The 69,950-nt window shown below is 35.2% G+C and overlaps 2 protein-coding genes across 2 annotated transcripts; one reads left to right on the top strand and one right to left on the bottom strand.

Annotated features, from left to right (window-relative positions):
- The first annotated feature begins 11,048 nt into the window (after positions 1-11,048).
- LOC136031903 (histone acetyltransferase KAT8-like) lies at positions 11,049-54,178 on the top strand. Its single transcript, XM_065711893.1, has 7 exons — positions 11,049-11,192; positions 23,937-24,048; positions 25,435-25,585; positions 27,908-28,126; positions 30,977-31,207; positions 33,838-34,082; positions 53,291-54,178. Exons 1-7 carry the CDS (start codon positions 11,114-11,116, stop codon positions 53,502-53,504), a joined length of 1,251 nt encoding a protein of 416 aa, XP_065567965.1. The 5' UTR covers positions 11,049-11,113; the 3' UTR covers positions 53,505-54,178.
- A 9,424-nt stretch (positions 54,179-63,602) lies between these two features.
- Positions 63,603-64,466, bottom strand: LOC136032412 (craniofacial development protein 2-like). The gene has a single exon (XM_065712722.1). The coding sequence runs from the start codon at positions 64,464-64,466 to the stop codon at positions 63,603-63,605; it is 864 nt and encodes a 287-aa protein (XP_065568794.1).
- Between the last annotated feature and the right edge of the window lie 5,484 nt (positions 64,467-69,950).

Raw genomic sequence — 69,950 nt, 5'->3', positions numbered from 1 at the left:
CCAAAAACACACTGGGAAGGTGTTGTCAAGATTCCTTGTTAACCTTCTTCTGATTTCTAAGTCTTAGAAATTTGCCTACTTTGACAGGTTGAAATTTACTTGTTGAAAGTTCGACAAAACAACATTTTACCTTAATTTTCAATTCCTGTTATTTGAGCACAATTTTAAGGCATATCAAAGTTTTTTTTTCTAAATTTAGGCAAATGTATATGTAAATCTTTGAAACCTCATTGATTGGGAGTGAGCAAAGATGTGACCTAACTTCTTTCTAAGATTGTAAAAGTAGCTAAGGCAGTAGAACTTCTCACTTCCAATTCAATGAGCCTCCTCCGAAGTTTTTTTTACGGCCGCAATTTTCATAAAAACCTTACACCCCCCGGGCATGGCTTAAAACCCTTTCCCTGGGGTTGGGGGGGGGGGTCTCGTCTTCAAACACATAATTACTGGATATTTCAACTATGTTGAAGACAATGGCCATCTCAAAGCTCTTATTGGCTGGTTGTCCTTTAGTCATGTTTTACTATTGAAAAGGGCACTAAAAATTTCAATTTCTAATCGAATTAGCTGATTTCGAAATTTCTACGACAACTACTTCTATGCGTGTCTACAAAATATTGAGTATAAGCTTATAGCAGAATCGTAGTTAGAATTCGTTTAGCAGAAGTGTCTTTGCAATTTTAAGAAACTTAGTTTCAACCATTATAAACCATTCCTGTTAAAGAAAAGATGCAGATTAGGCTAAAAATTTGTATGAAGGAAACAAACCATTTTCTTAGCTTAATTCAAGTTTACAGCTTAAACCTCATGTCTCCTACCCAAGCTTCTACTACCTTGGTAATTGATTTCACCTTTTCTGCAATTTTTATGGAGAATTGTTAAGCAAAATCTCTACAGGTTTTCAGGCAATTCCTAATTTTTGTTTCTTTTTTTTTGCAGGGGTGGAATAAATGGAGTCAGTAGCTGTTGAAAGTATGTGTCTCATCAGTCAGTGCTCCACTTCTAATGTTCGATTTCTTTTTCTTCTATGCTGTCTTTTTCTCCTACGAGCTTTTTGCTTCGTTTGAAGGAAATTATTGCACGTTATGCGTATCTTTCCTGAGTGCATAATGTGCTGATCAAGTGTGTTGATCTTGTCGTCTGCAAGTGTGTTTATTTTTGTTAAGGCTATCTCCTCGACAACTTTTACATTATCTGGAAGTATTGTTATTGTGGTTTTTTTCGGCCTTTCTCTTGTAAGATAAGCGATAGAATTTGAATTATGAAAGAAAAAGATAATTATCGTTAATTGAAAGTATGTTTAGAAAAAGAAAAAAAAAGAATCACAATTTTGTTTTCTTCGGAGAGGATAAGGCTGTTGAAGTGGAAATTATACAGCAGTGTTGTTTTGCGGTTTTTACCGCCGCTAGTTTAGCCTCAATGTCTTTAGGCTGAATTAGTTGGAGGGGAATTTTGGCTTACGTATTCAATGATGTTCTGTAGATTTTATCTTATTATTGCTTTTTTGGTTCTGCTTGATTTAAATAAATATTGCATCATTGAATCTACACATTATCCTTGTTTCGATAATGGTTTAGATAAAGTTAGCATAGAAGATTAGTCTAAAAGACTGATCATAGAAAGCTCTGCGATGAGAAATTCCAAAAAAAAAAAGAAAATAACTTTAGAAATTTAAGCTGTTCTCATTTATACTGTCAATAATTAATTTCGGTGGGAAATTTGTAGGAAAAAATGGCAATACGGGGACTATGGATTGATTTCCCGCTGTCGTAGGGTCATGCAACAGGCATGCTACTCGTCCCTGTAAAAATTAGTCCTAGCAACTGGAACGCTGATTCGATGCCCTGTGCGCTATCAATTGCTCCGGATGATCTTTGTTATCTTTTATTCTTCTATGGACCCTGCTACCGAAGCGGAAGCTTTAAATTACTGGGGCTGAGAGGATAAAACACTTTCTACAACCACTTTATGCTTGGTTCTAACTTAATGTGAGGTTTACCAATACAATTATAATTCTAATCTTGGAACACAGACATTCCGCCTGATTCTATAGTTTATAGCATGTCTAGTAATTTTTTTGCTCGCGATTTTAGTTGAAATTTCGTCTGCTGGGAGCTACTTTGCCATATTTGTAAAAGCAAAAAAAGCTAAATGTCATTAAAAATTAGTATTGAAATATGTTTCCTTTTCTTCAATATTTGTTAAAAGGAAAAGGCAAAAGCCTGGTGCTTATGGCTATAAATCCTTAGTAAATCGAGATATATGACACGGACGAGACAATCTGCTTAATTGCCCCAAGTTCAAATGTTTTTTTTGGAGATACGGGAAAAGGTAACTTCGAATAATAAAAGTTTTTACGTTAAAAATAGCAAAATCAAATATTAAAAGTGAAGTAGATTGAAAAATTATCTGGGTATAGAAGCTCATCCCTTTTTATATTTTCTTAACTTTCATTCTGCCTTATCTTTTAAACAGACTTTAGATAGGGCCTAGGTGTCCTGAGCCCTAGGTTTAGTGACTTCTATCAAAGCTTTAGTCTACTCTGTATCAACCGAAGATGAAAACCGATAAAGTGATTCGACATCCTTATTTTTTGTATCACTAAATTTGACATTCAGCTCCAACTGCTTTGGGATAAGTAGACGTAATTCAGGCAAATCCCTGGGTAGCCAATAAGTTTGTCTTGCAATCTGAATTTTCGTAAAGGGTTTTGAGAAATTCAATGGAAAAAACCCTATTCCTGTAGCCCTGTCTGAACTGGAGCATCTTCAACCTGGTGAATGACACAAGGTTTTACTTGTAGACTTGGTGATACATTCTTTTTTGTTGTTCTTAAACAGGAAAAGGACTCCTGGGGCTGACCTTTGTGAGATCTTCACTACGCCCAAGGGCCAGGGAATTTCTTAGGAGGCAAAGCTGAACATATTACACTAATGTGGTATTTTAATTGCTTCTTCTATAGAATTTTGATGTTTGTTCCAGTAAAACAGTGCACAGTGAGAGACCACGTTGATTCTAGAAAGATAATAGTAAGCAGCTTATGAAAAAGCAGAATCGGCAAGCAGGTTTGTCTTATATAGGAGCTTATAAAAGGAAGATAAAAAAAAAATCTGTGCTATATGATGGAATGCAGAAATGACTACCAGAGGTAGCTAACAGCTCAGTTTTCTATAAGAAAAAGAAATATTAATTTGTGCGAAAAAGCTCCAGTGTGACTTTCTGTGCATTAAGGTTATCGAGTTTACGAAGGACTGGTAAGTGATGCATGCCCTTTTAAAAAAATTGAACATTGAAGTTAGAACATGTGCCCCGAATGAAGGGTTTAGGAAATACACTTTTGTGTAATATCACTGAAAATATTGAGAAAAAAAGAATACCCCCCCCCCCACCGCTTGTCTTTGTACCTCTGTAAATAAAAAAACTGGTCGCTGACATTACAGAGTATATAAGAGGGTCTATAAGTAGTTGACTAAAATAGCTTAATATTATGATTAATGGCAGTAGGAGATGGGGCCTGGAGGTGTTGAATAAGATTTCCTCTAACTTATAGTCGATAACGGATCATAAAATAATTAGTGTTAATAACAAGCTAATGAATAATAACTGATCGTCATAACATATGGTTCTGAGAGATTTTTGGGGTTGACCAAAACAATAGGAATTCTTTAAATTGGGAATAAACTACAAAAAGATGAACCCCAAGCTACTTCGTGCTGCTGTGAGAGTGTAACAGGATAGGCTAGTATACTTGTAGTTGTCTAGTTTACACTGCAGCTATCCTTTTGAAATTGAAACAAAATTTATTCTCATGTTTGTTAATTAGCAAAACAATATTCCACAGAGAATACATTCTTACGCATTTTGTATCGTATTAATAGTGCTCTAGTTGTAATAGTCACTAAATCAAATTCTTCAGGTTTCTATTTACCAAAGACTTGTTCTTTCTTTTCGAGCCCGGACTTGTGGTCTAAGTACCTATTTGTCTTGTAAGTGTTGATTACCAACACGAAATGGGCGGAGCCTAATTTCCTTAAGTTTGGTTATGCAAAACCAAATGAAGTGCAAAAATGAAAATATCATTTATGATTTTAAGTCTAGCGTGCCAGTTATGGCCTGACTTTGGCAAAAATTAGGAGATGGCTTATTGGCTTGGGACTTCTGTAGTGCTATATGAATATCATCCTAGTTTTAGAGGTCACATTGCCACGTGATGCCACACTTGCCTCTAAACATTAAGTTCACAGTCCAAACAGAATGGACGGATGGTTATCCACTGTTGCATTATTGACGCAAGTTTTAGGAAAGTTGAGAAACTTTCTTATGGTATTTCTTCAGTTGGAGGGATACATTTAAACTGTGCATATGATATGCTGTAAAATGGAACTTAAAGTATTTGTATAGTGAATTAAAAAATTATACCGTATTTACATTACAGCCTACTATTAGTCGACTTTTACTTAAATCTGTTTATTTTGTTAAAATCCTATTCAGTTACAACTTTTTAATTTTTATTTTTGCCCTGGCCTAGTGGGCTCCGGAACTGTATGGTATGGGAATTTGCAAGAAATAAATTTTTTCCAGTGAATCCTCTAAAATTTAAAGCGTAACAACCCGAAACTGAAGGAAGGGTTGTAATCTCAGATGCTATTAGTGGATCAACTATCCGAATCAGTTGTGTAAATGTTGCTTTTGGTTGTTTTTTTTTTTTTTTTTTTCAAAAGAACAGCAACTCTAAATTTTCTCGTGGGTCATGATCATACTTCAAAGAAAAAAAGGCTGCTTGATCAAACGATGATGCAGAATCGAACAAAATTGATATTGACATTTAAGGCCCTCTTTTAAAAAAATATTAAGAAGACGGTTTTTTCAGTTTTTTTTTCAGTTCTCAAGCATGGTAGATGCGAAATTAAATCTTTGGTGTAAAAGCTAAGGGTAGAATAAAATGAATATGATAGCGAAAATAAATGAAATCAAATATGAAATATTGTCAGAAAGTAGAGAAAAACATTAGGACCAGGGCTGGGTCTAGGGGTAGTTAAAGGGAGCAAGCGCCCCTGGGCGCTAAACAAGCTTAAATTGTGGTATTTTTGGACAAAATATGGTAATATTTATAGTAATGATGGTGTGGTTGAGGATGGCAAAGTCTACATTCGCCTCCTCCCCCCTCCCCCTCTGAGATAAACCCGACTCTAGCTTTGATTAGGACTTCAATAATCAGTAATTAATCTACAGAATAAGAGGGTTGATACTTCCCAACATATCACTGTCTACACCGCAGTGACTATTTTTTCTTATTGCTTCACGATTGAATCCTCTCACTGAGGTGCAATGTAATAACAGTTTTGAAATAAATTGCGTCTTAGCCCGTTAGCCAATGTTAGCTATAGAATGGGTCAACAGGTTTAATGCTTGGGATCTTAGAAGTTCGGTGAAGATTTTTCATATATTCGTTATAACCAAAAGAATTGAATGTTTATAAAGAAGATATTCGAGGAATATTAGGGCTAGTTGAAACTCAGTTTAATTAGAAATTATTATATTGTAGTGAAAAGGACAGAAACAAGTGAAAGATAATCTAAAGTCCATAGTAGACGAGTAAATTAAAAAAAAAATTGAGGGGAATCCAAAGTTCTTGCAAGTGTTTTGCAATATATATTTCCTCTCAGTAATCTCAGAAAATAAAACAGCACTACAAAAATCCTGCGGTGTGCTGCCACCGACCACATTGGCGGCGCGATAATGCACCGAAGCCTTTATGATGGCAGCAAGCAGCCAGTTTTCGGCGCAGCTTCGGGGACTACCGTACTGGTTCTGGGACCATAGTAATTTCAATTATTTAAAATATTTGAAAATTGGAACTTGGGAGTGTTACATCGTTAAAAACAACCTATGGAATCCATATTTTGACAAATGAATTCATGCCCTTTTAACTGAACTTGTTAGGCTTGATTGCATAGGCAGGGAGTAGGACTCATGAAGAATAAGGAAGCTGCTAAGTCTTGTGTAGGTTGGGAAGGTATTAATAACGGAATGCTAGTTGCTCATTTTATGAGTTAAAGATGCAGGATATAAGTCATAGTAGTAAATGCCCCCGTATAACCGGATGGTGGAGATAGTAGTGACTCAGATGAATTTTACTTGCAGTTACAGGAACAAATAGACAGGATTCGAGATAGAAATATGGTATTTTCTTAGAGGATTTGAATGCCCAGGTTGGTAGAAACAGAGAAAGATGCTATTCTAGCCTAAATAAATTTGGTGTTGGAAAAGAAAATAGTAATGGTTACAGACTGCTTGAATTTCCAGGTATAATATTCTAGTTATAATCAATGCTGTAGTTGGTTATAAAATGGCCCATAAGTTAACAATTGTGCAATAAATAGGAGAGTATAAAATATGACAATGTAGAAGATGAATGGAATAATTTGAGGGAAATAGTTTTTCAAGTAGCAAGTGGTGTCTTAGGAAGGAAAGCTTGAAACGTAGCTAGGAATAATAGCGAGAACGCTTAAATTTTGCCATAATTTGATGAAGGGTTAACAAAAGAAGTATTAGAGTAATAGATCACAGAATAAAAAAGGGAATGTAAGGAAAGTAGAGAAAGCATTAAAATATGAATTTAGGATGTGTGAAGAGAAGTCCACAGATAAATTTGCTGAAGATCTGGAAGGTGCGGCCAGTAGTAATAGTAAGTTTTGCATTAATATATTAAGAAATTGGGAGGGAGCAGTCATTCTGGACTTATCTCGGTTAGATAAAGGAACGTGGCCTCAATTATTGACATGGGAACAGTTAAAGAGAGATGGAAAGAACATTTTGAGTCTGCGCTTGACCGTGATTAAATAAAAAACAAATTTTTTAACTGTAAGTAAGGAGCGACATTAAAACTTAAAACGAACAGAAATTATTCCGTATTTGAAAGCGGTTCTCCCCTCCGCAACGCCCCGCTCTTTACGCTAAAGTTTGATTCTTTGTCATAACTCTACTTTTTAAAACAATAAAAAAAGTACGGCAAAGAGCGAGGCGTTGCGGAGGGGAGAACCCCTTTCATATACGGAATAATTTATGTTCGTTTTTAAGTTTTAATGTCGCTTCATACTTGCAGCTAAAAAACTTTTTTTATTTAATTTCTGAATGTTTTTTGAATTAATGCATGTTTTGACTTTGGTTCACCGCACATGAATCATTCAAACAAAATTTGCATATTAATTATTGTTTTGCTAAATGGCTTTCTCATAGTTTTGATCGGACGATTTTGATCAGAAAAGCGGGTGGGGGAGGAGGCCTAGTTGCCCTCCAATTTTGGGTAACTTAAAAATACAACTGGATTTTTTATACGAACGTTTTTGCTAGTAATAAACATACGTACCTTACGAATTAACTTACGTAACAAACTTCTATATTTGTTTATTTTTATTACGTATATGAGGGGGTTTTTCACCTCGTCAATACCTCGCTCTTTACACTAAAGCTTGAATATTATCCCAAATCTTTAAGAATGACCCCTGAATCACAAAGGCCGTAGGATAAATAGTTAAAATTACAAAAAATACTTTAGCGTAAAGAGAAAGGTATTGTGGAGGAGACGAACCCCCCTTATATACGTAATATTTTATGTTCATTTTAAATTTTAATGCTACTCTTTACTTTCATGTGAAAAAAAATTATATATTTTCTCATTGTTTTTTTTTCTTCTAAATAATGCTAGAAAATCCTGCACCCCCTTCATGGAAATTCTCTTCCCACATGATAAATTCCTCTATGGAAAGATCCTTTCACGTAACCCCCCTCTCCCCGCCCCACCCCAACTTCAACGCGAAAAAGCCACCCTGAAAATATTTGAACACTTATAACCATTACTATATGTAAATTAATCCGAATATGAAAAGGGCTGTTCCTTCCTCAACGCCCCACTTTTTACGCTAAAGTTTGACTCTTTCTCTCAACTCTACTTTTTAAAACAGCAAAATCTGTCTTGGCTTTTTCTACAATTAGCCATGATTTGATGCCTACAACTATTCTATTTTAATTCAAAAATCTAAAGTTTAATTAAACCCTTCACTGGAGAAGGTGACAAGAGTGAGTGGGGTAAATTTGAAGGCATTACCTTGGTTCATATAGGAAACAAATAGCTTAGTAATATGATGATACTTTTTTGACTTGGAACTGCTTTAGATAAAGTTTTAAGAGAAGAACAGTGTAGTCTTAAATAAGGAAGAGGATGCTTCAACCATATTTTCACTCTTAAATCAATGACTGAGAAGTACCCGAGTCATCAGACCATTAGAGTGCTCAGTTTTTATATATTATTAACAAGGTTTGATACAGCGGATATAAGAGTTTTAGCGAGGTCGTATCCTTGTATTGTCTACTAGGTAAATATATTAAAGTGATTTGTAAGATGTTTAAGAACAAAATCACTGCAGTTAAGGTAAGAAATGAGGTTAGTAATTGGTTTTATATTGACTCAGGAGTCAAGCAGGGTTGTGTTCTATCCTTGTTCATGTGGGTCAATTTGATGAACTTTTCCCTAAGAAACACAACAAAGGCTATGGCGGAGTATAGAATCAAATGGAAAAGAAAAACTCTCCATAATTTAAATTATGATTTAAGTGTCATTGAATAAAAACTTGCAAAATGAATGATGTTTTGAAGGTTAACAGATTTCAGGGAGCAAAAATAGATTTGAAAATTAATATTAAGAAGACCAATTTGCTACCACAAGTAGTAAATAAAAGTGAAGAAGTGTTGTTGGGTAAGAAGAAGAGGTACTTGATAATTAAATGAAAAAAAAACTCAAGAATTACACTTAGGTTACATCTCAGAAAACTGGTTTCATATCTAGAAAGAATAGTGACGGATGATAGAATGTATTGGACTTGTACAATTTGGGATATATATTTTGAAAATTAGGGGGGAAGAGTAGGTTTGGTTTTGTTAAGTCCAAATAATTTACCCCCACCCCTAATGTCCAAATATATATCCCTCATTATATTACAATAAATATAAATCACAAAATAAAGATTATATGCATGGTATATTTCATTAAGATTTACCTAGCTTTACTTCTTGGGTGTGTTTCGTTTAGGTATCAAATACCGAAGAAGAGTGATTGGTTGATAGCTTCACCTACCTGGGTAATATTATTATCAAAAATGGCGGTTGTAGTGAAGATGTTAAAAGTAAAATAGCCAAAGCTCAGGATGTTTTGTTCATAGTTGAAAAAAGTTTGTAGGAATAGGAAAATAAGTCTGCAAACAAAATTGAAATATTTGAACTAAAAGTGATAAAATCGGTCAAACGAGGTTTTGAAAAGTGAACGCTTTGGAAGGTTGGGAGGAAATGTTTTCCAAAGGAGTGGTCTTCGGATTGTCCATCTGACTGACCGTGTTTCAAGCGGTAAACCATGCGAAAATTTATGTCTATCTTGCTTTTAACGCTATTATGAGAGATAGTTTGAGATAACTACGATATGTTTTTCAAACAGTCGGTGGTAAGAAATTGTAAATAAGGAGCGACTCGGCTCAATAGTAACCGAAAGTATAAAAATCCAATTTTGATTCCAATAATTATATCAGAAGAATCGGATTTTTATGCTGATTTCAATTATAAAAGCTTTATTAATTTTTTTCTTACTCATCAAAAGTTACGAGCCAGAGAAAATTTGCCTGATTTTAGAACAAGGGGTTAACGCCCCCTAAAAGTTTTAGAATCTACATGAAAATCACACCATCAGATTCATCCTATCAGAAAGCCTTGTTGTAGAGGTTTTAAGTTGATTCTTACGGAAAGGGCTGATTCTAACGGAAATTATAAGTTCTAGTGCCTTTTTAAGTGACCAAAAAAAATGGAGGACAACTAGGCTCCCCTTCCATGCCGCTTTTTTCCCAAAATCTCCCGATCAAAACTTGGGATAGCTATTTTGTTCAACATAGTTGAAAGGCCCAATAACTATGTCTTTAGAGATAACATGTCCTCCACAGCCCATGGGAAATGTCTTTAAGTTGTAAAATGTGCCTATTGTTTGCATATAATATTTGTTATTGAGAAGTATGCATTCATTTTCAGGTGGGGAGGAGAGGACGAATTTTTTGCTGAAGGGATTTTGCACGGGGAAAATTTACCAAGCAGATGGAAGCTTCCAGGGAGTGAACTTTTTAGGGGAAATTTTACACTCGGCGAAATTGCTAGAATTCTTGTTTGAAATTCCTTTATGCGTCTTGCTTTCTGTTTACCGACTCCATTTTACGCGTGGAAATGGTAAGGGTAGGTTTTCGGAGTAAATTTTCAACAGGATTGAATTGTTCAGAGAATATTTCCATGGAAAGGGGGATCTTTCCGCCAGATTTCCTGTCGTTATTTTAAAAAGGATCAAAAATTAAGTAAAAAAAAGTCTTTTCATCTCAAAGTAAGGAGCAACATTAAAACTTAAAGCCACCAGAAATTATTACGTATATGAAAGGGGTTTCCCCCTCCTCAACGCCTTGCTTTTTACGCTAAAGTTTAAATCTTGTCCTAATTGCTTGAAAACGACTCCTGAAAGACAGGGGTCGTTTAATTAGAACAATAAGTAAATTAATTAAAAGTGCCGAAAAACTTTAGCGTGAAGAACAGGGTGTTAAAGAGGGGGAAACTCTCTTCGTACACGTAATAATTTCTGTTCGTTTGAAGTTCTAATGTTTATCCTTACTATGAGCTGAAAAATCTTGTTGTTTTATTTAATATTGATAAAGAATGAGAGATAGCAGAGGATCGTTGTTTTCGGCTATCCATTTAGGACCAAACGAAAAGTTGGTTGTCCAAGAATATGATGGGAAGAGGTCATAAAAAAGAGTTAAAGGAAATCGAACTTATTGGGAGGGTGTAAAGACAGAATTTTTAAATAGAATGTAAAGGAGGAGAGTGTTCAGTTGTGCTGACATCAAGTGGCTTGGTGCCGCAATTGCAGTTAGTTGTTAGTATTTGCAATAGCAAATGCTTTGTATCTCTTCTTTGGTAGCGTCAATTCGTCAAACTGCCATATATGTTTCATTATTTGGAAGAACTATCACTTAGGCGTTAAACTTCAAAAGTTGAAAGCAATATTTCGTGTTTTGAAGATAATTGGGATTATGCAATGTCCAAAGTACCAAATGGAGAATCTAGTCCAGTTATTGGGCAAAAGTATTCAATACTCCGTAACGAAAATTCTTGGGGTATGTTATTAAATGTTTAGAAATTTGATTGTTCAGTTGCCAGTACCTTCAGTAATCCTAGGTTTATACTTTGAGGCACTAAGGATCTGGTTTGTTGCTCCATTTTCACCATTTTTGTCTAGGTTGATGTGGAAGAACAAGAAGCAGTTGCTTCACTGAAGTTCATTTTTATATCAGATCAAAGTACAAAGCTGTAATTTATTAGATTAATCTAAAACTGTTGCTTGTTTTATGATTCAAATTTGTTTTTTTTTCTTCCAAGAGATATTTTTTAGTAAATGTTTAGTTTTGTTCCAAGTGCTCTAAATTGGAAACTATGCTGCAAAGCAGCATTGTTTCCTGTTTAGAGCACTTAGAAATGCTAATTCTAAAAGTGCATCCATTTCTGGTTGACCCTACTCCTCCATGGGGCAAACTAAAAATGCATAGAACAAAACTAAACATTTAGGCTACCCTTTTTTTATATAATTCATGATAATTTTTAAAATAGGCTAGGTCCATATAAAAAAAATTAGAAACAAGGTCCATTTCATTTCTTAATATCTGAACATTTGTACAAATATATTGACTTTGAAACTTTCAATTCTACACCATAGATCTTAGGGCTGTCATCAAGAAAATAGGTGAGTCTAGTTAATGGCAAAGTTTCAAAAATGTTTTATTTTTCCCATTTTGCAAAATTTCCTCAAGTCAACTTTTTTCTGATAGGCTATTAAGGCTTTTTGGTAAAATTCTAGTTAATTTACTTCTACCTATCTTGGAAAGGGTTTAGGTTAGGAAAATGAAATTTTCAGGGATGAGTCTACAGGCTGAAGTATGTCCCAGGAAGGTATTTTAAAGTACCCGCCTCCAATCCTTCTCCCTCTAGAGGGCTCTGAAATTTGCCTACATGACCTACATGGACTACATGGTCTATACCTATTGAAATTTTGACAAAACAACATTTTACCTTAATTTTCAGTTACTAGTTGTTTTTTTGCTGCCTTTAGTTCTGAAAATGCAATTCCTGTTATTTGAGTAGAATTTTGAGCCATGTCAATGTTTTTTTCAAAATTTAAGAAATGTGTTTGCTCATCTTTAAAACCTTATAAAATGGGATTGAGCAAAGTTATGAAGCTGAAAGCAATTTTGTTGTACTTCAATTAAGCAGAAGATCTATTTTTCAAGGTTTCACTTTTATAACACACATATTTTTAAAGGTCAGTACCCTTTAGAGTGAGAAGGAGTGGATGTAGGTACTTCAAAATACCTTCCCAGGACATAATTTAGCCTGTAGACCCATCCCTGAAAGTTTCATTTTCCTAACCTAAACCCTTTCCAAGATAGCAAGAAGTCAATTAACTAGAATTTTACCACTTTTTAGCCTACTTTCTAAAATCTATCAATTCAAGAATAGATACTCTTGTTTTAAAACCTTGTTAAAATTCTTATTTATTTACTTTTCACTATCTTGGAAAGAGGTTGGTTTAGAAAAATTAAACTTGCAGCGATGGGTCAATAGACCAAAGTATTTCTCAGGAAGGTATTTTGAAGTCCCTACCTCCACTCCTTCTCCCTCTAAGGGGGCAGTGACCTTTGATTACCTTTAAAAATATTTTTGTTTGTGAAAGTGAAACCTTTCACAACAAATCTTCTGATTAAATAATGTCCAAGAAAAATGTTTTCAGCTTCACAACTTTGCTGTATCCCAATTTATAAGGTTTCAAAGATCTTGAAATACCTTTGCAAAATTAAAAAAAACCAATTAATATGGATTAAAATTTGGTAAATTTTTCACAATTCATATAATTGACTTACCAATAAAGTGAACATAACACTCAATGCCTTTTTTAATGTTCTTTCCAAATACAATAATTACTTCTGCTGCAAATTCCATTTTAAGCACTTTTTGACCTAACATAACCCAAACTAATTTAAACTAACCTTATTATAAATAATTTTAGCACTGAGAAAATGTAGCATTATTTTGTTGAAAACATCAAGAAAACAATTCTGACAAAACTTAGTATTATTTTGTTGAAAATGACCAATAACAAATACTTTAATTGCAAATTTGTAATTTTTAAGAGATCAAAAATTTGCAGTAGAAGCAATCATAATATTTGTAAAGAAGATAAAAAGGCATCAAGTGGTATTTTCACTTTATTGGTAAGTCAATTATATGAACTATGAAAAATTTACCTAAAGTTCTACTCAAATAACAGGAATTGCATTTTCAGAAGGTAAATCAGAAAAAAAGAAACTGATAACTGGAAATCAGGGTAAACTGTGTGTTGTCAAAACTTCAATAGGTCAATAACCTGTCATATAGGCAAATTTCGGAGACTTAGAAATCAGAAGAGGATTAATATGGAAGCCTGGCAATACCTTCCTAGAGTTCTTTTCTTGCCATGGAATCATTACTGAAAGCTACATTTTCCTAACCTTACACCTGCCCAAGATAGCAAAGAGTAGCTAAACTAGAATTTTACTTAAACTTTTGAAAGTGAATATGAATATTCCCTGTTCATCTGCACATAGAACAGAAATGGAGTGATTGAAAAATAAGAAAGTATCTACCATGAATATAATTTTCTGAATGAAAAAGAAAAAAACATTGGAAAACAAAATATGACTTAGTGCTTTTTATCACAATATTCATTCTATAACTAGATTGGTTATTTTGGTTGTAATTTGATGATGGAAGTTGGTTAGGAGAAGAGGGGAGATCTGCTACAGGAATCATTTAATTGTTTTAATTTTGTTTTCTAATATGTGATCAAAACTTCAATAATGCTCCAAATTTTCTTATTTACATTATAAACACATAATAAGCATTTATATGATTCTATTGTTTACATTCATATACTAGCCCGTAATTTTGAATGCCTCTATTTATTTTGAGTAAAGCATAGATTAAAGATTTATCAGTAAACTCTATAAGTTTACTATAACTCTATAATAACTATGAACTAAATAAGACTTATGTGATTACTCTACCAAAAAAATTTCTGTATACTAAGTTTTAAACCTTTTAGTTCCTATGTGTTTGAATATTTAAATGTGTGTTGATAATGAGCTTAAACTCATTTATTTGAATGCAGTTTTGTATTTTATATGTAAGTCGAAAATCAACCTATATTCTTTTTCTACTGTTTTCAGTTTTAATATACCGGGTAAAAACTGTAAGATCTCACTGGAGAGAAAGACACGTGTCAGAAAACAATTCTTACTTCATAATATACAGAATAATCATAATTAACACAATTTTGCATGCAGCTAACCTTTGTTGTCACTGATTTCAGTGTCTTTCCGATTTTTCTAATTTATTCATTATTTTTTAATAGCTTTTCTTCAGTTTTGAATTATCTTTAAACAGAGCATTCTGTACAAAATTTGTTTATAGAACATGTTAAAGTAATTGCAGTGGCATTAAGACAAAATTCATGAAAAAAGTTTATTGACTAAAGAAAATTCTATGAAAAAAAAAAAATACATAGATAGTGCTATGTTTCATAAACACAGCCAGAATCTTTGGTTTACAGTTCTGTATTTTGTAAACTTTTTAAAATTAAACAAAGGTCATTGCAAAAAACTGATGTATTTCTAAGAAAAGTGGAAAAACACTGAAATAAGTGAAGATAAAGGTTGACTGCATGCAAATATGAATCAAGAATTGTTTTCTCAACATGTTTCCTTCTCTTCAGTAAGATCTCTAGGTAATTACCACATGCAGTGCTAGGGGACCAAAATTTGCTTGGTGAAGTGAATTTTAGCCATAAAAATAATATTAAGTGTATCCTTCCCACCCTCTGGAAATGTACACCCACAACACCCTGATTCACACAAGATAAGGCTTCTGTATAATTTTTAAGATACAAAAGGGAATTTATTTTGTATATAAATAAGATACAAAAGGGAAGTTAATTTTTTAATTCTAGGTGTCAATTCCTTTCCTCCAATTGGCAATTGGATTTATTAATCAATTTTTTTTTATTAATCTAAGGTTTCTGCTGCAGTGCTACCAACAATGGTTTCCTGGATATGATTCATAAAAGAATGCCTGATGAGCAAGTTAATGATTCTAAATTTATTTTTAATACTTAAAATTAAAAATTCAATTGTCATTTTAAAAGGGGGAAATTTACCATGGAAGATTTTTGCAAATTTATGCAGGTGCAAGGGTAATTTTCAAGGGGAAATTTATCCACAGAGTTTTTTCATAGGACAAGACCATTTTTATTATTTTCATTAAAAAAATGGAGATACAACCCAAAGTGCACTTTTTGGGTGCCATATGGGACTTTATGATAGCTTTATGCATAAACAAGCTGTAATTGTCTCTCTAAGATGTCCTTGTGTCTGCCCCAGCCATTTCATTCTAAAAATATCACTCAAATTTGCTTTTTTTGGGTATTATATGGCCACTCTATTGAGTCAAATTTATAAATAATATTTAAGAGTTAGCTTTTAAATTAGCCTTTAAGCTTTTAAATGAAACACTTTAAGTTGTTTATGCATTAAAAAAAATGAGAATAACAAAAAAACGTATTGTCCTATGAAAAAACTATGGACAAATTTCCCCTTACCCCCACAGGAAATTTTCTGTGCACTTAAAATATCAACTGTATTTTTCTTAAATATTAAATAAAACAAATCTAAAATTATTAATTTACCCATCAGATATTGTTTGACATAAAACAACCAGAAAATCTGAATGATTGCTAGCAGCATTGCAGCAGAAGCTTTGCTACTGCTACTTCTAAGAACTCAATGCAGCACCAAATGGCCTGAGGACAACACAGCTATGCATGCTCCCCCTCCATCCCAATCTAATTCAAGCCTCTCTCTTTGTGACCTCCCAGGAAGTTCCCATTTCTTTCAAATCTTTCTTTATGACATCATCCCACCCCAGATAAGGACAGCCTGGTTTTTGTTTAGCCCTAAATGGTTGGCCAAAAATGACAATCTTCAGCAATCTGTCATCCTTCATTTGTAGAATGTGCCCTAGCCTTCTCAACCTTCCTTTCATTATAGCCCTAGAAAGCAGGATTGAGCCACATTTTTTTTGTACAGCCTGCTGTTTTAAATACAGTCGGTCACCTGGGTACCAAGAACAATCCATAGGTAATTTCTCTGGAAACCATCTAGCAAATCTTTTTCTGGTTTTTGGAGCACCCATGCCTCAGAGCCATATTTGACCACTGTCATCACTTTAGCTTCCAATATTCTAATCTTGGTGTTCAAACTTATTTTCCAAACTTTTTCAACTGTTAAAAAACATCCTGAGCCTTGGCTATTCCACTTTTAACATCTTCACTGCTCCCACCATCTTTACTAATAATACTACCAATGTGAGTGAAGCTGACCACCTGATCAATCTTTTCGTTACCCAATGTTGCCTTTTCATGTTTACTTATTCCTAGCTCTAGTGCCTTAGTCTTCTTAACATTAATTTTCAAACATATTCTAGCACCCTAAACTTGCAAAACCTCTAAAAGTTCATTTGTTTTGCTCACACTTTCATTTAGGATGCTTAATTCATCAGCATCATCTAAGTCCAGGAGAGTTTTCTCCTCCCCATTTGATCCTGTGCTCTCCCATTGCCTTTCCTGTACTCCTTAAGACAAAATCTATCAAAATGATCCGTTTAAATGGGGATAGGTCACAACCCTGCATAACTCCTGTTTTAATACAAAACCAGCTGGTAACCTCATTTCCTACCTTAACTGCAGCAGTGTTATTTTTGTACATAGCACTAATGACCTTAATGTATTTGTTTGCTATACCGTACAAGGATAGGACCTTTGATAAAGCTCTTCTATCAACAGAATCGAATGCTTGCTCATTATCTATAAAACTAAGGACTAACGGTGTTTGACAACTCAGGCACTCCTCAATTATTAATCTGAGAATGAAAATTTGGTCAATACATCCTCTACCTTTTTCAAAACCGCACTGTTCTTCTCTTAAAACTTTGTCTACAGCTTCTCTCAGTCTAAAAAGTATCTCATTACTAAGTGATTTGCTACCTACAGAGACCAGACTAATGCCTTGATAATTACTACACTCAGTCTTATCACCTTTCTTATACAGTGGTTTAATTAAGGTTTTCCTAAAATCGTTAGGTACTTCCCTTTTTTCGAAAATCATATTCATAATCTTCTGTAATTTACTTCTAACCACCATATTTAAGAAACTCTTTTACCACTCAGTCAGCACCTTGAGCCTTATTATTTTTTAATCCTTTTGGTGCTGTTGCTAATTCTTCCTCACAAAAAATGTATCTTCCTTCTCATCGAAAGTATCACAAACATTTTCATTTTCCTCTATATCTTTTCCTGCAACTCTATCTCAGTTTTGCACAATTTCTCAATGTTCTGTTCATCTATCTTTAACTCTTTCCTTATCTCTAATTTTGTCCATGTCCCTATCTTTAACTGGGACAAGTCAGGTTTGACTACTCCCTCTCAATTTATTAACATGCCAGTACAATATTTTATTATTATGTTGTCTAGCTGCATCTTCCAGATCCTTGACAATCTTATCCATGGCCTCCAATTGACACCTTAGTTCATATTTTAATGCTTTCTTCACCTTCTTTACGTTCCTTTTGTTTTCATATGATCTACCACTCAGATAATTCTTGTACAATCCTCTTCTCCTCTCTATTAAACATAAAGCTTTTTTCTGATATTCCTAGCTGCAGTCCTAACTTTCTTCCCTAATACACCATCAGCAACTTCGCAAAATGTTTTTCTAAAATTATTCAACCATCTTCCACATTGTCAAATTTTAAACTCTCAAGTCTAACATTCAACTATTCCTGGAAAGATTCTCTCAAATTCTCATCCTGGAGTCTATCAACATCATAACTTCCTAGGAGGTAGTTACTCTTTCGAAATTTCAGCTTTAAATTGACCCTAGGCACTACTAGATGGTGATCCTTACCTTTAACATCAGTAACATCACTCCTATGTACCCTAGTAATTTGTATTGATCCTGCCAGTCTTCTATTTACTATAACATAATCAATAAGATTTACTATCTTACCATCACGAGAATACCATGTTAACTTATGGGCCATTTTATAACAAAGCACCATATTGGTTATGACTAGATTGTTATACCTACATAATTGCAAAAGTCTTTGGCCATTACTGTTTTCTTTTCCTACACCAAATTTATCTAGGCTAGGATATCATCTATCCCTATTTCTACTGACCTGGGCGTTAAAATCTCTTAGTAAAACACCATGTCTCTACTTGGGACCCTGTCTATTTGCTCCTGTAACTGTAAGTAAAATTCATATTAGTCGCTAGTATCTACAATTTTCCAGGGACAGGCCAGGATGTACAGTTGGGCCCACTAAGTACAGGCTTAGGGGATGCACAATGCAAGGGGGTGCAATAAATTATCACTAAGTGATTTTTTAAATAAAAACTGGACTTTTGTGATTTATTGTCACAGGTGTGCTCTGGTGTATATATTGTGCCAGGTGTGCTCTGCTGCTGTGCTGCCTATTCACAGAAAAGTGATTTTAAAACAACACTGAAATTCCATGGCCACTTTATGTATATATATATATATATATATATATATATATATATATATATATATATATATATATATATATATATATATATATATATATATATATATATATATATATATAATAGTCTTTTTCATTGAAATTAAAGAATAACATTAAAACTAAAAACGAACAGAAATTATTTGTATATGAAGTGGTTGCCCCCCTCCTCAAGACCATGCTCTTTACATTAAAGCTTTTAGCACTTTTGAAAAAGCTACCTATTCCAATTAAATGGCCCTTGTGTTTCAAAAGCAGTTCTTAGAAAATTAGGACAAACTGTAAAACTTTAGCATAAAGAGCAAGGTATTGAGTGGGGGGGGGGGGCAAACCCTTCACACACAGAATGATTTCTCTTCATTTTTGTTTGAATGTTGTTCCTTACTTTCAGTTAAAAGTTTTTTTTTGTTTATTTAACATCTGATCGTTTTTCAAGTAATGCTGGTAAATCTGGCTCATGCTTCCATGAAAAAATTCCTCTTCTCGTGGGAAATTCCTTCGTGGAAATTTTCTCCTATGTTAAATTGAACCCCGTGATAAATAAAAGTTAAAATAGGAATAAATCCTTTTAATAATCATTGAAAATTCACAGAAATTACTGATATTTTGGTTACTGCTCATGTGAGTGATATACCCAGTATTTTTTGTGAATTTTCACTGTCCAGTAAAAGGATGCATCCCTATTTCACTTTTATTTATCGTCATTGAAAGATCTGGATTATTCCATCCTCACTGAAAATCTGCCTCCCCTGTAAAATTTCTTGCAGAGAATTCTGCCTAAAGAATTCTCCTTAGCATAATTTCATTTGAATTTTTTCGAAGGTTTCTCTAATTTTGTCATTTAGCTTTTTGGCATCTTCTATCATTGTATATTCATTTGAATCCAGCCATTTTGTTTTAAATCTACTATTCTATATTCATATTCTTCCAAGTTTTTGAATTTCTTCAGAATTTCTTGTTTCATTTCTGACCTTTTGGTGTAAGTGTTCCAGACATAAATTGAATCAGCTAAAAATTGCTTCTTTTAATTTTTGGAAGTCTTTTGCATGATACATTGGTAATGCTGGAATGCAGTTTGTGATTTGTAGTTTTTGCAGGGTAAAATCTTTATCACTCAGTATTTCCTTTGCCATCCATTTAGTTTAGCGTTTTTTTTTAAATTCGAGATATACAAATGTATATATTTATTGTCTTACGTCGGTTGGAGGTTTGCCTCGCGCATTAGATCTATTGTAGACGATTTTTGTGGTGTTTGGGAATTTTCTCCCTTCATTCGTTTCCATTAATAACCTCCTCTCTTCTCTATCTGCCTCCTATCATTTGTTTAATAAGATGGTTTTGATAATGAATTGTTTGTATCATATCTGAATTTCTTGATTTTCGAGATCAGTGCCTTAACCCTGACCCTGTACCATTGCCAATATTTGACTGCTCCAAATTCCTACTTTTCCCAATAATTCGTATCTTATTCTCTAAGCAGTTCTTTTTCATCCTAATTGGTGTCCTAAATGGTTACTCCAAATGCAAATTATTCCAATTTGTTAAAAATACGATCTCCATATTACACCAAACTGTACATGTCTCTCTCACCTTCCAACCACAAAACAGACAAAGTCTCGCTAGTTTGTCGTACCAAAAATAATATAGTCTTTGACACAGAAGATCATATCTAATAGTCTGCTAGATCCACTTGAAAAATAATTCAACTTTAATTTTCTCTTTACGTTCCTACACCCCATAATGTCAATTCTCATCTAACTATTGAACTAAATTAGTTCAACTTATTCCCTTCTATTTCCGGTCATATATTCTGTCAAATCTTCTAAATTTTCGACGCTCCTATTAATCATCTGTATTTTGAAAGCTCTATAGTGGTGGCCAGCGTTTACCCCCCCGGAAAAAACGGCATAAAAGATCCCCCCCCTGCGGAAAATAAAGCTTTCCAAATTTTGAGAATTTTATTTGAATTTTACTTTTCTAATTTCCATAGGGGGAAGAATTTTAGTATTGTGTGTTATGCGACACTCACTCAAATTTACGTTGTGTGTAAAACTTGAGAACAAACTGGTTTTTTCGTTAGTTTCTTCGTTACTTTAGGAACAAAATTTGGGCTATAAATTTGTACATTTGGGGACAGGGATGTAAAGTATAGTGAGTCTGCAGGCAAAATGTGTTATGTACAATTATTCTGCTTATCCTGAAGTTAGAATTGTTTTCTGACTTCAAACTTTGGAAACACTTCACCCCCCCCCCCCACCTATATGCAAATATATAGCCCAAATTATACATTCCCATATATTCTGTCACTTGTCTTTGTGTTGTATCGCGCTAAGTTGAAAGAAACTAACGAAGAAACTGGTCGGTTCTCGAGTTTCGCACAGCGTAAACTTGGACGAGTGGCGCATAATATACAAGTGCCAAAATTCCTTCCCCCTACGGAAATTAAAAAAAAAACTCACTTAAATTTCTCAAATTTGGAGAGCCTTATTTTTCACAGGGCTATTTACCGGGGGTTATTTTTCACGAGGGGTATTTTGCGGTGAGGGGGGGGGATAAACGCCTAGAACCCTCTGTAGTGGCTCCTGTCAAAGTTTAATTATCAAGAATTTAAACTAGGCAAAGCCCTGCAAATTTTCTTTTATGTATTAAGTGTATTGTGGCAGAGCCACACTTAAAAATTATAATTAGTTTTAAATTAGCGGGTATTTTTATTATTTATGCGGTTTTTTATAGGCTAGAACTAGTCTAAATATTCAAAAACGCAGTTTTGGATCTCCACCACTGTTCTGATAGTGCCGTATGTCCGCCACTGCCACCAATGTCAGAACTCTATTGTCACCATCGTCAGCAATGATGCCACTAGTGTGGGTATTGCAGCCCACAGTATCACGAATAGAAATGATGACAAACTGTATATAATCTCTTCTTAACCCTAACCGGGTCCTGGAAAATAATCAATAGCGTTTGTAGAAAATATAACTCACTTTTGTTGACAAATGTGTCAAATCCAATACACAATTAGATCAACTGAACTAAGTACAGAGAAGAACTTCTGAGACGAACTAACAAAAAAAGTCTTTTCAGAAAAGAGGTCAACTCGCCTTTTTAGCCAACCAATTTCGACACTAGCCAATCAGCCCAATGGAACTCCGAACTAAATTTACATAATCTATAAATTAAGAGTCAAAGGGCCAGCATTCAGCTAGCACCTTCGATGACTCACATAGAATATTGATGCCAAGCCAATGTATTCTCTCTTGAACAACTAATGCATTTCAAGTGCTATTGAAAGCAGGCTATTTTCTACCAGAGAATTTAAAGTGCAAATAAAAAATTGCCTTGGAGGTAAATCTATATGTAGTAGAAAAAGGGACATTTATCTGAAAATCAGGGGCATGGGCTCTAACAATTTTTCTTATGCAACTTGGATGTACAAATATCTTTTGATTTGGTTGGACATCCAGCTCAATATTTTCCGAAAGTTTCAACTTAATACCCTTAGCCATTCTTAAAATATTTGACATAGCCTATATCCTTTTGATAATATCCATGTGCATAGTGTCTTTTAATTTAGGTAAAAAAAAAAGCGCTCAACATTCCCTGAAAGTTTCAACTTGATAACAGTTCTTCCTGAGAAGTTTTGTAAATATTACATACTGATAACCTGGATGTATAATATGTCTTGATTTAGTTCAACATTCCCCTTAGCATTCCTTGAAAGTCTCAACTTAATATCTATTGCTGTCCATGAGATATTGCACATGCACTTTTTGGACAAACGATATGAACATAGCATGGTTAGATCCAGGTTGGTACCCCTCCCCTTAACATTCTCTAATAATTTAAACTCAATTGTACTTAATGAAATTAAATTACTTAATTAAATTACTTAATAAAGTTAATTAAACTTAATGATCTGTTGCTGTTACTGTTTTTAGATTGAGGAAAGGTCATGCCAAAACTTGTTCAGTTTTACTTAAATGAGGGAGAGTTAGCTCGCCCTTATGTGGTATTTGTAATGAGTGTGATGATGTTAGGCATATTTTCATGAAGTGCACAAAATATGAAGTACAAAGAAATGTGTTTAGAAAACAAATTATAAAGTATTTTGGTGCATTTACAATGAGAGCAATCCTAGGTCAGGCTAAGTCCCCTTAGTGGGTCCATAGAAAGACTATGTTGATGTTGACTAGGTATATAGAAAGTTGTAATCCGCATAATATTCTTTGCTCTTTTAAGTTATTGTGTATTGACTTTTATTTTCATTGTATTGACCTTTTTACTTCGTTTTTATGTTTCTTTTATAGATGTTTTAATCTTATTAACTGTATTGGCTTCTGTATTTACTGTATCAAACTTTTATTTATTTATTTTTGCTGATGTTTCAGCTTTATTTAAATTTGAGTATGTTTCTTCTCATAGATATTTTAAGCAATAATAGCAGGATACAGATGTGATATACATATCATTGCCAGTGACATAAGCAAGAACACTTTGTACAACGTTCTAGTACTCTCCCTAGATATCTTAAGTGTTGACATGGCCTGTGCCAAAATTTGATTTGTGTGATTTTCAAAGTAACATGGCTTCACTAAACACACGCTTTAAAAGAGGATCGCACGTATATGAGCGGTTGATTCGCTCAATCGTCAACTAAAAACAACAACAACGTAATTGCACTTGGCTGCTCTTGGGATATTCCCAATGCGCTCTTTGATATCCTGATACACATATTGTGTTTTGATTTAGTTCAACGTCCCCCTTCATTCCCTATAAGGTTCAACTTAAGCTGTTCCTGAGATATTGGAAATCCACCCTTTTGACAACCTGGATGCACTGATTAACCAGTCTGAAAAAGTAGAAATTATAGTTTTATTTAGAAAAAAAGATGAATTTTTTCTCAATGAGCTGTTTTACACAGCGGAATCTTTAAGAATTGTGAAAATTTACTTGATCCCAGTATGATTTTGATCCTTCCAAAATCAGTGACTCTTGATTCTGATTCACCATCCCATCACTAAATTCAATACTTCTCCTGAAATCATATCTTGGCACCACTCCTTAGTTTTTGTTTCTTTTATAAAAATCAAGATTTGGCTGATGTTTGAAAAAGTTTGACAATCTTGACTGACAAAATGACGTTTTATGTATATACTCTCCTTTTTATTTTCTAGTAACTGGAGAAGTACTACAACAGAGATACAATGAAAATGAAAAAGCAAAAGAGTATTATGTTCATTATGAAGGGTTTAACAGACGCTTGGATGAATGGGTTACTGCCAGCAGGTAAGTTTACTTTTACCCTATTAGCCTTCATCATTTTAAAACTCTTCATTATTCTTGTAAGATAGCTGGGGGATCAATAAGATCAGTCTTAACAGAATGGGTGTTCTCCCAATTCTTTTTCTGTGAGAAATTATAGCTATGTCAGAATTATTTCATGGCACAAACATCTTCTTTATATTGCTCCTAAACCATTTTCCCCTAAATCTTCATCTAGTCTTTTCTTTCTTGTATTTTACTATATAATGTTTGTTTAGTAATGATATATCTACCCTGCTATTTTCATCTACTGTTTTTACCATTCACATATATCTGTTGTTGTTGAGGCTCCATAGAAGGGTAGAATACAGAGTTCAAAAATACACAAGAAATAGAAGGAGATTGGAATTTAAACTAAAATTATCTTTTGCCCTTCAAAAGAAGGGTATATTAGTTGAACTTGCCGTGTAAAAAGTGGGATAGCAATGTAGCAAAGTTGGCAGTTTTCAAATTCATTGGCAGATTTTGTCTGACGGTACCATATTACATGTTATAACACTTTTTGCTCAAAGAAAGGCTTTCAAAACAAAAGTTGTGCAGTGGAATGCTCGGTGAAGCAAATTTTAGACTTCAGCTTGTGTCTAGTGTATTTACCTCACGAAAATGCCCCTCCCCTTGAAGGCCATATCCATGGGAGGATATAATTCCCATCCCCTAAAATGTTTGTTCAGCTCGTAAAAACGCAATAAAAATGAATATACACAAATTTTATATGCATTTTCTAAAGTTTTTTTTGTAAAGTTTTTTTATATTTGTTATTAATGTCAAGTTTTGACCAATTCTGACGATTGTAAGTGCAAACAAGATTATAGTATTAATCTCTTTTACTTTTTGAGCTGCCTTTAAGGGACTAAATTCGTTGTTATGTATCGTTAACTGAGTTAGTGAAGACTTGGCTTCTGGAAAGCCATCAAAAAGTATGACAGGAACTTCTTTACGACTGCTTACCTTCATCGTCAATGTACTTACAATCATCAATGATAATTCTGCTTTTGGGATGCAGCGGAAAGATAAAACGTTGGCTTTTGTACAGCTGCTCATGTTCATGATTGTTCAAACCTACAGCTGTTACAGGAAAAATTTACATACACTTGATTGTATTTTAATGACCAATATATGGTGTGCAAGGGTGCTTTATCTATGTATAAGGGGGCATAGACAGGTTTCTAGAGGAGTAGGATCCCCCCTCATCTGGGAGACTCTGCTTACTCTTCAACCTTATATCGTACCAGAATGGGGTCTAAGTTTTTCAGGAGTGTTTTTCACCTTTCAGCATTTTTTATGTCTAGATCCTGGAGGGCTCACTTTGCCTTTTCAATTTAAAGAATTTATTTGTGTTTGTTTTTTCAGAATTAAAGAGACGGAGACTGTCTTGACTCCAAAAACTAGCATTGTGCCAAAGCTAGAGACTGTTTTATTTGATCCTTCATTAGACCAAAGTGATAGAAAAATCACAAGAAACCAGAAAAGAAAACATGATGAAATTAATCACGTTGAACAGGTAATTTAGTTCCTAGACTGCAGAATAAAGTACAGACTCTAGTTTGTTTCTTTTAATACATTTGCACATTTTTATTCAAAAACCAATCTTACCTAAATATGTCATCTATATTATACAGCAATGGTTTGCAGCTAAAGTAAGTTTAAAACCACAAAGAACGGTTTCAGGTACAAATTAGTAAGAGCATTTATATCCTTTTATATCAGATATAATGTTTTGGAGTAAGTATTAAACTGCCAAATAACAGTAAATGTAATAGTTGAGTGAATGAATATAACATGCCTATATAGGTAAAGGTAAAGGATGCAGCACTAGACCCTTAAGGTCCGAATCGGCGGTGCTGAACTCCGTCTCCAGGCTCTTCAGCCAGGAAGTGCACTGGGGGTAAGGGAGCCAGCCATCATCCTGTGCTTTCGCACACCCTTCTTGTTTACCTTCCCTATATTTCTCCAGGTACCCGACATAGAGCTGGGTCGACTCTGGCTGAGCTTACAGAGTCACGCAACTGACCCCCGTCCAAAACCAAATAACTGCGTACACTAGGATTCGAACTCTCACCCTCTTGGAATAAGTATCTCAAATCTAGCGCACCAATCCACTCGGCTAGGACGTTTATAAAGTGTATGTTATATAGTCTTTATGTAACGTATATACTGTATGATACACTATGTGTATGTCTATATAGTGTATGAATATATAAAAAAAGAAGCAATTTAATAGCAAAAACCGAAGGAACTGTCTTTGCTTTTGGTATTTTGTGCTATGTTTCTTTGAATTAAATGCGGTAAAATGTTGCGTCAAGACGATCAAACCGCCAAGAAAGTAATGTCGCCTAGGTCCTTTTGTTTTCGAAAAATTGTTATCTTACAAGGACGGATTAATCTATTTATCATTTATTGGGGCATGGTGTGAATTTGTGATGAAGAGGGAATGAACACACTTTGGAATACTAACTGAAGTAAGACAACTTGTTTGATAAACGTCAGTTTATGGAAATTGTTAGTCTATGCAATAGCACAGTTTTTCATTGAATTTTGCTACCCATCTAACCTTGAAAATTGTATTTTGTTGAAATAACTCTAATTTTCCCACTAACGTAAAATCCCTATTGGAAGAATATCATAGCTTTAATTCTGGGGGATTTTAATGAATTTGTTAACGGGACCCATACGAGATACGTATTATTTCCTTAACAATTTTCAATCGTTTCCTTGTTCTAAATATAAAAACTAAACTAATTGTTGTTACATTGAGAAATTTTTGCCTGGAAATTTGATTAGTATTTTGCTCTTTCTTCTTTTTATCTCTTATATATCTTAACTTGTGTTCATTAAGTTCAAATAACAATATAGCCTGATAAGGAGGGGAAGGGAGAAACTTACTCTAAATTAGGTACTTTCTTGTTGTTTTGAATTCAACTTTATTGTGTATTATATTGCTCAAAAGATTGCTTCGAAAAGTAGCAAAGGTGGCTTTTCAGCAATATCGCCAATGACTCCTTTACATTTATTTTACGAAAAAAAAAAGTTGTTTCTACACTTAATACAGCAATAATTTACATAGGTTGTGATGTTTATCTCCTTTTTTTTTGCGTGGGTTGACTATAAGTTAGGTAAGTATCCCAAGAAGCATTCTTTTCTTTCATCATAAATATCAGACTTTTCAAAATACGGTTTTCAATAAATCAAAAATGACGCTCAAGCCTTTGAGAATGTTTTAGAAGGGTTAGCCTCACCCTTAATTGCGGTCGCAGCTGCCTATAGCCTGTAATTAGCCTTTTGATTTCGTTTTGGTGCTGTGTTGTGGATGACATTAGAGCAAATATAAAATCCACTACTAAAAATACAAATTGTTTTTAGTGACACATAATGACATTGGCCTTTATAGGGTTTAGGTGGTGTATTCCTACTATTACTTGTGGTAGTTTCTGTTCATGTCAAATTTTACCTAATTATTTATTTTAGTTTCTCACCTTTTTTAGTTAATAATTTTTTCGCACCAATTTATATTCGTTTTGAGTTAGAATTATTATATAACATTATTTCTGCTCTTTTTTGGTTTTAAAACGGATCTTTACTTTTCTTTGAAGAAGTTGATACAGCTGATAAAAGTTGATGCACGACTCTTCGAACTATATTTCATTAGTTGGTTAAAAACATAATGCAGACAAAAGTTGCTTAAGTATCGTAACATTTCATAGAATTCACATTTTTAGACTCAAGCATATGGCAATTGGTTTGGCATAATTTTTCTACAGTATACGAATTACTTAATAAGAGTTGAATAAAAGTTTCTGAATTTCAAATTTTTGGTAAATTGCAGAGTTTGGAAGACATGGACCCCACAACAGCAGCATTGGAAAGAGAGCATGAAGCGTTGACGAAAGTCAAATATATAAACAAGGTACAGATCGGAAAATATGAAATTGACACATGGTACTTCAGCCCTTATCCAGATGAATACGGAAAAGTACCGAAACTCTGGGTGTGTGAATACTGCTTAAAGTATATGAGACTAGAAAAAACCTTCCGGTATCATTTGGTAAGTCCAACTCATGATGAACAGCATGGTTTTGACACGACACTTTTTTTCATCTTAATTCATAACATGAAAAATAACCTGATTGTTTAAATCGAAGTGAAATCAGGTGATAGGCCTGATTAGGTCTAATCCCAGTTTGTATTAATTATTTTTAAGGATGTTAAGGAGTTATGTTATTGGTATTGATGTTATTGAAGTTATTGATGTTGTGGTATGGATGATAATAATGTTAAGAAGACTAAGGCGCATAGACTAAGAATAAATAATGCAAAGAGGTAATGTTTGGAAATGAGAAAATCGATCATTTGGATTGCTTCACTTATTTGAGTAGTATTATAAGTAAACATGATGGATGCGGTGAAAATATAAAAAGGAGAATAGCAAAGTGCTGGGAGATTCTCGCTGGAATAGTAAAAAAAGCTTGGAAGAATGGAAAAATAACTTTACGAACTGATTGGAAGCCGATCTAATGACAGTGGTCAACAATAGCTCTTAAACCTGGGCGCTTTGAAAAGCTGAAAATGATTTTCTAATTATTTTCCCTGATCAATGGCTAAGTTAGTGTTAGGTACTTGTTTGACTGATCATATGTGATCTGATCCCACTTTTTAAGGCTACAATGACAGAAAGGTTGATATGACGAGGCTGAGCTCTATGAATGAAGGATGATAGTTTGCCGAACACTACGTTTTTGCCATCCATCTTGGTCCAAACGAAATGAAGGTTACCCTAGAATGGGGAGGGGTGGAGGTCACAAGGAAGGTTTTGAAGAGTAGAACGTCGTAGAAGGGTTTAAAGAATAAAGGTTTGAAGACATAGGGTGGAATAAGAGCTTTCGCACTTGTGTCGGCCTTAAGTGGCTTGACGCTGTTGTGAGTTGTGAGTAGTAGCTGTAGTAGTCTTTTCGCAAATTACATATAATTTGCCTGTCGTATCTCTAATCAGTGTCATTGCAGTATGTAGTCCATTCTATGGGTGGAAATCTGAAAAGGGGAGAAGACCACATGCTTCCGCGTGTCCTAATTCAAAGAAAAATATAAATGTTTGCAAATTTTAAAGAAGTATTTTCCTAATGTGGTTTCTATTCGTTCCAAGTTTAATCTATAAGCTAATTTATGGCTCATTTGAACTTTAAAGTTGATCTTTAACTCTCTTTGAAAAACAGAGTTTTAAAATTTAATTCCGTTGGGCTGTAAATTGCTATAGCTATGAATTAGAGGGCTAGGGCTTAAGCCCCACAACCATACTCCCTGTTCACCCTTAAACGATTAAGATAAGTCTTAGTTGCACCAAAAAAGGGGTGCAGCACGTCTTTGCTTTAAATTTTGGGTTGAGAGGGGGCTAAGAACACAAGGCCGTGCTTTAGGCACTCTAAATATACAGACATTAGGATCCTTCGATACTTCAGTTTAGACACATGGTCAAATGCCATATAAGAAATGTGTACTTGCCGCATTTTTTTTCATTACATATCATTGTTTATCCCAGTCCTATGACCAATGAAGACCATTCCCAAACTGTTCAATGAGTAATCGTGATTTTAAAGAATTGCAACATGTCTATACTTTTTATGTTGAGTAGAAATTGATCTGTAAAGCCTTTGCTTTAAACAGGTATTTTCTTGTGGTGCTGTTGTCAAGAGTTCTGTCCGCATTCCGCATTACGTTTCTAAAATCATATACTTTTAATCCTCGGTTTAAAAAAGCCTCAAATACCAACTGAAATTGAAAGTATGCAACCATACGGCTAAAACTGAGATTTTTGCCCCATTCCTGTAATCAATAACTTCAAACACCCTCAAATGGTTTCCTTTGATGGAAACTTAGCGTCATTTCTTTAACAAATACTAACTGTGTTTTTATTGGGATCACCATCTAATGATTTAAAACAACCCCCTGAAAGATTTGTGAGCACTAAAAATTCGATAAGAGGTGTAACATATATATGCTTGTGAGGTCGGGTGTTCTGCAATTCTGTGCAAAATCTTTGCACGATTCCAACTTCGTTAAGGTATAACATGCACTTGGTTCCACTAAATTTTGTTTGCAACACCACTATTGTAAAATGTGCTATTTTTATAATTTTGAGTTTTGTCAAGGATGCTGCAAGCGTACATTGCTAAAATTGCAATTTTCATTCGGATAGCTTCATAAAATTGCAATCTCTGTAATTAGAGTTATAAACATTAAAATTTCGAACTGCCATCTTGATAGAAATCAGACATTGGGCTCCAACATGAAAATCACTACACCTTTAGATTTTGATTCCATGCTTATTCCTGATTCCGATAAGATTCTAACCAGCAACTAGATTAATAGTTTTCCCTTAATAAACTTTAAAAGAGCATATGCGAGACTGCATTGTCTACGTGGACATTTTAATATAAATAAAAGAAAACAACTCCAGATTCTAGAGTTTGGTTTGAATTCCAGAAAATCGACACGTCTAATTGGTGGTTCGTTTTAAATGTATCAGTCAAGGTCCATATTAAGTCAGTCCATGAATAAAAATTTCCTTTATTAAATTGAGCATAATACCAAACAACAATTTATAGTTTGAATAATGTCCTTGTTGCCTTATAAAATCAAAGGAGGTTTCACTACAGAACAGCAATGTGTACAAAATCCAACTTTTACAAGAAAATAACAGTTGGGTTCTCTTTGAATATTACAAATTTGAAAATAAATAAAATGCCCCGTGAGTACTGGAATTCATATTATACACTAAGATTAGCTTTTTTTTCTGTCTTGAAATTTTGTTTTTGGTATGCTACCTCCCTGCTGCTAGCGGTTTGTATAGGCATGCATATGAAATTCCAGCACCTTTCAAATAACAATATTTTTATGTTAGGGTCAATGCACTTGGTGTCAGCCTGCCGGACGAGAAATCTATCGTAAAGGGTCTATATCAATGTGGGAAGTAGATGGCTCTGATTACAAGGTTTATTGTCAAAATCTCTGTCTACTAGCAAAACTGTTCCTGGATCACAAGACTTTGTATTTTGATGTGGAACCTTTTTTGTTCTACATTTGCTGTGAAGTTGATCGCTATGGAGCCCATATCGTTGGATATTTTTCAAAAGTATGTTATTTTTCATTTGGTTCTGTAGTGCTACGATTATTAACATGTATTTAAAAGTAATCAGCCTGATGTGTTTTTGAAAATCAAATGTTAAATGTTTTTTAATACTCAGAATGACTCATAGTTAAAATAGCCTGTGAAGCTGTCTATTCCCTAAAACTGAGCTTATAGTCGCTTAAGACTAAAAAGAATCAAGTAAAAACATTAAAATTGCCATGAAAATGACTTTTGATATTTTTTTTCATAAAGAATATCGTTTATTTTCAATCTGGCCTGCATAATCCTGTAGGTCCTGCTGAAATTTAGGCAGTCCTTCCATAATGACTTCTTTCTATTTTTGTGATTAATCTAAACGTAGTTATAATAGAAACGAAGAAACTCATAGTATTCTCATGTATAACAATGCCATGTTATCTATTTTTATGTCTTTAGATAGTAAAAAACATTTTGTATAACACAAAATTTCTGTATTTAAGTTAAATGTTGGGGAATCAAAGAGATACTAAACCAGCATTATCAGTAGAGACGAGGTGACTCGTAATACTCCCATGTACATTAATGTCATGTTATCTATTTTTGTTCTTTAGATAGTAAAAAAAAAATATTCTATGTAAAAATAAATGTTCTGCATTTAGATTAAATTTTGGAGAATCAAAGAGATGCTAAACCAGTATTATCTCTTCATGTCTGTATGTGATTTAGATTATTATTAATACACTTGTAACTGACGAGAAGAAGCTCTTATAGTTTCTGCTTCAATTTGTTTAAGATCATCTTTTTATACTTTGTTGAGTTAAAAAAAAAAAGAAGAAATACTGTAACAAACTAAAGTACAGGTTGCAAGCTTAAATTGCAACTAAGGGACTTAGAGTTAAAGTATTGCAAAATTTGTGATGTCTTCCAGACTACTTTGGATGGTTTTATGCGGATTTGAATTATTTAAATTATTTATTGCAATTATCATAATTATCTAATATTATGTATAAGTGTCTATTATAATAGATACGTATTCTTTATGTCAGCATTGTGATCTATTTAAATGTCATGAGATATAAAATATTTGCAACATTATCCTGCAATAACCCTGCTGTAGGCCAGAGGTGGGTAGCCTGTGGCCCGCGAGTCGCACGTGGCTCTTTTGTCTTCAAAATATTGCTTTTTATAAACCTTCTTCGTTTTCATTATCCTTATTCCACAGTCTTAATAAGCCGCAAAATAAGAACGAAATTGTCGTCAACATAAATAATTGGAAATTGGAGGTACTCCATTCAATTTGTATCCATTATTTACCCCTTCAAATTTAAGATTTCGCTATTAGTTTATTTCCATGAAATTTGTTGTACATGGGGCTGAGCTGCTGTTCCGTCACACGTGTCGCACTTTATCTTCCATCTTGAAGTTTGGGAAATGGAATTGAATTATCAGATGCAATAATCCTACCTGTGCAATCAGAGGTTTTATTTGCCATCAATCGAACGCAAAATACTAGAACTAACTGAACTAATTCAGTTATCGATTGTCAAATGTTTGATGTTAAGTTGAAGTGACTTGAATTCTAATTACTGTTTGGGGGCTTGGTTTAAGAAGGATTATGAGCTTTTCACACAAGTTTTAGTAATCTTCATGAATTTTTATCATATGGTCTTGACCTAGTTAGGCTGAAAAAAAGTTTATGATTAATTATCAGCTTGATAAGGTATTTGATGTTTTATTTCCTATTTCATTTGTTGAATTTATACGTGAAGATTATGGTTACAAAGTGAATAACACATGCTTTTATGGATTAAATTTTACAGCCTAACTATGGCTCTTCATTTTTTTTGTTTTTTGACGTAAAAAGGCTATTTGACATTTTGAAGTGAAAGGGTTGCCGATCACTGTTCTAAGTTGAATCACTGTTATATAAATTCTTAATGTTAAGGAGTATCCTTATGGATGTGTAAAATGAATAGTCAACGAAGTATTTGGCACTAAAATCCCGTAAAAGTAAACACTAGACTTGAATAGCTTGGTTCATGGAAGATTCCTAGAATATGTATTGGACTGATTAGTAAGCTACCATAATTTTTGTATTTCTTTTTTTTGTTGATATTATTTTATATAAAGGTTTTTTTTTGTAATATATTTTTGTGGTTTGTTGAAGAGCATGTGCGATTTAAAAGCAAATTTTTTTGCAAGCTTGTTGTCATATCTGATTGTTAAATTCTTCCTTTTCCTCAAGAAACCAAAAACTGATGTCCCAGGAAGAGTTACCGCCCATGCAACTTCGTTAGTATGGGCTGTAGCTCTGGCTCTTGGTATTTCACCCCCAAAACACCCGAATTTAAGTTCTTCTGAGATTGACAAGCTGCAAAAAAAAAACAAGTGTGGGAAAAAAGGGAAAGCTACTGCTCGATTAAACATATTAAATGGCATGTTTGTGAGTAGAAACGCGAATTTTCACTTTAACTCCTTGGAATAATGTTTTTATCCTCTCTATTTTCGACTGATGACCTGGTAAATCTACGGCACCAGTGATCCTTCAATAAACCTAGTTCTTTTAATGTACATATCCAGCGCCAAAAAGAGAGATGAAATGTATGCAATCTTGTTCTTTTCATCAGATACCAAAATTCTCCGCTATTTTTCAGGAGAAAGTGTCATCTGAAGTAAATAACGTCGCTTGTATTCTGACTCTACCGCCATTCCAAAGAAAAGGTTACGGGAAGTTTTTGATTGCCTTCAGCTATGAACTCTCAAAAATTGAAAAAGTTGCGGGAAGTCCAGAAAAACCTTTGTCTGACCTTGGAAAGCTGAGTTATCGATCATACTGGTCCTGGGTTCTCTTAGAAATCCTCAGAGACTACAATGGGACTCTCTCCATAAGGGATCTAAGGTAGTTTTTTTTGTAGTTTTTCTCGGTACATCTTTCTTTTATTTATAGAATAAATTGATCCCAAAGAGCCACAATGTCCTACCAAAATCCGATTAGGATTAAAACCAGATCTTAGTAATGGAGGAAAACATATTTGAATTTTATAAAACATTTCCAGCATGCCATCGAAAAAAACCCGTTTTCATCTATTATTGTTTGAAATTTCTGTCATACATTCATTGGCAGCGTAATAGCGCTGCCTTAGTAAACAGTAAAGTGGGCATAGTCATTATTCTTTTTTTTTTTACCAAGGCACTTGTGTAAAAGGAATTGTCATCGGAACTTTGGAAGGAACTCATTTGATTGGAAATTGGACAGAAACATATTTCACACTTTACAGAAAACAAAATACATTTTACATGTTTCTCTTTTTTATCATGTTTCTCTAATATTATTCAGATTTTCAGGAATGAATATCAGTATATATATTAAACTGTCATTCCAAATTCACTGGTTGTTTTTTTTTTCAGTAATCTTAGTTATGATTGAGATTTTTTTTTCTTCTCGATATTATTAGAAATATACAGCCCGAAATGAGGATTGGTTTCATTAAAGTGTAAAATATGTTCTGGATTTTGGAAAGGACGGGGGGTGTCTGACCTATTCCTCTTAGTTTCTGATCGTTTCGAGTTTAATCGGTCATTTATTATAATTCCTGTTCATTTTGGTTACATTTTTCTACTGATGGTAGTTCATTGTAGTTTTAAGCCTGGAAAATTATTTAACTTTATTGCTGTTCATCTTTGGCTTAGTGCAGCTCCTTACATCTGTTTGAAAAACTTCTTTTGTGGAAACAGATTTTTAAAGTTAATGAAATAAAAAAAAAGACATAAATAGATGCTCCTATGAGAATTAAAAATACACCTTGAGTTTGATTTTGTAGTATTTAACTACAAATATATCGTGCTGCAAAAAGTGTATCGCTTTATAGATTCAAATTTGATTAGTCCTGGTTAATTAATTCTGAATTAATTCATTATAGATTTGCCAGGTTTGCGGCTTCACTTTAGAATTATTATTATTATCGAATGTAAAATTAACAAAAACGGTTTTTAAAAAGTAAGCTTTAAAAGAACGTTTGTTCTTAGCTATTTCGCCTATTATGTTTCTCTTCCTTTTCTTTCCTCTGAAAGCCCGAAGGATAGTTTTTGAAGGTCAATAGCGAGTCAATGGTCCAATTTGAAGTATGCCCAATTTTGGCTTCTCTCAATAGACATTTAATAAAAAAAGAAGGATCATAAAACAAAAACACGCCAAAGCTTTTGGGATTTTAAAGCAAAGCTTATTATTCTAATTAAACGTCCATTTTGCTCCAGGAATTGTTCTTAAAGAATTAGGACAAAAAGTCAAAACACTAGCGTAAAGAGCAAAGTCTTGTTGAAGAGGCAGATCCTTTCCTAATCATAATAATTTCTGTTCGTTTTAAGGTTTAATGTTGCTCCTTCGCGAAATCCGGCTCTCCATGAAAAATTCCAGTACTTGTGTATTGTACACCACTCACTCAAGTTTACGATGTGTAAAACTCGAGAACAAACCGGTTTCTTTGTTAGTTTCTCCGTTACTTTAGAAACAAATTTGGACTGTATGTTTGCACATCGGGGGGGGGGGGGGGTAAAATATAGCGGGTCTGCATGCAAAATGTGGTAGGTACAATTATTCTGCATATTATGAAATAAGAATTGTTTTCAGACTTCAAACTATCCAAATACTTTACACACACCCCACCCCTTATGTGCAAATTTTATAGGCCAAATTATGTATTTCCCATCCATTCTGTTTCCTGTCTTTGTCTTGTCTCACGCTAAGCTGAAAGAAACTAACGAATAAATCGGTTTGTTGTCGAGTTTTACAGAGCGTAAACCTGAGTGAGTGGCGTATAATACATGATAACCAAAATTCCTTACACCTACGAAAAAAAAACTGAAATAAAATTCTCAAAATTGGAAAGCCTTATTTTCCACGGAGGGGGGGGGGTATTTCCCGGGGGTAGACGTCAGTCACCGTTTCGAAGGTGCTTTCACCTGTAAGCTGCTTCCAGTACCTCTTGTTTCCTTTTTTGCTCCACGACCACATAAACTAGCAACGCCATATAGTGAAGACAAAAAAATTGAGTCAAAAGAGGCAGTCTAAGCAAATGTTTTGCATTCAACTCCACATTTATCAGATAGAACTAAATTTTAGTGTGGGTGAAGAATGTTTTTGCCACAAAACTTGTATTTCAGCCGGACACTTGACTTTGGCTTATGAAGTCTTTTAATTTTTTATTGAGTCTTTTAATGAAGTTACACTATAAGTTTTTAAACTTAATACAATCATACCTAGTATGAACGACTCGAGATAAAAGTCATATATCTTGTGCTGCTATTATTTAGCTATTCGAAGATAGCTGAACTATAGGCCTAAGGGGGCCGGAAGGAATAATTTCTCTTTTTATCTCAATATTTGCTATTATATGTCTTATCAGGGCAATAATGTTCTAGTTCCTAAATTTCTCCGATATGTATATATATATATATATATATATATATATATATATATATATATATATATATATATATATATATATATATACATATATATATATATACATATATATATATATATATATATATATATATATATATATATATATATATATATATATATATATATATATATATATATATATATATATACATATATATATACATATATATATATATATATATATATATATATATATATATATATATATATATATATATATATATATATATATATATATATTTTAAATATTGACCATTGTCTATAACGAATTTGATTTTCAAGATGCACCCTAATAAACAATCCAACACGGTTGCTTTTCAGATGATTTGACTAGCCTTTGTATGTATGCAAATTTACTGGGTTTCTTCCGATACTAAATGCATCTAAAAATGAGTACGTTGTTTGAGATATGACTGGCTATCTGGGGCATATACATGACATATTTACTAGACTGAGATTTTTGACTTGTATTCAAAACCATATTTAGCTAGGGCAGACATAAGTAGTAAATCATATTATTCTAAGCGAGGATAATGATATGTTACAAATATTTCAATTAAGCCACCCGCCAGTTAACCATAGTTAGTGCACTGTGTATTGATTTTTAGTATAGTTGAATAAAAGTTAATACACTGCACGTGTATTAATTCGAGACTTATTGCATGTAGTTGAAAGGAGCTTTAGGAATGAGCCGTTTCAACAATTAAATAAAAAAAAATAGTTTTTTTTAATTGAAAGTAAGGAGCGACATTAAAACTTAAAACGAACAGAAGTTTTTTACTTTCAGTTCAAAAAACTAGTTTTTTTATTTAATTTCTGAACGTTTTTGAATTAATGCATGTTTGATTTTGGCTCTCCGCACATAAATTATTAAAATGAAATTTGCATATTAATTCTTTTTTGGCTAAATGGCTTTATCTTAGTTTTGATCAGACGATTTTGAGAAATAAGGGGTGGGGAAGGAGGCCTGGTTGCCCTCCAATTTTTTGGTTACTTAAAAAGGCAACTAGAACTTTTAATCTTTAACGAACGTTTTTATTAGTAAAAAATATACGTAACTTGAGAATTAACTTACGTAACAAACTTTTATATTCTTATATTTTTATTATGTGTTTGGAGGGGTTTGTCCCCTCGTAGAATAAATAGTTGAAATTACTAAAAACACTTTAGCATAAAGAGTGAGGTATTTATCTCCTCCTAAATACCTCGCTCTTTATGCTAAAGTATTTTTAGAACCCCCTCATATGTATAATAATTGCTGTTCGTTTTAAGTTTTAATGCTACTCCTTACTTTAAATTGAAAAAACTTTTCCATGTTTATTTTTTCATTGTTTTTCTTATAATAATGCTAGAAAATCCTGCGCCCTTTTCATTGAATTTCTCTTCCCCCATGACATAATCCTCCAAGGAAAGATCCTCCCACATAGCCCCCTGACCTCAACCCCACCCCCCAAACCAAAAAAAAAACCCTGAGACCCTCTGTACGCTCCCCAATAACCATTACTGTATGTAAACACTGGACAAAGCTTGTAACTTGCAGCCCCTCCCCCAGGGACTGTGGGGAAGTAAGTCATCCCCAAAGACATAGTTATTATGGTTTTTGACTACGCGGAGCAAAATGGCTATCTCAACATTTTGTTCCGTTGACTTTGGGAAAAAAATGAGCGTGGGAGGAGGCCTAGGTGCCCTCATATTTTTTTGTCACTTAAAAAGGGCACTAGAACTTTTCATTTCCGTTAGAATGAACCCTCTTGCGACATTCTAGGACCACTTGGTCGTTACGATGACCCCTGTGGAAAATAAAAAATAAACACCCACCCGTGATCTGTCTTCAGGCAAAAAATAAAAAATTCTACATTTTTGTAGATAGGAGCTTGAAATTTTTGCTATAGGGTTATGCGATGGTGTGATTTTCGTTAAGATTCTATGACTTTTAGGGGGTGTTTCCCCCTATTTGCCAAAATAAGGCAAATTTTCTCTGGCTTGTAACTTTTGATGACAAAGACTAAATTTTATGAAACTCGTATATTTAAAATCAGCATGAAAATCCGATTCTTTTGATGTATCTTTTAGCATCAAAATTCCGTTTTTTAGAGATTCGTTTACTATTGAGCCGGGTTTCTCCTTACTACAGTTCGTTACCAAGAACTGTTTGATAACAACATCAAGGTTAGTAGAATACCATCAAACCAGTGTCAGTTTCAGGAAAAGGTTAGGTATACACGTGCAGTTCATCCTATGGAACTGAGGCTAAAATGATTTAATACCAATAAAGCGGCTATCTTGCTTTTGTTGATTCTTTGTATGGTTAATAAAGATGTTGGGTAATAAAGGTTAGGAAAAGATGTCCCTGCATGCAAGGGTCCAACACGGATTTGAATCTCGTAGTTACTCCACTTGCTATTCGAGTCAGATGGGGTTGCCTAGCATCTGCTTGGATAGATTTTCTTGAGAATTTGTGTTTGACGAAGATATAGTCAATCTTTGTGATAGTGTATAGACATATGGGTCCGACAGAATGTTCTTTAGACATATTATCTTATTTCTGTTATTATAACTTTTGGTGTAGTAACAGCTAATCTTTCCGCTCAGTGTTGTTGCTCTCGTAATAAGTTCATTGTGCTTGGATGGTCTCTATGGGTAAAACCATTATATGAAACTTATTTATTGCTTTCTTCGATTATCTGTGAGGATTACACATGGTGGTTTTTTAGGCCGTCCTCGTTGACTTTGAGAATCCTGATTTCATTCTGCTTTTTGGTGGGTGCAGTGTCAGAAATCTATGAAATGCTTGAGTCTACTAGTTGAAGGTTTTCCTTTAGCTGGAGATATCTGCTTCAACCTGTAATTCTAGTCCCTTTACATCGGTAGTGGAGGGTAATCTCTCTAGCTTGATAAATGTCTATCCTTGTACGATCATTTTAGTCGTATCTCAAATTGTGCCAAAGATTCATTTTTTTTTTATCCTTTGACCTGAGTGACTTAATCCACCTAATTATCCACCTCAGTTATTTTACTACCGATTTGTAAACTAAAATCAATCTTAGCTAGATGATCTTGATGCCTATGGCTATTCTGACAGTTGAAGATCCACATATGAAATTGTACAGAGGTAATTTCTCTGTTTCTTTCAATTATTTTTCTTTGTTTTTGAATCAAATGATGCTATATGATTCTTCAACAGTGGTTACCCTGCCCACTGTACAGAAAAACTGCATGCGTGATTCAAGTGACATAAATAAGTTTTGTTTCACTGCTTTGGATGTCAATATGTCAAAACTTCTTGAACATCTGCTGCTATTCTCTCTGGAATCTTGTTCAACACACTGTATAGTAATCAGTTTGCTTGTAAGGAACATCTTTTAGAAGAATTTGCTATCTTCCTACTGTGTCCTGTTAAAGAGTAGAATTGGCTAACCTGCTCAGGTTTAACCTACTTCTGAAAAGTGACTTTTCGTGAACTTGACAAATTGTTGTCATTGACAAATAAAACTTTTAGGCGTAGATCTACAGCTTATAGTAGTGCCTGGGAAGTCTGTTTCATAATCCTACTTCTACCGCTTTCTCACTTGCTTGACTTGAAGGATTCCGTAAAGACAAGTTTTAACCTAAACCAAATAAGAAAAGATTGATCTGGAATCCGGCTTAAGTCTAAGGAACCACCTTTCCAGGCCTTTGGTGTGAGAGAAACAGAATCTTAAGGAAATTTTTGAGGTACGGTATGGATTAGACTGGAATTCGAAGAATACTTTCACCTTACCAGTTGGGGAGGGTTGGGAGAAAAATCTCAAAAAACTTTCTCGGTCCTGATCTGTGCTGGATTGTCTTAAAATCTACATATTTGAAAGCTTGATTTTCCTTGGACAAAGGGAACTTTAGAAGAGTTCTTACATCATAAATGTTAGAGATGAAAGGGTATTAAATTAAATCGAAATGATTAGTTCGTTCTTCATGAAGACAGGAGAAGGGATGTTCATTCTTTGAAAACGAATGCTCTTGGGAATCTCGGAGAATATTCTTCTCCCTTATATTCAGGGATCGGTGGACATATTTTAGATCGTTGTAAGATATGTTTTGTCGTGTGTTCTTTTTCGTCCCCTGTATTCAGGGGTATCTGTGCAACTCAAACCCATTTAACTTAACCTTTTTAAGTCAACCCTCATTCAACTCAACCCCCGTTTAGCTCAGCCCTCGTTTAACTTAACCCTGTTTGACTCAACCCGCGTTTGACTCGACCTCCACTCAACTCAACCCTATTCAACTCAATCGCCATTCATTTCAACTCCATGCAATTCAATATCATTCAAATCAAACTCACTGGGAAAATTTGATGTGAATCACATTTAAAGGAAAAATACTAATAAAACTATAACCATTAGATTCCTTATATGAATGCTCTTTCAAAATGTTGTGGTCGATTTTCTCATCAGTCAGGCATCAGCCTGACGGATGCAGATATAGCCCTAATAATACATTTCTCGGCTGTTCTGCATCTCGTTATGCATTACGTCTTCCTTGTTAACCAGTTTCTGGCATTCTTGACCCGATGAAAAGCTTTCTGCCAACAGATGTCAATGCATTTGTTGGATAAAAACTTTATTTGAAATGGTTTCGAAATGCGGGTAGCAGTGGAAGGGAACATGATGATATGACTAATAGAATCATACTGCAATTATAAAATGAGAACTTCATTGTTTTCTCTTATATATATTTTGTATATATCCTTGGGCTATAACGGGCACCACCAGGAGGGAGGGGTGCATTGTCAGAAAAGTGACTATAATATTTGCCCTGTTTATATATATATAAACCCTATATAGGCCAGTGTATTCTCCTGATGAGCCCTTATGTTGGGTGTTGCCTCTGAATTATTTGTCTATATTATTTTTTCTATTGTTTGGTAAATGACGACTTATACTTATTGACGACATGACTGCCTGTCCATGGATTATTCTTTATGGTTGATTGTGTGTGGCTATGCTGTTTGACCTATGTGATTGTATGGATGAGTAGGGTTAAGGCCTCATTCAAGTGCTGGTCTATATTAATCACTAATTTAGGAAAACAGTCTTCCTTTTCTCCTTCTGTCTCTCTTTTTTTTTTCTTTTTTTTTTCTTTTTTTTTGTGTTTGTGCTGTTGCATTGGTGATTTCTCTTTTCATGATATATATATATATATATATATATATATATATATATATAAGGGAGATAATATATATAGAAAGGGAGAGAATGCCAGGGGGACTTCCCCAAGGTTTTTCTGCTGTCCTCATTTGTTTTTTTTCTCTTTTTTACCCCTTTTTAAAATACACTTGTCAATTTGCTGAATTATCCCCTCCTCCAAGAATTTGCTCTAGATCCGCCTTTGATATTTGGGAACCATCAGGGGGGGAATACGGAAAAAGCGACCATTCCCCCCTTCTAGCCTTTTGTGGAGGTTGAATGGTTAGATTGAATGGGGGGGGGGTGAGTTTCATTGGGGTTGAGGTTAATGGAGCTTGAGTTCCACAGGGGTTGAGTTGAACAAGGGTTGATTAAAAAGGTGGGCTGAGTTGCACGAGAACTGAATTCAGGTATTAATTTACATATTTTAGAGCACTTAAGAGAAAGGTTGAGATGGCTAGGATACTTACTGCGTAAGAAGGTTGACAGGTTGCCAAAGAATGACCTTTTTGGCCAACCGTCTAAGGCTGAATGAAAAGCAGGTCGTCCTTGGTTGGGGTAAAAGGGTGTTGTAAGAAATGATTTAATGGAAATGGAAACTTTCTGGGAGAGTGTAAAGAGGGAGGTTATGAATGGATTGGTATGGAGGAGGAGCGTGCGTAGCTGTTTTGACCTCGGGTGGCTTGATGCTGCCGCAAGTTTTTAGTAGTAGTAGTAGCAGTAGAATATGTATTTCATCACATGTAATTATTTCTGTTCCCATTAAACTAGCTCATGGGGACGTGATGTTTAGAGATCGGTCTGAAAAAATTAATTAAGGTCTCGAGAATGGTATTCTTTGTTTTATCCAGATCGTTTATGGGGATCTTGATTCTGCCGCTTGCGCAAGAAAATTACTTACATTTTCAAGTTTTGTCTCTGTTTGATAATGATCTAGTTTTGTTAAAATCCATTGATTGTCACAGCTTTTTCGTTAGAACCCGTTTTTTTTTCTTGCACAGTAAATTTCAGAGAAGGATTTAGTGATGTAGTTCAGAGAAAGTGTTGTTTCACAAGAAATACTTCAAGAATAAGCTTATGAATTTCCACTTTTCTTAAATGGTTTCCTTCTTAGGCAGTATTTAGCTAAAAGGCTATGTTCCAATTGAGTTTTGTAATGGACAACGCGAGTTTGTTGTTTTGTGTCTTGTGAAAAGAAACGAAAGATCAAACACTGTTCCGGTTTTTTCTTTAATGATTTTTTCCAAGCTGAGACAATTGTATAAATGTTAAAAATGAAAAAAAAAATCCTGAAGAACATTGGTGATAGTATTTTTAATATATGGATTTTCGGTTTAATTTTGTTGTTTTGGCAATTTCAGTTAAATGACTAAATTCTTCGTTCAGTATTTGACCACATTTTCATGTTAGTTCTTTGTATAGATTACACTTTAGCACACTATATATTTCAATATGTCGCAGCCTTGTAAATGATTCATCAGTAATATTCCTCTATGATTTTTTGTTTCTCTAATTAGGGGTACAAATTCCTCTTTTGGAGGAAATAAGGAATAATTTCGAATGAAAACCCCCTGTAAAATGTCAAATTTACGATAGAGAAAACGGGTTTAGTCTGGAAATGTTCTGAAAAATTCTCTGACCATTGTCGCTAGTATTCAATATTGAAAGGAAGTTCTCCTAAATCGTCCTTTTGTCTTAAATATCAGAAAAACATTTTACCGTTAACTTTTTAACTCATCGGCCTGGGAGAGGGTCATTATACTGTGCATAATATACAATCATCGTTGTCATTTATAGTTTTTAAATCATCACCGCTTGGTTGTGTCCCCCCCCCCTGTTGCCTCGATGTACATATCTTACCTATGATCATAAATGCATTTACGAACAATTCAAAACGGGCTGTGCTTTTTGATCTGCTGATTTAAGGTTTAGTCCAAAAAGAGAACTGTTCGGTAAATTGTGTTCTATATTGTGTAAATGTAATTTATACCCTATTTTGAGATTTATAGGCCTAGATTTTTGGCCGTTACCAGCATGTTTCCGTGTAGTGAAATGAGAGCTGAGGCACAATTTTTTAATTGTGGCGCCAAGGTTTATCTTTTGTACATTTTGCAAAAAAAAAATGACGTAACTAATGATTAAAGGCAAGCCTGAAATCGAAATCCGCGTCTTTGAGACTAAGAACTGGTAAAGTATTTTAATTACTAGTTTGATCCCGGTCACTAAAATAAGGTAGGGGGTAATAGCATTTGACTTTGGCTGGACATACCAACAATTTGAACCACCTCACAACCGAGATATAAGTGTTGAGATTCCATCATTTCATCGTGTCCAAAGCCAAAGGGCATCTGAAATTTATCATTTAACAGAATAAAATCTTTTTTTTTAAATAGCCATTTATTCGAGGACTTTAACATTTAAACCCGGAAAGAATTGACGGTGTAGCTAAAGAACGTGGCTTTCAATTTGGCATTGCTTATGTTACAGGACTATGGTAAAGTTACTGATCTCATTAGGTATCTGGGGTTTGAATAGAAATCTGGTGGATGACTAATTATTATTGATGGATGACTAATGATATAATATTGGTGGATGACTAATAATTAAATATCTAGGGTTTTAATAGAGATCCGGTGGATGGTGATGGTGGATGATATTATGGCTCGACTGCAATTTTGACTTGTTTCCGTCTACCTTTTTACTGGTTTATAATGGCTTCTTCTTGTCTCATCTTGTTTGAAACATAGTGCTTTTGACACTATGAGAATAATTTTCTGCACAAATATTGCATTCTATTCTATCAGAAAGGATGAGATGGCTAGGACAAGTTCAGCGGATGAATCATGACAGTTTGTCAAAGACTGTCCTTGTCGGCCAACCGTCCAGTGCCAAATGACAAGTAGATCGTCCCCAAATGGGGTAGGAGGATGTCGTAAGGAAATATTCAAGAGAAATAGGAACTTCTTGGGAGGGTGTAAGAGGGAGGTTTTGAATAGACTGGGAAAGAGGAGGAGCGTGCCTAGCTGTGTTTGCCTCAGGTGGCTTGGTGCTGCAGTGAATTGGTAGTAGTAGTAGTAGTAGCAATCTATCAGACAGTGTATAATATATGTGCAACACAAAGCTATTGGTTAATTCCTCAATACCCATTAAACGTGTGAAATATACGAAAAATTCAAGAATGTTTGGGATAATCATAGTGCCTGGATGTTTCGGGGAAAGGGACTGAAGCTTGATTTATATTCTTTGAAATTCCTTGAAAAGAAAGGTTTTACTGAAAGGTCTTTGGTTAAATATACTAAGTGATGGGCAATTATTACTTAGTATTTACTAGCCTTTTAACTATATTTGCTGAAACGACATAAGGTTTATTAAGCACAATGGATCCATCATAAGCCGTGATGAGGCCAATTCTCATTTTTAATTCTAAAAAGACACTGAAAGAACAATTAAAAAGAAACGAACAAAATGTAGCAACGTCGAGTAGTAACTAAATCTCAAAATAGAAAGATGGAATTAAAATTTATTAATTATTAAACAAATTGAAAACAAATTAATATAGCAAAAGAATTAATAACAGGCAGTTAAGAACAAGCAACAGTACTGTTAAGGTCTGATCAACTGATAAGGCGTCACAAGGAGCGAAAATAAAAGAGATCAAGGGATCCTATTTATTTTGGGAAGGATATTAAGACATGTCAAGGTGCTCCTTGACAAAGGGGATGAAACTCTTGAAACTTGTTAGCGTACTGATCGGTGAGAAATCTGGGGCGACTTAGGAGGGTAAGCGTAGGAGACCAGGTCTGAGATATTTGAAGCGTAGGAGACTTAGGCTGAGCTATTTCAAGCGCGAAACTTTGGGAGTATATCCTCAATGCGGGACTTGGAAATGGTGGGCTTGGCAAAGCGCAAGTATTTGCCATCGTCCTTTCTTCTAAGATAGTGAGGCAAGATGCTTTAAGAAAAAAGGAGTATGGGTTTTTTTCCCTTTTTGTAGATGATCCTGAGCGGACGTTTCTGTAAAGACTCCATTTCGTTCCAAAGTTCTGTGTAAAGATGGGATACCAGACCATACATACATAATCCAATAGCGACCTGGTGAAGATAAGTTTGACCTAACAGTTTATTTTAACTAAAATCTTTCAAATCTTTCCAGTTTTTTTTCTAGTCAAGCATGTTGAATGTGCACAATCTAATTTTTCTTGATGGTTGGTTTCATTCATCCATAATAATGGAGCTTCAATTTTGATACGTAACTGCAGCTATTTAATTCCGATTTGGCATTGTTTACGAAAGCAATATTGCCAATAGCTTGAAAAACTTGTCTCTAGCATGTCAAATCCGTTACAAAGAATCCTTAATTACTTTTTTTTCTAAATTTCGTTTTGGCGTCCGGCAGACTGGAGCTTTATTTTAATAGCTGTTATTATTCAAAATTGTTTTGGAGAAAATGAGGGCATGGTAATTGGAAAACATGACATGCGTGTGAACAAGAAACAAGTCCTTGCCGCTAGGAAGAAATAAGGTACTTGCTCTTTTCTAAGTTTGTCGAACTTAAGATGACTAAAGGCTGCTAACGGATTATCTTAGCACAAAATATTACTTTGAAGCTTAATAAAAAATAAAAAAATTAATATATACGTGGTAAACTTCGAAGCAAAATATATAAAGTTAAAAAATAAAGGATTTGATTAGTGGGAAATGGGACGAAAACAAACCAGTGTCTCATATCTCAGGGGTCATGTTTTCTTTTATTTTTGAATAAGTTAAGTTCAAAATCTTTTTGGGAATGAACCGTGATAACACCATTGCGAAAGAACATATAAAATGAATAATATTTTTCAAATTGTTGCGGAAAAGTTATTGAGAATTACTAAACCAATAGATACTTGGCCTACAGACCAAGTATAATTAGGAAAAAATACGTAGTCATTCCATCACTTACCTGTTATAATTGTAGAATCAGTGTAAAATTATACTGACGTATGGTACACCTGTTAAATGAAGCAAGGTTTTAGTCCCATTGGCTACGCTAGTCTTTGCTTTGGAGTTATTCAACTTGCTTTGGAAGTATTGATTACTAGTGGAGCAAGCTTCGCTCGGTGAAGTGAATTTTAGACATAAAACAGTATACGGCGTTTCCCCCGTTGAAACGTGTACCCCCTATACCCTGATTCACGCTAGAAAAAAAAGTGTTGTATAATTTTTCTAAATTTAGATTGCCAATACACAGAGATAAAGTTGAAGGTATTTTTTAAAAACTAGGGGTCAATTCTACCTCCCCAATGGACATCTATGACAAGTACAGAGGCTGGAGGATCATTAATCCTTGGTTGATTATAATAAATGCCATAGGACTTACCAATGACAAAATAGAACCTAACCCAAAATAAAAATTTCCACGCCTGTAGAAATACCTGTATACAAATAAAGAATCCCAAACCACATTATGGAATAGCTAATCTTGTATACAGAAATGATAATTTCGGTAATATTCGCTTAATCTCTTCTTTGCCTCGTTTGTTGATAAGAAAAAAAAAACACTAACTTACTAATCATTATTCTTGCACCGTTTTAAGTTTGTATCATTTTTGAGTTTATTTCTTCTCGTTTCAGAGTTTTAATTCCAGGGCACCAAGCTTCGCTTGGTAAAGTGAATTTTCCCCCGCGGTCATGCATATACCCTATATCCTAATTCGCACAAGAAAAAGCCTTTTTGAGTAAATTTCTTTTGCATCTTTTTTAAAACAAATATACAATAGGGAAGGTGTTTTTAGGCTTGAGTGTATTTTCCAATTCTCCCCATCCAATTAGTATAACTGGCATGTTCAGTGACTGGAAGATCGTATTCTAAATCTGGGCTGCTTATGATAAATGCTACGGAGTTTTACAAACGACAAAAACAGAACCAAACCCAAAATAAAATCTGCACATATGTAAAAAGTTCTATATAAAGATAAGGAGTCCCAAGGTAAAGATTATATCATGGAATAGCTAATATTCCGGTAATAATCGCTCGCTTTCTTGCTATTGAGCAATATGTCTCAATAGTAATCGAAACTCTAAGAAACAGAGCATTGGTAACAATGAATACATCAAAACAATCAAATTTTGATGCTTATTCAGAATATACAAAATTCACCAAAATTTAAGTTACCCATCAAAAGTTACGAGCCTGAGAAAATTTGCTAAAATTTTGAAAAAGGATGCAATACCCCCAAAACATCAAATAATCTCAATAAAAATCAAACCATCAGATTCAGGATATGAAAGAATCTTGCTGTAGAGGTTTCAAGCTCCTATATACAAAAATGAGGAATTGCACATTTTTTTTGCCAGAAGCAAGATCACGGATGTGTGTATGTGTTTTTTTTATTTATTTGTTTTTTTGTTTTTCCCAGGAGTGATCATATCAAACCAGTTATCCTATAAGTTTGGGAGACGGCTCATTTCATCGAAAATCGAAAGTTCTAGTGCCTTTTGAAGTGACTAAAATATTGCCCCTCCTCTCCTGCACCCATTTGTTCCCGAAGTCTTCAGATCAAAATTTTGAGATAACCATTTTGTTCAGCACAGTAGAAAGATCTAATAATTATGTCTTTGAGGATGGCTTGACCCCGCAGAGCCTCAGGGGGAAGGAGTTCAAGCTATGAACTTCGCAGATTGTTTACATATGGTATTGGCTATTGGGAAGTATACAGATGCTTTTAGGGGTATTTTCTTGCCGAGGGAAGTTTACTTTGGAGGATTTTTCCACGGAAGAATTTTTCGTCGGGGAAGGGATTTTCTATGAAGGGGAAGCTGCATTTCCTGGCATTAAAAAAATGATCTAAGATTAAATAAAAAAACAAGTTTTTTTCAACTGAAAGTAAGGAGCAACTTTAAAACTTAAAACAAACAGAAATTTTTACGAATATGAGGGGTTTTCCCCCTCAATATCTCGCTCTTTACGCTGAAGTTTTTTGAACTTCAAGAAAAGCTTATTATTCTAATTAATCGATCTTTGTGTTTCATGAGCCATTCTTAAATAATTGGAATAAAAAGTCAAACTTTAGCGTTAAAAGTGAGGTATTGAGGAGAGGGCAACCCCCTCATATTCGTAATAATTTCTGCGTGTTTTAATGTTGCTCTTTACTTTCAGTTGACAAACTTTTTATTTATCTAATTTATATAAACAAATCATTGTTCGTTTAAAGACATAAGGTAAAATGATTGGTTGATACGAAGGAGTTTTTTTTTTATTTAGGGGAAGGCCCCCCTGAGTTCGTTTCTGATTAGTAGCATTGTGATTTCTTAGGGATCAATGAACTCTATCTGTAAATAAAATTCGCTTCAATTTGGGAGGCTTCTCCAACGTTATCGTTTGGCTCATGCCTATTTCTATAGTCGATCCTGGATTTGAGATTTCACATTAACCCGTATTTTTATTATATATATATATATATATATATATATATATATATATATATATATATATATATATATATATATATATATATATATATATATATATATATATATATATATATATATATATATATATACATATATATATATATAATATATTTATCATATGTGTATATAAATATATTTATCATATAAGGGAGAACAAAGTTAAACTTTACAGTACCCAGTTATCCAATTAGTTCACCTAGCAGCAAAATGCGACCAATCTATAAAATGTCCTAGATGTGCTCGTTCCCATGTGTCTACAAGAGACACTCCATGCCAAGGCATCCCAAAGTATGCTAACTACGGGGATGCTCATTTTGCTTTCAGTTATAAGTGTCGTGTCATTCAGGACGTTCTCAAAAAGAGCCAAAAGGCAAAGAAATGACTGTCAATATTGACTTAACCATATGTTCATTCAACATCAATGGCACAAAGGACATAGATCATTCAATTAGCCGAAAGTTAAACGATTTTGATATCTTGTTTCCCCAAGAGAATCTTCTACCACTAGTCAGTATCAATTCGCTTCGTAGATGTGGTGATTATTGTTTATACGACAAACGCTCCGAAAACCAGAGGGAGACCCTCGGGTGGACTTGCTTGCCTAGTTAAATGATCCTTGTCCCTCACACCTGTATTGTACCACTCGGCTGATAATTTTTGGCTATTAGAATTAGTAATCTTGTATTAGGGAATGTAAACCTTCCTCATAACCAGAATTCACTGTCTTCTCTGACGAAATTTGCAACTGTGTGCTCCTCCATCAGCAGTCTGATCAAAAATATTGAAAGTCGTGGATACGATTGGGTTCAATGGGTTACTTCAACTGTGATTTATGCAATAATTTAAGCCGCGCTGAACGTATTTAGAGTCTTTACCTGCTGGTTTCCGTATTGTCCCAAAAGATTCTAGACACACCTACATTTATAACAGTGGAACTCTGCACAACATTGACCATTGTGTATGCTCTGCTACAGTGTCTTCCTCGGATGTGTATGTTAACGAGGATGAGCGTGATTACGACCATCTCCCAATATCCTTAATTGTCTCCATTTATTTTTTGCAATCCCGGTTGGCCGTAACTGGCAGTAAGCTTGATAAGAAGCGGTGTTATAAAAGTGAATGGAGGAAATTGATCTTCCATTATACATTTCTACCCTTGCTGCTCTCCTCTCAAATATTAAAATCCCTTTCAGCTTGCTGTCCACTAGTGTTTATTCACTAAACTTTTTCTCCCTTTTAAACACATATTACCTTCAAATCGTTGCCTGATTATAACAAGCAGAAGCCGCTGCCGTCCCTTGTGTCCGAATTCGTTTAATAACTCTTAATTCTATTTGGAAAGATCTCCCCGAATCAAAAGTTATTAAAAATAGAGCGAAGTTCTGACTTCATATGTGGATCGCCTGCGGTCGCCCAAATGTAGGCCATGTTTTTGATATTAAAAAGAAGACAAAAGAAGAATTCAAGCGGTATCTCCATAGTATATAGTATAATGGCTCCGAATTTCCCAAAACCGCTTCCCAATGGAGACAAGTGACCAATTCCTCTAAGCTGGAATTCTCTGCGTCTAGTGATGTTATTCATTCGGCTTTTTGGATTAAGCACTATTCTAGTATATTCATTGTCATTAACCATGCTGTGCATTCTCGTTTCTCAAATCTCCTTAGTGATTTAGTTCCCTTGAAGCTGAAGCAAAAGCATATAGGAGTTCATCTCTTGTGAACAATGGCTTAAATGTATTAAACAACTTAAATCTAAATCTGTTGATCATGAAGGTATTGCTGTCTCCCACCATCGAACGGAGTCACGAGATTTAGTGTTTCACCTACAACTGGTTCTCCAAATGCCTTGGCATCCTCTCTGGTGCCTGACTCCTTTCTGAGCGGTGCAGTAACCTCGGTGCTAAAGCATGAAGGATCCTTTAAGTTGTGATTCCTAAAGACCCATAACTGTGGCCTGTAATTTTAACACAGTTTTTAAGTATGTTTTGTTACCTTTTGTAACAGAAATTATGGATAACAGTAAAAATCAGTTTGGATTCAGTCGGCGTATTGGTCGCCAGCTTTCTCAACGTGTTTTAACTTCTGTCCTTTTAAAGGTTCAAGTCACTGACTCTGAGGTCCAATTTTGTGCCTCGACCTTTCTAAAGCTTTTGACAGTGTTTTTCATGATCATGTTATGTTTTCCCTTGTCAGTTCTGGAGTCAACGTTTCTGTCGTTCTTCAGTTTTCAGGTATAGTAATTCTCATGTTCGGCTAAAGTTTCACTCTAATTTTCATGGGAATATTCCAATCCGTTCGGGAGTGTGTCAAGGTGGTTTTTTTTTTAACGTATCTTTTCAGTATTAGTATCCACGGTGAGTTATCCAAAATCATGCCCTCTCTTTTTGGTAAATGTCTCTTATATTGCATATGCGGATGATGTACTTCTTTTAAGCCGTTCTAGATCTAGCCTCTCGAATTCCGCATAATCTATTTCAAAATATTTCCGAAGTGTTGACGAGTCATTGAATATTGATAAGTGTGAGTACCTAGTCTTTAACGCAAAGTCTATGCCCATATGTCGTCCGTGTTCTAGTTCCTCCGTCCGTTGTGTTTCTGATTTGCGGTGATTAGGTATTCATATTTGTTCGGATCTATTAACTCTTAGGATCAATATTGTACGGGATGTTAAAGAAAAACTTAAAGTGGGCTATGGTAAAATAGTGGCGAATCGTGGTCATTATTCTCGAAAAGCGCTTGCATTGCTAAATAGTAGCTTTTGTGAGGATTCAACACTTTTCCTGTTTGGCATTTCACCTATCCTAAAAAAAAGGATCTGGCTGAATTGCGTATATTATATTTCTGCTATTGTAAGTTTCTGCTTTATTTACCCCTGTCTTATAGGAACAGGAAAATAATTCGGTATTTCGGGGCTTCTGACATTATTACTTCTTTGCGGAAGTTAGGCTCAAAATTAGAAAAGAATTATGTTTTTTTCTCTGGGGCCCTTCCAACCCTTAGTTTGTTTATTTATCCGTTAGTTTTCACTTGTTTTCGTTTTATAGTTGTGTTATCTTTTAGAGGTTCTTTCGTCAGCTGAGTTATGATTTTGCTGGTATGGTTGTGTTATTTTTCTTTCATTATCGTTTATTTACTCCACTTGTCTTGTATTTTAGTGGATTCAAAATAAACTATCATTATTATTATTATTCCTATATATAAGTTTTAATGTATCTTATTAAGAGTTTTTAACTTGTCGGAATCAAATTTTTGAAATCCATATCTACAGTTTCATATGTAGTTTTTTTATTTTTTTTTTCATTAACCAATTATTGAAATCTAAATGTCCTGCACAGTCAAAGAAATTTAATTTTTAACCGACTTTTCTTTGTCCGTGAAACAAGGATTTAAAATGGAAAAAAAAAAATCTATTTTAAGCGTCTAAACAATACATAGGTGTTCATGTAGTGTACTGGTACGGTCCGGTCAGCTTCATAAAAATTGAAGACCTTACCTGTAAACTCGAATTTGATTTGTACCACGACACAGCGAATCGAGACTTTGTTGTGGATCACCACCACCTTTACTGATTATCAGTATTATGTCATGAACTTGCTTTTGTTTTATGGAGTGCTGCTGATTCTGTATAATTCTTTTATCTTGTGTGGGCCAACTATCTATACAACTGATAGTTATCTAATATGATTTTTCATGTGTATGCTTCGTCCTCCATCTGTGGAAAATTTCATCAAGAAATCTACCTTTAAAGTGACGAGAGTAACTCCTCGCAACGTCGCTCTACTGGTCCTGCCAGAAAGCATGTTTGGATAGTTGATTATTTTCAATGGGGACTGCACACTCAATCGAAAGATTCCCTCCTTATGTCATATTTTGTTATCATTCAAAAGGAGTTTTAACCTTTTCTATTGGTTATAAATATTATTTCCCCAAATTAGCAGTACTTCGTTGTTGTTGCACCCGGAATCTTGCAATAAAAAAGTATCATTTTTGCTGATATTGCTATTTTAAATTTCATTTGTCTTTCCAGCGAGATAACAAGCATCACGGAAGCCGACATTATATACACTATGCAGCTTATGAACCTGGTGAAGTACTGGAAAGGGCAACATGTTATTTGTGTCACAGGGAAAATTATAGAAGAGTTAATTCGGTCGGAACACTTCAAACGGCCACAAATCACTGTTGATCCGACCTGTATTCGATGGACGCCGTATAAAAAAGTTCCCCGATCTAAAAAGTAATATTATGTGAGAACTTTTTACATATTGCATAAATTACCTGTGGTCGTGATTTCTAAACCCGGCGACTGTCTATAGCGTTTAAAGCAAGGGGGATGATTATGATGACTCTAAATTAGATGTTAGTATGATGAGTTCTTCACAGATCCTAACTCTTTTGCATAAAGCATAAGTTTGGTTAGATCGAATGCTGACGGGAGTTTAAATTTGAGCTTAAGTTAGTTTAAGTGAAAATACTTGAATGAGTAGGCTTGGGTGGCAAATCCTTTGCTTAAAGCCAAACACTTGTGTAATATAGGCCAAAACCGAAGTTTGTTGGAAAAGAGTTTAAGGGAGGGTGTTTTCCCAGTTTTGATGTCTACACTTGCAAAGGAAAATTATAGCTCTTGCCCACTCTCCAATTGTAAGTCTTGGCCACCTTCTGTGATTTTTATCCGCCCACAAGGCTCCCTGGGTGATACATAGCTCCCTCCTGAATGGAATGTTCGATGGAAACTAAAATCGATTTACGAAATGAGATTTATAACTGCTTTACAGATTGAAACTTTGACCTTTGTGTTCACAAACGGTTCCTCCTATCTTTTGCATTTTTTTTTTTACTCACTTTTTGTTAGTGCTGTGCTTACGTTGAATTTAGTTGTTATGCATGTTTCAAAATAAAATAATTTGAAATGAAATGTTAAATATTTCCTAAATTTATTTAAAGAGTCAGAGATGAAAGGGTGATACAAGTTTTTGGTCTGTACTTAAAAAACTTTCATCTTCTGTGGGTGCTTCTTTTGCTGACAAACCCTCAAAAACAGAAATTTGCGTAGATGAGTTGGGAAAGGAAGTGAAAATAAACTTTGCATTGATCTAGCTCTATATCGTTCTTTTGAAGAGGATCCTTTGCAAAATATGAAGATGAGAGTTAGTCAGTAATTTATATAACAACCTTAGATGATTAGTTGGTTAAAATCTTTCTTCATTGTACGATGAGGAGGATAAAGATTTACAGAAGTCCCTGAGAGTGAGGATTTGGTTCTTTTCGTCTAACATTTTAGAGTTGATAGATGATCGCCATAGAGTCGATAAGTGACAGCGCCAGCCTTTCGTAAGAATGTAGTTAAACTACCTGATTAGCCTTATTAATCTGCTTCTTCACTCCAGCAAATGCCATATCTTTAATTATAAATTTTAGATATATTTCTAATATTAAAATTTCTAAAAATGGAAATTTGCGTAAATGACCAGGGAAGGGAAGTGAAAATAAACTATGCATTTATTTAGCTCTACATCTTTCTTTTGAAGAGGATCCTTTACAAAATATGAATTACTCCATAATCAGGGTATATTTGACATGACGCTGTCTCTTTATCTCCTTCTGTCCTTCTCTCACTCGTTTCTATTTTTGTCTTTTGAGAGAACCAATTTTTCCAGCAATCAAATGGGAAACTTGTAAAATTTAATATTTCATTAAGATTTCTGTTGTGAAGGAATATATCAGAAATTCATGAAGTTTAAATATTGAATATTATGGTGTCATGAGGATATTATAATTTAGATTAGACAAAACCTAAATATAAAGGGATCAATTTATCATCATCATCAATCTATCACGTTATAGATATAAGATGCCTATAGAACAAAGTTGATTGTTTAAGCGCGTAGTGAAGACATCAAATCTCAATGCAAAAATGCAAAATGCAAAAATGATCCTTTTTTGCAGCCAGAAAGGGTACTTTAACATTAAATATCTCTTAAAATGTCCTTTTTCTTCTTTTTCTCAATATATCCTAGCTTGTACACTATCTTCTCTTAGGTAATGACACTATTCTACATCGATAACGTGTGTCAGATAGTCCTTAGCTTGAAAAGGGTTTGTAAGATCTTTTGGCAGTGATGTCGAGAACGACAACCCTGGTCGTACGAAATTTGAATCCATATTGCATTAGTCTGGACCATTCTCCTCTAAGGATGCAAAATATGGTCCATGAACAGCTGTACGAGACTCCAGAGAAGGAGTTCGAACATAATTCTTTTGAAAAATTCTCGGAACAAATCTACCTGACTGTACATCTTTCATGAAAGTGTGAGAAAGGTTGCAGTATTAAGAAAAACATTGGTCTATGAGTAAAAAACGGCGATTCAAATGTTTGAGCCATGTCTTACGGAAGCCTCTCTAGTAGGTGCCTGTCAAATTCTTTCAGATGATAAAAGGGGCGTTAAGGAGGATAAACCGGTGGCACATAATCAGGTTAGGTTGCGAACCTATTGGAATAAGGCTCCAAACGTTCAGAAAGTTTGGTCACTGATGGATGACCCAGTAGGTCTCATTCGCGTAGTAGCTTGCAATAAATCGTTCACTATAGACCAAAGAAATCGCAGAGATCCCCAATGCCGAACGAGGCTGAAACGCCTGATTCCTGTCACAAATAAAGTAAGCAGTCAGTGAATCATTTTTGTACACTTTTTTTGTACCGTTTTCTGTTTCTTAAATAACTTGTGGATTTTATAGTCATTATTGGTTCTCCAAATGAGCTTTTTGTCTTAAAAAAGGGGTTTAAAATTCGTCCGAAGAAGTCTAAGTAATTTATATTTTCGGATATCAAAGGCAACGTTCTAGCGTTGCCTTCAATGAATTATTTTTCTTTTTTTTTCCGTGCCACTGCGTATGGAAGTGGTGGTCGTAAAAACTTGGAGAGAACAAATCCGATATTGAATTGCAAGTTTTAGCCCCCTTTTTAAAAGCTTAAAGTGATTGGAGGCCACTAGCCCCCATCCTGTGCCCTTTTTGTTTGATCTTGGACATGGGAGGCCCCCCAATCTCGGGGGGCCAATAGGATCATATATTTTAGTGGGGGAGAGGGAGGATATTGGGGGGGGGGGGAAACGGCTCAAGAATTGTTTTGTCCCTGATTGGTTTGAAACTTATAGCTGTAAGTCCTTGTTCCAATATGAACCTAATGTACAGAAAATTTTTGGGGGCACGGGTTTCCCAAAAAAGACACCCTAAAAAGTTCGAAATAAAACTATCTCATTGTGTCGCAGCTTTTGTTCTTAAATTCTTTGACTAAGGGGATCCAAGGAAAATAGAAAAAAGTACTAGCTCCCTCGTAAACGGGGCCTGATTTCCTTCTGAGCGGCATGGAACGCAAATTTTTAATTCTTCCGGCCAAGGGAATTCTAATGTACAAAACCAATTTTAGCCTGGGAGCGTGAACCCCACAAAAAGAACAGTTTTTTAATTGGCTTGAAACTTATATCCTTGGGCTATTAGGCCGAGTCCTTGAACCAAGGGGACCTCAATCCATCAAAAAAAAATTGAAAAATGTGTTTGATTTCTCCGAAAAAGAATGAAAAATGTTTTTTTTTTTTTGGTGGGGTTATAGTCCCCTAAATATAGAGCCCTGAACTAGTCCGAAAAATGTATTGTCCTGGTCAGTTTTAAAATTACAGCCCTCTAAAATGAGTTCCAAACTCTTAAAATGGTTTCTGATCAGCTCAGAACTTACAATCGCAAAACTCAGAAGCATACGACATCAATTATTTTGGATTGATTTGGATTAAACTTTGTCAAACAAAAATTCATTTTCAAACTTTTATTTTCTTGTTACAATGTTGATTTGTCCAAAGCGTAACATAAGCTAAAATTACGGAAAATTATATATAGATCTCAAGTTTACTTGGCACTGCCTATGTTATGGACGAAACTTGCTCCATAGGATTACCTGGTTTAACGTAGTCGTAAGCTATACTATGATGAAAGATTCCACGGCATAGTGTCAAAGTACCATTAGATTGTTTTCTACTTGGAGCACAATTTTCCGTGATTAACTTATCAAAGTGAAGACTAGAAGTAGATTCTTTTGATATTAGAAAAAAAGAAGCTTTGGAACGGTTTTGTTCCTATCTGTCAATATAATCTGACAGAAGGTATAAATATATGATATTTGTAAAAACTACTTGGCAGAATGTTTTTGTTGTCATTGGCTTTTTATACCAAATTATCATCAATTCAATTTTCCATTTTTTGGCACAAGTATGATGTTAAATTCCACGAAGAACACTGATCATTCATAGAATTTTTCTTTTCTTTTATCGGCAGATGTGACTTTAAACTGTGTGGCCATTACCTGAAAGTTATAGTCATCGTTAATCCGAAATTTAAAACGTCTGGCCCTGACGGTGCAGTAATTTATTAGCTGAACTACCTAATAGGCTCGTAAATTTGAAAAAAATAGCATTTATGGTTTCCTATTACATGACATTGGATTAATTTTCCCACGGGTCAAGTTTGATCCTTAGTTTGACATTTTTTTTCCATCAAACTGTTCATAGTCGTGAATGTCAAGTAAAGCACGACCTTTACTTTTATCAATAGAAACTGAAACTAATAAGCCTGAAACTTTGATAATAATATGCACATAAAAGAAATCTGTTATCTGTTCTGATAGCAAATATCTAATGTTCATTGGTTGATCTATCAAAATTTATCATTTAGAGGAAATTTACATAACTTTAGAAAAAGGGCAAAAACCCCGCAAACACAGGTTCAATCAAATTGAAAATTGAAATTTTCACCACGATTTCGAAAAACGATTAATCTGCGCGGTCGCGTTGACTTGAAATAGGGTCAATAATAAGGTGTATCTCTTTCTTTGAGTCTCTGTTCAAAATTGGGAATCACTTAGAAAACAGATAAGGTATTAAATAAACTTCAAATACAAAATTACTGCTCGACTTATGAATTTGTCCATTCTGTTGAAAATTATTCTTTGGATTATATTCGGTCTTCCGTAAAACAATTTAAACTAACTGTCGCAAGATTTGTATGAAAATCTGATATTTAGGGTGATTTTTATTATATCATACGCAGTGTAACAGCACTGCCTAAGTAAAGAGCGATGTGGGCACACTGCATTATTATTTTTTTGTATTTTGTAGACCAGGGCACTTCGTATAGAAGGAATTGTCGTAAAAACTTCAAAAGGAGCTCATTTGATTGGAAATTGCAAGTTCTAGTGCTCCTTACAATAGTCGAAAGTGATTGGAGGGCAATCAGCCCCCCGCTAAGCCCATCATTCCTCAAATGTGTCGAATCAAATTATGAGATAGCCATTTCGTTCAGCGTAGTTGAAATATCCAGTAATTATGTCTTTAAAGATTACACCCCCCCCCCACAGCTCTCTAGGGAAGGGTTGTAAGTTATGCCCCGGGGACATATAAGGTTCTTGTGGAAAGGGTGGCTGTATAAACTTCGGAGGGGGCATCACTGGATTGAAAATCAGAAGTCCTCGTGCCTTTTTTAATAGTCGAAAGTGATTGGAGGCAAACCAGCCCCCCCCCCCAAACACCCTTAATTTCCCCAAAGATTCCCAATCAAAATTCAGAGATAACCATTTGTTTAAGCATATTTGAAAGGTCCAGTAATTACATTTTTGGGGGTGACTCCTCCCCCCCCCCCCAAGGCCCTCAGGGTAAGGGCTATAAGCAATACTAGTTGCCCTTTGTTAATGTTTATGGTTTTTCTAGAAATGGTGGCTATATAGATTTCAGAGAAGGCTCATTCAGTGTAAAATCGAAAATGCTAGCTCCCTTTTTAAAAGTCGAGAGTGGTCGGACAGCAACCAGTGCCCCCCCCCCCACATGCACCCTTTTCCCTAAATTCTTCCGACCAAAATTTAGAGATAGCAATATATGAGTATCAAATTTGGATATGGCTCATTGATTTGGAAATCAGAAGTCCTAGTGTCTTTTTTATAAGAGTCAAAAGACATAAAAGGGCAACTAGCCCCTTCCCACCGCTTATTGTTTTCCCCAAATGCATCCGATAGAATTTTTTGGACAGCCATTTTGTTCAAAATAGTCGAAACATCATATAGCAAGGCCTTTGGGGTTGAAACAACCCCTCCCCAGAATCTAGGGACATATTCTAGGGGCCCCGAAGGCGTAATAGGTTTTTATTGAAGGTGTGGTCGTGAAAACTTTAGAGTAGGCTCATTTAATTGAAAATTGAAAGCTCTAGTTCCCTTTTAAGAGTCAAAAGTAATAGAGGGCAACTAGTCCCCCTCATGACGCCCTCTTTTACCCAAAAGTATCTGATCAAAATTGTGAGACAGTGTTCTGTTAAAAATAGTCCAAAAACATATAAAAAAACTTCCAGGGTTGAAACAACCCACCAGAGCCCTAGGGGGTTGTAAGTAATGCCGTGGGGGCATACAAGGTTTTTATGAAATGGATGGTCGTATTAATTTTGGATAGGGCTCATATAATTGGAAATTGGAAGTTATAGTGCTCTTTGTAAGAGTCGAAAGTGAATTGAGGGCATCCAGTCCCCGTCTCTTCACCCACGCTTATAATTTTCAAAAACAATCATCCAATCAAAATTTTCAGACATTTATTTTCTTCAGCATTGTTAAAAGATCCAGCAATTATGCCTTTTGGGATGTCAACCCCCTCACAGCTCCCAGGGCAATTTAAATTAGCTAATTCGCTCACTGTTTACATTTAGTATATGTTATTGAGAAAGGTATGTATGTTTGACCTTTCCTTTCCAAAAAGGCAAAGGCAAAAAGACATTTATGTGAGCCTTTAAAAAAAATATTATTGAAACTTTTAAAGGAGGTAATTTTATTCAAAATTGAAAGTTCTAGTGCCGTTTTTAAGAGTAAAAAGAGGTTGGAGGGCAAGCAACCCTCCTCCCAAGCCCATTCATTTTCAAGCCCATTCCAAACACATCCAGTCAAAATTTTAAGACAGCCACTCTTGTTCAGCATAGTATAACGGTTCAGCAACTATGTGTCTAGGAGTATTGGGTGTTTCAACCCCTCAATCGGCCCATTAGGCCTTAAAACCGAATGTTACTTTGAAACTAAATCGAAAGGCACTGTGTATGTGGTTGCCAATAAGAAACCTCAGCAATATATCGAGAACGACTGGAGGTATCAAACTGAGACTTTCGGGGCTGCTACTATTACTGCTTCTGATCTCACGCTTTAATTAAATCAAAAGAGTATAAATGTATCCAGGTTGTTAAAGAGCTTAGATAAAAAATTTTGGGAATGACAGCAAGTTTTATTTTTCAAGTCAACTTGAGGAGTTATGAAATTAAATTAAACAATACTATTTGTGTCCGGATTAAAAATTGTTGAAAAAGTTTATACAAATAGCTAGCAAAACTATGGTATATTATAGAAAAAGAAACGAACAAAAAGGTATATGGATGCAGATAAGAAGCCTCAGTAATATATCGAGAACGACTGGGGGCATTAAGTGGAAACTTTAGGGGCTACTACTATTACTACTTCTATTCTTACCATTTAAATGAAACAAAAGAGCGTAAGTGTATCAAAGTTTTCAAAGAGCGTAGATAAAATTTTTCGGGAATGAAATTAAGTATTATTTTCCAGGTCAACTTAAGTAGGTATAATATTAAATTGAACAGTACTATTTGTGTCAGGATTAAAAATTGTTGAAAAAGTTTCTCCAATATACAAATAGCAAGCGGAACCATGGATTCTTATAGAAAAAAAATATACATAAAGTAGTGATCTTTTCCTACGAAAAAGACTATGTTAATGCAAACAAACAGACATTAATTTTATTAAGTTTTTTTTTTATTTAAAGAAACTTAAAGAGCTCCATTAAGCCAAAAATGTGCAGAAATAAAAGTGAAATAATCTTCCTTGCGTAGAACTACCACAAATGATCATTAACAAATAAATGAAACTAAAAAAAAAGAAATTACAATAAATGACCGAGTCATACTCAAAACGAACAAAACTTAACGTGAGTAGGGCTGACAAACCCCATGTCTTCTCAAGACCAGAACATTATTTGCACTTTACTGAAAACAAAATACATTTTAAATGTTTTCACTTTTTTTTAATAAATAAAAAATTGTTAAAACTTTAAGGAATAAATGTCTGTAAATATATATATATATCAAACTGACAATCCACGGTCGTTTTTTTTTTTTTTTTATAAAACGTTAATTATGTTCTAATCGTGAGAAGGCATGGAGTTTGTCAGCCCTACTCATGTTAAATTTTGCTTGATTTGAGTTTGACTCGGTCATTTATTGTAATTTCTGTTCGTTTTGAGTTTTATCAGTTTATTAATGGTTATTTCTGGTTGTTCTGCGCTTAGAAGATTTACTTACTTACTTACTTACTTACTTAAGTCCCGTCCATCCTCGCGGGACGTTTTGGGGCCACTTATTTTGACAGGGCATGAACTAGGGCTCGGTACGTTGTTCTATCGTGTGCAGTTCGAGTCAACTCAACGATGCGCTTTCGGTCAAAGTTTTCAATCCACCTCTTGCGAGGTCTTCCTCGTGGTCGAGATCCGTCTATGGTTCCTTCGAGGGAGATTTTCGGTAGATGGTCGTGGTCCATTCTCTTGACATGCCCGAGCCATCGCAGTTGTTGTCGTTTGATTTTATTTAGGATTGTGTCGGGGGACTTCAGCCGTCTTCGCACCTCCTCATTGGTCACATGTTCAGTGTAGGTGATTCTTGCGATGCGACGGAGACATCTCATCTCGAATGCAAGTAGGTTGCGATCATTTTCGATCTTCAGGGTCCAGGTCTCACACCCGTATATAGCAATTGGCACAATCAGGCTGTTGAAAAGTTGAGCTTTCAGCTGGTTTGACAGGTTTCGGCATTTCCAGATATTTGTGAGCCTTTTAAAACTGGAGCTAGCAAGAGCTAGGCGGCGTTTGATGTCGGAGGTATGACAATTGTCCTCTGTGAGGAGACTGCCCAGGTAGACGAATTGGTCGACCGTTTCAACTGGCTGGCCGTCAATCATTATGGAAGGAGTAGCTGCTTGTTTTTGGCGTGACGTGACCATAACTTTTGGCGTTAATTTGCATGCCAAAAGGTTTGTGGCTTCGTTGAGACAGTCTGCTTGTCTTTGGAGATCAGCGGCCGTTGTAGAGAGCTGGTCGATGTCGTCAGCATAGGCGAGCTTGTTTACTAGGGCTCCACCTATTTTGGCTCCATGTTCGTCTGGTATCAGTGACAGTATGGCGTGAAGAAACAGGTGGGGCGACAGAATACATCCTTGTAAACCTCCCGAGGATGTTGAGAATTCATCAGAGAGTCCATCGGTGGTGAGTATCCGGCTTCTGGATTGGCTGTATATATTCTCAATAATCGTGACGATTTGATCGGGGATACCGTAATGTCTTAGGATGTGCCACAGACCTTTCCTCCGGATTAAATCGAAGGCTTGCCGAAAGTCAATAAAGAGATGATATAGGTCTCTGTTGAACTCGACAAAGCGTTCCATGAGCTGACGAACGGTGAAGATTTGGTCAATGGTCGATCGTCCAGGTCGGAAGCCAGCTTGGTATTCACCCAGAACGGAGGCTGTAATTGCGTGGATTCTACGTAGGAGAATTTTGGTCAGTATTCTAGTTTGATGACTGGTCAAGCTGATCGGGCGGTAGTTCTCACACTCTCTTCTTGAGCCTTTTTTGTGGATTGGGACCACTGCTGCCTTACACCATAGCTGTGGGACGTGGCCCGTTGACCATGCGGCTGACACAACTTTGTGGTACAATTCGACGACGTCCTCTGAGTCAATGTTAATTAGTTCAGCAGTGATACCGTCCAGTCCTGGGGCCTTCCCTCGTTTCAGGGATCTTATCGCTGCCTCAGTTTCTGATTTTAAGAGTGGTGGTGGAGGTTCTCGATCATTAATGGGGAAGGAGTTTAGGATGCTGGGATCGGCAATGATCTGCGGATTTAATTTATCTTCAAAATATTCCTTCCATCGTTCGAGTTTCATTTTTGCGTCGTTGATGGGATTATTTTGTTTGTCTAGGATTGCTGAGGAGATGGGATTTTTCCTGCTAGACAGTTCACGAACTGTTTTGAAGAGTTTTTGACTGTTTCCGTTCCTAAACTGGGTTTCGCATTCCTTGCATTTCTCGGTAACATGGTTACGCAAGGCCTTTCGGACTTCCCGTTCGATTCTCCTTTTGAGATATTTATAGGTGTCTCGGCTGCATGGGTCAGCTTTGTTGTTGCAGAGACGCTTTCGGTTACATAGTTGGATTATTTCTTCAGTAATCCACGGCTTTTCGTCTTTCGTTTTCCTCCCGAGGACATCACTTGCTGTGATCAATCTCTTTGACGGTAGTGAGGGAAGTGAAGTTCTCTAGGATAGCTCGGAATTTTGACGATAGGCTGGTGGTATAGGCGCCTTTTTTTATGGGGTCGCGAAGCAGCTCTGTCCGGAATCTAGGGATTCTTGTCGTCTTAGGGAGTCGTTTCAGTCTTAGCTTGAGTTTGGACATCAGGAGTGAGTGATCCGAATCAAAGTCTGCACCAGGAAGGGATACAGTAGCCATTATTGAGGACTTCCAGCGTTTAGATATCAGCACATAGTCTATCATGTTTTCAGTTACTCCGTCGGGGGATCTCCAGGTGACCTTACGGTGGTGTCTGTGTTTAAAGGTGGTGTTAGTTATATACAGGTCGTTTTCTCTACAGAAACTAATTAGCCTTTCACCTCTTCCGTTCAGTCGGCCATGGCCGTGCGGTCCCATTACATCTCTCCGATCAATCTGATCGTTGCCCGTGATAGCGTTGAAGTCGCCCATGACGATGAGCATATTTTTCTTTGGTGTTTGGTCGGTGACACTTTGAAGTTGAAAGTAGAACTGTTTGCATTCTTCATCGCTTCGAGCAGAGTCAGGAGCATATACCTGGATGATGGTAAGGTTTGACATGGATCCCTTTAGTCTAATGGTTGCTATCCTTTCTGATACGGGCGTGAAGGAGATCAGCGCCTTTTTTGTAGTTGGTGAGAGGATGAATCCAACACCCTGTCTGTGAGTGCCATCGGTGCGTCTCGAGAGTAGGAGGGAGGTTCCAGAGATAGTTTCTTCACCGGTTCGGGGGAGGTGTGTCTCAGATAGCCCGACTAAGTCCCACTTGTATCGGTTTAGTTCTCTCAGTAGTAGATCCATTTTTCCTGGTTTGGCTAAAGTCCGGGTGTTGAGTGTTCCTATGTTGAGTACAGTAAATATAGATATAGTAAATAATATCTGATCAAGCCTGCTTCTAGTTTTAAAAGGAATAAAATAGCTCTTGTTTTTAGCTCGAATTTTTCTATGGATTAATTCTGAATAGAGTTTAGCTTTGTATGAGGTCTGTTCACTGTGTCTGGGTTCATTTTGTGTGATTTCAGTAATACGGGAGGAAGGGACCGAGTGAATATTCTTCTAAGACACAGAAAATAACTTTTCACTGATCAGCAATGAAATCAGCAATTTAATAAGGATCAAAACATTAGTAAGCAAAAGTAATCCTATTATTTCCCTAACATGTTTATTCTATTACAAAAACTTAAAAAATAGGAAAATTACATTAATGAAAATTACGTATGCTGCCTTTATTTCTTTCTTTTTTACCCAGGGATGATTATATTAAAAAACTGTTTTACAGTACCATCAAGAGTGCCCCCTCAATTGAAATTTAATATTCTACTGCCCTCCCTGAGCAAGCGAAGAAATAGCACTACGGCTAAAATCCAATTCCCGCAATTTTGAAAAGAAAATATCAATATTGGTCCAAATTCTCAGTATTTTTAATCGCTGATTTTAAGGTCCTTTAGCATTCCATCTAATCTATCACCTCTTTGAATTCAGTTTAAAAAAAGAAAAATGTTGCGTCTTAATTAAGGTGATGTTGCGCATCATAAATAAGACTTGCAATTTCATATCAAAACTTGTAACGCTTTTATAAGCGTATGTATTAAACTGAGAAAAAAAATTATTTTCAGTGATTCCTCCCCCCCCCCTCAAGTGTTAGCATAAAATCTTTTGAAAATATCCTAACACGTCATATCCTATACTTATTTAGAGTGTATAGCTGGAGGAGAGGCCAGTAGTTGAACCAGGGGGCTGTTTTGTAGTTTAAATGACCACCTCCCATCCCCAAGTAAAGAGATTTGTTTGAGTATTGTATACTGACTATATGACTACCTCTTCCTAAGTAGGACTAACCTGCAAAAGCAATTGCAGCTGTAATAAATTTAGTGGAAAAAAAAATCAATGACTTTTAGTTAAGGTTAAGCAATATGTTTAGCACTGAAATTGTGTGAATACCCAGGTTTTACTTTACCAGTTAATTGGTAACTTATTAAAGAGATGGATTATAGCATTTGAAGTTTCGTCACCTATAAGATGATTCCAATAATTAGGCATTTTACTTCTATGCTGTGGGATTTTTCGTGTCATTTTTTGTGGCACAATTGGTCCATAAAGTTACCAAGTAACCTTCAGCCTACGAGACCAAGGTCCTTGTGCCTTTCTTCCTATTGTTTTTAATACCTATTAAATAGAAAAACCCAGTTTTTAACGAAAAGTAAGGAGCAACAGTAGAACTTATAACGAACAGAAATTTTTCTGTATATGAAGAGTTGCTTCAGCAGTGAAAGCATAATGACTTTAGTGAGACCCAAAGCTGCTAATCCTTTCTTCCTTTAATGATTTAAGTTGAACGGCAATTCCCTCAAGACGCAGGTATTATTAATTTTCTAAGCGTCACGTCATCAGGAATGTTTTCTAAAAGACGGATGTGTTAATCTATCTATATAAAAATAAGTTGTAAGTTTGTGTGTTTGTCCATGTTTTGTGTTTGTCCGCATATGTGTGCTTGTTTGTCCGCATATGGCGTCTGAAAAATAAAGAAGAAAAAGAAAACTAAAAACAGAAAAAAAAGAAAAAAAGTAAAAAAACTAAAAAAGCTACAAAACTAAAAAAAAGAAAAAACTAAAAAAGAAAAAAAATTAATGCATGTTTGTTTTTTTGTATGTTTGAGGGTTTGCATTTTGTTTTTTTTTTGTATGTTTGAAGGTTTGCATATGACGTCTGGACAATAAAGAAGAAAATGAAAAATAAAAAAGGAAAAAAAGGTAAAAAACGTAAAAAACTAAAAAGAAATAACTAAAAAAACTAAAAAAGCTAAAAAACTAAAAAAAAAAGAAAAAAACAAAAAAGGAAAAAAAACGAAAAAAGAAAAACTAAAAAAAAAAAAACTAAAAAAAGAAAAACCTAAAAAGAAAAAAACCTAAAAAAGGAAACAAAATAAAAAAGGTAAAAAAACTAAAGAGAAAAAAGCTAAGAAACTAAAAAAGAAGAATTAAAAAGGGAAAAAATTAAAAAAAGAAAAAACTAAAAAAGGAAAAAAAAGAAACCTAAAAAAAAATAAAAAAGAAAAAACTAAAAAAGAAAAAACTAAAAAAGAAAAAACTAAAAAAGAAAAAAATAAAAAAAGAAGAAAAATCTAAAAAAGAAAACAAATTAATAAAAAGAAGAAACTAAAAAAAGAAAAACTAAAAAAGAAAAAAACTAAGAAAATAAAAAACTAAAAAAGAAGCTATATCTATATATATAAAAATAAGTTGTCTGTGTGTCTGTCGAGTGACGTCATGTTTGTGTGTCGACTGACGTCATGTTTGTCGACTGACGAAATTACAGACCGGGACATCGGGACACAAATGCCGACCGGGACATAGGGAATATAAATGACGACCGGGACACTCAAAGATAAAGCGACCGGGACACAAAGAATGTTCGATTAGCAATCACCATCAACAAAGCACCGGGACACAGGGAATATAAATGACGACCAGCACACTCAAAGAGAAATTACAGACCGGGACACCGGAACAAAAATGACGACCGGGACACAGGGAATATAAATGACGACCACGACACTCAAAGAGAAATTATTGACTAGGACACCGGGACACAAATGACGACCGGGACATAGGGAAACAACAACAACGGGGACGCCGGGGGGCACAGGAGGATATATAAATGACGACGGGGACACAGGGAATGTTTGATTAGCAATCACCATCAACAAAGCTCAAGGGCAATCATTAGAATAATGAGGTATAGATCTGAATACAGATTGTTTTTCCCATGGACAATTATATTTTGCATGTTCAAGAGTCGGTAAACCTGACAATCTATTTATATGCACAGACAATGGGACAGCCAAGAATGTTGTATATTCGCAACTTTTACGTAGTTAAAAAAAAATATATATATATATCTATCTATATTCACAGGTTGGACACAGGGATACAACTACAATGGCGCGTAACTAATATGGCGCGTAACGACTTACGCGCGCGGGGGAGCTTGGTTGGCGCGAAGCGCCCCCACCAACTAGGTGTTGGGGTGGCACGAAGCGCCACCCCAACAGCTAGTATATATATATAAATAAGTTGTATGTATGCATGTTTTTTTGTTTGTGGGTTTGCATATGACGTCATTATAAGTATATAAGGCTTTGTATATGACGTCATTATAACATGACGCTACAGACCGGGACACCGGGACACAAATGACGACCGGGACACGGAATATAAATGACGACCGGGACACTCAAAGAGAAATTACAGACCGGGACACAAATGACGACCGGGATACCGGGACACAGGGAATATAAATGACGACCGGGACACTCAAAGAGAAATTACAGACTGAGACACCGGGATACAAATGACGACCAGGACACCGGGACACAGGGAATATAAATGACGACCGGGACACAGGGACACAACTACAACGGGGACGATGGGGGGCACAGGGGGGATATATAAATGACGACGGGGACACAGGGAATGTTCGATCAGCAATCACCATCAACAAAGCTCAAGGGCAATCATTAGAAAAATGCGGTATAGATCTGAATACGGATTGTCCCATGGACAATTATATGTTGCATGTTCAAGAGTCGGTAAACCTGACAATCTATTTATATGCACAGACAATGGGACAGCGAAGAATGTTGTCTATTCGCAAGTTTTACGTAGTTAAAAACATATATATACATATATACTTACGCGCGGGGGGGGGCGCGAAGCGCCCCCACCAACTAGGTTTTTGTGTGGCGCGTTGCGCCACACCAGCAGCTAGTTACTTCATAGTTTCTTTGATTGTTTAAAAACCCGCAAGGCCAATAAAAACGTTCAGGTTTTCTTTGGTTGTTATGTAGTATGTTCATTGATTTTTACAAAAAAACATTCAGGTTCCCGGCCAAATCAAGATTTCTTTGCTTGTTATGTCATAGTTTTCTATGATTCTTGAAAAAAACCTTCAGGTCAGCCCGCCAAATCAAGATTACCGTGATCCTGTAAAAACCCGCGAGGGCCATGAAAAACCTTCAGGACCCTCTAGACGCTGGACCCTAGAGAGCAATTCAAAGGGACACCTAAGAACTAATTCCATCAAAGGCCCTAGCAGTCAATTCCAACAGGGCCCTAGCATCCAATTTCACCGGGGGCGCCTCAGCTAACCTAACCACCGGGGCCATAGCATCCAATTTCAACGGGGGGAGGCCCTACCCTAACCTAACCACCGGAGATCCCTAGCATCCAATTCCATAGGGGTCATAGCAACCAATTTCACTGGGCCTCTAACCTAACCTAACCACCGTATCCCTAGCATCCAATTCCAACCGTGGCCCTAGCATCCAATTCCAATGGGGGCCCTAGCAGCCAATTCCCACGGAAGGCCTTAGTTAGGGGCCTTAGGGCACCTTACCACCGGGGCCCTAGCATCCAATTTCACTGGGAGTACTAGCTTTCAATTCAAACGGGGGGTGGTCCCCTAACCTATCCACCGAGGATACCTAGCGTCTAATTCCTTTGGGGCCCTAGCAACCAATTTCACCGGGCCCCTAACCTAACCCAGCCAAACCGAACCACCGGATCCCTAACATCCAACGGAGGCACCTAGCATATAATATAGGAATTCTTTCAAATCCCCCCAGCATAATATTTCCCCTGAAAAATTCATCCTTGGAAATTTTCCTCTCCAAGAAACATTCTTCCTATGGAAATCCACCCAAAGCACAAAACTCCCCCCTCGCTCCCAAAAAAATTTCTGTATACTTCCCAATAACAAATACTATACGCAAATAATGACCACATTTCAAGGCCTCTCCCCATTAATATAGGGGTTCATTTTACCCCTAAAGACATCGTTATTTGATCTTCAACTATACGGAACCAAATGGCTATCTCAAAGTTTTTATTAGATGACTTTGGGGTAAAAAGGGGCGTGGGAGGGGGGACATTTGCCGTTTAATCTTTTTGGTCACTAACAAAAGGCACTAGAACTTTATTTTCCGTTTGAATGCACTCTCTCTCGATCTTCTAGGATCATTATGTCGATACGATCCCCCTGCGGAAAAAAAAAACTAATAAACACGCACCTGTGATCTTTCTTCTGACAAAAATTGCAAAATTCCACGTTTTTGTATATAGGAGCTTGAAACTTCTAGAGTGAGTTCTCTGGTACGCTGTATCTGATGGTGTGGTTTTTATTAAGATTCCTTGAATTTTACAGAGTATTTCCTCCTTGTTTTACAGATCAAGCAAATTTCCTCAGACTCGTAACTTTTGATTGGTAAAACTAAACTAAATGAATCTT

The sequence above is a fragment of the Artemia franciscana genome, chromosome 10, assembly GCF_032884065.1.
Source record: "Artemia franciscana chromosome 10, ASM3288406v1, whole genome shotgun sequence".
In the NCBI taxonomy this organism is placed as follows: Eukaryota; Metazoa; Arthropoda; class Branchiopoda; order Anostraca; family Artemiidae; genus Artemia; species Artemia franciscana.
Note: the sequence above shows the minus strand (reverse complement) of the source record. Positions and strands in the feature narration are given on the sequence as shown.

What these genes read in the sequence shown, in the direction of transcription:
- LOC136031903 (XM_065711893.1), top strand. Translation starts at nt 11,114, where the DNA reads ATGTCCAAAGTACCAAATGGAGAATCTAGTCCAGTTATTGGGCAAAAG. An exon ending in GAATGGGTTACTGCCAGCAG is followed by an intron (nt 24,049 to 25,434) that starts GTAAGTTTACTT and finishes TTGTTTTTTCAG; the next exon opens with AATTAAAGAGACGGAGACTG. An exon ending in AAACCTTCCGGTATCATTTG is followed by an intron (nt 28,127 to 30,976) that starts GTAAGTCCAACT and finishes TTTTTATGTTAG; the next exon opens with GGTCAATGCACTTGGTGTCA.
- LOC136032412 (XM_065712722.1), bottom strand. Translation starts at nt 64,466, where the DNA reads ATGGATCTACTACTGAGAGAACTAAACCGATACAAGTGGGACTTAGTC.